Source organism: Anneissia japonica, unplaced genomic scaffold (assembly GCF_011630105.1).
Source record: "Anneissia japonica isolate Jap-2015-1 unplaced genomic scaffold, ASM1163010v1 scaffold287852_len814684_cov197, whole genome shotgun sequence".
Lineage (NCBI taxonomy): Eukaryota > Metazoa > Echinodermata > Crinoidea > Comatulida > Comatulidae > Anneissia > Anneissia japonica.
In genome coordinates this window covers 66,371-126,985 of record NW_022704998.1, presented here as the reverse complement: position 1 = coordinate 126,985, position 60,615 = coordinate 66,371, and the positions used below count along the sequence as shown (strand labels likewise).

Genomic DNA, 60,615 nt, shown 5'->3' with positions numbered 1-60,615 from the left:
ACTGTAAGACTTATGGGCTTACCTAGATACAAACACACAATTAAGGGATCAGATTGACGTTTAATCGGTTGAATTATTTTAATATATTTCCTTAAAGACCTGGAATATGTACAAAAGATTCATAGAAAGAATAGCCACATTTTGCCAAGTGAATAACAGTTATTCCATTGATAATCACATTCCAGGAAGGAACCAAGGTCTAGACAAACAGCAATACTTCCTTTCTATATACTAATTTCAATACAATTATTTCAGTCTGAATTTGTAATAGGAAGAAGAGAAAAAGAAACTTTTCTGAAATTGTAACACACTTCCCTAAATATCATTATCACTATGGTAAGGATTATTAGTGAACACTACAGTAGGCCTATATAAAGAATTGCTATAATGAAAGGAAGGTAAGTAACGAAAGATTGTACTTTACAGGGACATGATACAGAATCTATTTGAACACTATGAAGAAGAATTTTAATTATAAATTTCATCTCCTGTTTAGTTTTTCCATTTCATAATACTGTAGTAAAATATTTTGACTGAAAAAGATCTAATTGCAGATGTTTACAAGGCAACACTTAAAACATTTAAAAGTTATTTTGATGATTCAGGTTGCAAGAATCAGTTCACTTTAGGTATTTATCAAAAACAATGGCTACTATATAAAAAACAACTATATAATATATCATAACATCATGTATAAAATGTTACCACAACAGTTAGGAACAGGCAAGGAAGGAATTCCTTTGAACAACTAAAACGACACTCATCGATAACTTATCTTTTGACAGTTTTCCTCCTATAACTTTTATACCAAAAATGTGATATTAAGTAAATTTAGACAGGAAACAATACATGAGGCCTTTTGTTGAATGTTTCCTGAATACCACCTTCGGCAATGCAAACATGGTTTAATTTAACAGTTCAAGGAATAAAATTTGCAATTGCTCCTGTCAATTCTATATCCTTAATAAATACACATTTTATTGCTCAGGTTGAAATACTGACTGAGCCAGTGTTTTTTAAGATACTAAATGGTTTATTTTCTAAATAGTCAAATAAAAAATAAAAAAATTCCCAAATAAATATTAAACAGGAAAAAAAATCATGTAGTACTTAAATTTTAATGACTATGACAAGATATAGTATATGACAGAACCGGAAATACACATTTCAGTAGAAAATTACAAAAAGTTAAAAAATAATGAATATAATTACAGTTACGATACTTACAGACATCTAAATGAACTATCCGTCACTTCACACGTTCCTCCATTTTGACAAGGGTTGTTTGATATACATAAGGAATCTAAAATATAAATATATTTTGTAATTAAAACTTAATAAAAACTTAACAAGTTTATACTGTATATGTGGAATGAAATAAACAAACTCGCTATGATATATTAGTTGTGATCAATGTATATTTATGTACAAAACAACAACACAAATAGGCACAGAAACTCCTCCTTCATAGTAATCCATTTGGCAAATGTGAAATTTATTAGGTTATTATATATCTGTTTATTTTTTTTTCTTTTCAATCATCTCATTCATTGTGTATTTTGTATACTGTAGTGTAAATACATTTATATTGTGTTTTGTGATTTTTACTAACTTAAGTAGCATTTATGCATGACAATAAATTAAAAATAATCTGAATCTACGGTATATATAAAATAATGTGTTACAAAAGTTTAAGGAATAAAATGGAATAATATATTTTCGTATCTCTGGTGAATGCTGAAGACTGTGAATGATTCATTAGTAAGGTCATTTAAAAAGTGTTATTTTTATGTTTATTTACCTTGTTTATTATAACTACATTTGTAGGGTATACAGTGTCCAGCTGTACTACACTTTTTCCCACAGTGGGAAAATTACAAATGTTACAAAATTTTATAAGAACTATTCATTTAATTAAATTCCCATTCACATACTAGGAAAGTTACAGTAGTTTATAGAAGTTTAAAGCCAATCAAATGGTTAAATATATCCTAAGACATTTAAAATCATTTGTAAAATAAAAATTAAAAAAAAAATTAACATGGAAAATAGTTAGTACAGACTTTTTTTGATGACAAATAAGGGGGAAAAAAACCAGTTAAAAAGAATATAATTCCAGCAAGAAATATAATGTTCATGATTTTAAGAATATTTGAATTTGATTTGTATACAGTACTTATTGTATATTTCACCTATATAATACAACCAAATAATTGTAAAGTGATATTTCATCATATCATGAGAACTACATAACCTTATGATCTTAGCTATTGTGTATTGGATTAATTTTAGTCCTGAGGTGGGAGAGAATATAAAAGGTAAATAACCAATGAAATTGGGTTCCAAACAATTGCTTTCAAAACTATCATAACAGTTATGTCCTATACAATAACCAATACAAATCATAAAAAATAATAGTTATTTCAATTGACAAACTTTTTCCCATGCTTTTTAAAAAGCAATACAAGGGTTTAGCAATACGCATACAATTCATTTGCTTATTTCATTCTTTCAATAAATGGATGACTTCGCTTTGGGGAGGATTTTCGACACAAAGATTTTGTCGCACAACACATGTAAATTACCATCAGTGCTTTACATGGAGTAATGATCTTAGCTTTAAAATATTTATAATCCTCTAGCACTTTTGAAGAAATTGACGGATTAATAAATTATCCTTGCAAGATTGAATTTGTAAAAGATCAACACCATTTAGGAACTAAATTGCCTAACAGAACCCAGACTTAACAATAAAGTCTTTCGATTATGTGGTTATAGAAAATCACCACTGTTGCATACTCAAGTTGTTATTTGTTTCTAGAATGCTTGAAACAGAATACCACTTTGCCTCAACAGACCGGTCTTTTAGCTGGTTTTAATTTCGGGCCAATTAGGTTTAGGTATGCAAGTTTCCATGACCCCCTCTGTTGTTAGGTCTGTGCTTTAGTGTTCTACAAGTGGACCGTATGTCAGTAGTCCAGGTTTCACTTATGGCTTACTTTACAACAGACCAGTTCAAATATCATGATGAAAATAAAACTGTCACCAGAACAGGCAATCTAAAACTCTAATACTTCAGATATTAACTAATCAGGAACTGGCTTATATTTTCTGCCTAGGCTAGTTGTAATAACAGCTTATCATTCTTAATTCTCAGACCCCAAAGTTATTTGAAACATTTTATCAAAGCTGTAGAAATTGCTCATTTTACTAATACATTTAATTAATCAACTAACAACATAACTTTACTTTTTCTCTTCCTGAATTACAGTAGGTTGTAAAGTCATACAAATATTACCATTAAATAATGTTAAAATTAAAATGCAAGTTAAAAAAGGAATAAACTATCCATTAATATTTTAGAAATCACATACAGTACTGTAGACAAACATATTGAAAGATGTCATCTCTTCCAATATAGTACAGTATGTTTTGTAAATCTGATTTACCAGTAACCATTTGTTATCTCACCACTGGCCACATCACTAAATTATTTCTCACTAACTTGTCACATTACTTTATAAATCATAACCTATGGAAAAACAAATACTAAAACAGATTTTCTCTAGTATGATTAAAAAGGTATTAAAGGTAACATTATGAATCAACCATGACTTGAGAAACCTAGAATGAAATGGTTCCCCTGTATAACATAAATTAAATAAAGTCAGCGGTCTTTTCAATTATAAATAAGTACTGTACAAACAAGTGTGTAAATTTAACATGTGAGTCAACAGCATAAAACAAACAACAAATTTTAACATTTAAGATGAAAGATTGAGTGTCAAGAACCAGTAAAATTTTGCCCTGGCTCAGTTTTCACATGTTTTTGTTGATTTCAGGCTCAAAATGTTCTTATTTTGTTCTTATTTTTATACTTTTCAAACATACAAAATTATTATTGTACAGCAGTATATTAATGTACTGTATATAGAAGGCATTACATAGTTTCTTGAAATTTTTGCATCAGTCTTTATTTGTTCCTATTTTGTTCTAAATTTTTAAGCGATCAAGTGTTCTAACGCGAGGCGCCAGGTAAATCCAGAATAATTATTATTATTATAAAATTTGTTCTTATAAAATAGTGTGTATATAGAATAAAAATAATTATTGAATATCATGCAAATTTATAAGGGCCAATCATAAAATTTATCTTATAATATATTCCAGTAAAAAAATAAATTGAACATTAAAATAGTACTTTATCCTGGCCAGCCAGGTAAATTTCTGAACTACAGTAATGAGATGTAGCAACATAAGAATGATTTCCACAAGCAAGTTGCAAAAATGAAACTTGTTAAAATTGACACGTTTTCCCTGAATAAACCTATGTACAATATCCAATTATTTATACTGATATACCCTATATGAGTCAGTCTTCAAAAATAGATCACATAGAAGTTAGGTAGGAACATGGAAGCTGTAGGTATGGTCACCTTGGCCCTACCGTGACAAGTTTACAATCTAAACATACCCTACTGGGGTACTGGTCTAACAACCTAAAGTCAAGTATAATTAAAACCATATCAACTCTGGAACAAACCACATTACATCTATTTATATCAGAAATATTAACTACACGTCATAAGCATCATGAACAGTTAAATTTAATTTTAAATGTTTATTTACACATTCAATTTTTTTAAATACATTATTAATGTACCATAGTTACAGGTTAAAACATATTAAATAATGTAATATTTATCCTTATAACATGTTAAAAACAATTTTGCAAAAGTAATTATAATTATAGCACAGATCCTATAATTTATTAGGAACTGCTTTACACTTTTCCATCAGTGGCACACTTCTCAATAGTATGTGCAATAAACAATATAGTAAAGTTTACAAAATACTTGAGCTGAGGTAAAAACAATTTAAATTTGAAATGGGACATCAAGGTAAAGTAAATAGAAAAAAAAAACAAATTTAGTTATGTAAATAACGTAAATGTGATCTTAAAATATATCTATATATTCTGTAAATACCAATATTGATATTTTTTTACCATTCTTTACTATTATACAAATTCACACATTCTAAATTAAATTACATCTTTAGCATTTTAAATTAGAATTCTGATTAAATAAAACAATGAAATATAAAAACTAATAATCACATCAATATAAAAATGTCCAATTTAATACAAGTTATGAATTTACATACAAAAAAAATAGTTTAGTACAGTAGATGACACTAAAATCAATGTTTTCATATCCCTACTTGAAGAAACTGACAAGATTAATTATTCTTGTTTTATATAAAATATAGAAAATCCAGTGGATGCCCATCAAATTGTACTGTATATTAGTACTGTCACTTGAAGACACTGGTATCAGTAAACAAGGAGAAATAACATGCTTTCTATGTAACTTGGTTGTAGTTTTAATACAGCTTCAAACTTTCATAGCATTTAGCAGTACTCACTGTGGTGTATGAAATCTACTAGAGGTTAACCATTCTTGTAACTTTATCCAAATTATAATATACAGTAACACTATTCAAAATATAACTGTGAAGTTACTGTGTGTAGAATAGAACCTACATCATCGGGTAAATACTGTCAGTACAGGTCTGACTACAGTATCTCCGGCCTACACACGAACTAATTAGAACGTGTCCTACAAAACAAAGTTTCTCAACCCCGACACAACATATACCCAAAGATGACATTTAAACACTATGACACATAATGAGACATGATATTTGACAAAATAATATCCAATATGAAAGCAAATGTTTCCACAAACTACCAACTACCTTGAGCAAGAGTGATCCGTAGGCCTCCATTGAGGCTAAGCACAATCGCAATCAATAGAACTGTTTTGAATGGCGGACTACCATTTAGCGTCCAGCGATCACGCAGGCCCATCCTGCAAAAATATGTTCCCACAGAAATATTTTCCACTCAAAGCATATCATTCACAACAAATGTAAAAAATATCCAGTAAATCAGTTTCCAAGTAAGACGTTTATAATCCAAATTAAGTATGAATATTCCACTTTATGCCATGAATGTTGATAAACTCGTCAACTAGTTTACATGATCCGAGTCCATTCCCACCTTACTAAGTAGTACCTTACTTTCGCTATCCAAAACTTTAGTCGTGTGTCGAACACAAAGCCCAGGCGAATTCCAGAGATATCCCTCCGCGCTGTCCCGTTCAATTTTGCTGTACAACGTCCGCGGCTATTCATATGCAAATTACTTTAAAGCCTGGCACGCTTTACGGACGAAATGAATATAAGCAGATTATGACGAAGAATGAAACGTATTTAAATGAAAAACAAGACTTATTGATACACAAATGATCTTGATTCTGCCAACATTTATAGATCGTAGGTCTTGATTGTATATGCGGAGTGACTACAGTAGTGTGAGCGAGGGCTTGTTCTCATCTTTCAACCCCATGGTGGTGTGGCGAATCAGAGCGCCAATTCGAGATTTTCCCAGAATATTGCCATTCTATACATTAAAAAATATTTAACAGAATCGAAGTGATTTAATGTCTTGATTTATAATTTAAATATGTTGACCTTTGGTGCTATAGATATCATATTGGCAAACTATTGGACCATTTAAAAAAAAATAATTAAATGACAGTTAACTGATGACAATAAAGTTTAAATGCTTCTTTTGTGTGTCACTTGTGGAATCACGTAATAAACGTGGAAAAAAAGCACAAATGTATTGTTATACATAATGTATGTCGTATAATATCTCCACAATTTCCAACATAAGTCATAAAATTTAAACAAACATTAATTTTATTAATAAGATAAGATAAACAATATAGGCCTAGGCCTACGATATAAGAAATATCACGCACAATATTTTATAGTAAACAAGCATGTTAATTTTGAAAGTCTGGCTAAGCTTAGTGTACGCTTTTACTAAGGGGCAATGTATTGAGTAATACGGATTCAGATTATTTGTTATATCTTTAACTGTTTCCTGTTCAGTAATCATTACTTTACTTTATCTCATATCCGGCAAGATAAATTGACATCGTATACAAACATACCTCATTGCAAATACAATAATGACAGATAAAATATATACATTTTAATTACATTTCACAGTCTCCTGATGAAGTCCACTGTGTGGACGAAAGCTAGAGAATAAATTATATATTGTTAGTCTCAAACTGAGTGCTGCTGTTATTTACTTATTGTCATCATCATCAACATTACTGGAGGAGGTCTCGAGACGCTGGTCTCCGAAAAGTTTCATTACAATAGTAAACATTATTTAAAGCGAGCTTGTGATTTTACACGATCATATATAAAGCCAAAACATAAGCACGTGGTGCATGGACAGCCTCAATGTGGGAAAAAGGAATACGTCGATATCTGAATGTATCTCTACACTGGGGTTGCGAAGCAGGTGACACAGTAGTCGGGAGTGTGCACCGCGACCCATCAATAATACTAACACGGTGTCTTGTTTTTGTCTCAATTCATTCACAATTTCACACACCAAACGCTAGTTCAATGCGTGTGAATATCTCGTTACGATCAAATACAAGTATTATATTCTGCCTCAAAATTGATTTTTACTGTTTAATTTGTAAAATTAAGCACAATTAGCGTTTGATCGTTCAACTCGAGTTGAATGTTTCTGTGTGACCGTATATCATAACCCATATTTGATATCTCTCTTTCTATATGTGTCCCAATAAAATTGTCTATATTTTTCTCACAGTGGGATTTAAATGTTTAATTACGGTATAATTATTTGGGGTTCTTAGGCGATAGAACGATCCAGACAAAACCCAGCACAAAAATAAAAATGTGCCTTAGGCCTTTTTCTCACTGCACCAAAAAACATCCTTAAATTATAATTAAAATTTAAAAGATACCGTACCGTCTGATGATTAAAAAGAATTGAAGATTACCTGAATAGGAAAAGACCATGACCATTATCACTAAAGGCAACGGTTTATAGTCATTCTTCTAATGAATGAACAGAAATATGTAGGCGAATTTTCAAGTACAGTGTGACGCGTTTGAAGTAAGTTTGAATAAAAGAGAAACCTCGAGAGAAGCCATATTCCCACGGGTGGTTTAAAAGACAGGTATTTATTCAGAAATACTCTTGTGTCATTTGACTCGCATTTTAAATTATTTGTTCATAAAATAATGCAGACAATTCAAATGGGTGTCCTCTATCTGTACACTCCATTCTGGTAAGAAAAACATATGTATGAAAATATGTGTATTCTAGCAGGCTTTTCGTGAGCCTTTAAAAATTAAATTTAAAAACTATCTTGGCCTAATTTAGATTATTTTTGGGTGTATGCGTTCATTCCAACCCAGTACCGGTACTGTACTGTTTATTACGTACCGGTTAGGCCTACTGTAACAGTGTTATTTGTTTTCATTAATAAAATACATGTGTACACAATCGGTAGTTTTCGCCGCACGACGTTAACCTTAAAGTTTACGGATGACGCCATAATTTATTCATCTTGCTTTGCGGAGTACGTTAATTTCAGGATTTTACGTGCTTGACGTACGTTAGTTACGGGTTTGCGTATTTCGATTTGTTTACAAAAGGGGCAGAGCTATCGCGTTATGTTGGGTACCGACGTTAAAGTTAACCTCGTGCGTCGAAAACTACCTAGTATTAATCACACCAAAAGTTACATTGCGGTGCGTCTATCATGATTTTCTAAGAATAGGCCTATCAAATAATGGTATCAGTGTGACATAGACCGTCGGACGACGAATCTATCCGCTCTCCGGGAGCGTGAACAAGCGCAGCGCATGCGATAATTGCACAATATTTTAATTTAATTATTGACTGTGTAGCCCTGGTTGTTAGGCCTATACTATTTTATGAAAGTGAAATATAATACAATAAATAGAATAATAGTCGAAAAATTGTGTTGCTTTAGGTCGACCAAGTTCCAGGGGTTGCGGGGTGTGAACCTTATCCTTCCTCCCGGTGAATCCGTGAGTTGGGCCAGCTACGGTACTCATCCCACGAATGTATTCGATTTAATCCAAGCCCTTGCTTTTTATGTGCTTTTAAGGTATATAAAAGACAGTTACAACTTGAGGAAAGTGCCTTAAAATAGGTCCAATGGTTTTATGTTCCCAAATCAAATTAAAACCCTTAAACCATCTTAAACATGGCTTTAGGCATATGCAAATCGGAAGTTTCATTTTAATTATTATGTTTTCTTAATCATTTTGTTTCATAAAGATGCAATGAGATCGTTCAGAAGAGGCGGATAAAAACCGATCATGTATTCCCACTCGAACGTTATATCTCACTACCACGCATGTTCACGGCTCAGCAATAAACAAAAATGTCATTAACAGAGGTTGAGATCCCCATAGGGCTATATACGGGCTCCAATTGTATAATTTTACATTGCAACATTATAATGATTGGCGAATGATTGTTCTTTGGAGTCCCGATAAAGATCTGTGGAAGTGCACCATACAGGAAGCTTGGATCATTGTTTTCTTAAGTTGCCGCCGACGATGCGACCTACTTTTCAAAAACTTATTTGTATTTATGGACATTAAATGCACTAGTCTGCAATTACAACCAAAGTGGCACAGTTTCGCTTGTCCTATGCCAGGAAACCTAAAATGTTGCGTCGGTATCCGACCAGTTTGTAGAAATCTAGTTTGCCAAAACCCAGATTGCCGAATTAAGGGCCGGGCCACTTTGCCGAAACCCAGTTTGCCAAATTCAGTTCAACGAAATCATGAAAACCCAGTTTGCCGAATCTTGCCGTCACTGTCGTACAAACGTACAGCATGTGCTTTTGAAAACATGTTTGGCAAATTTAATGGAAACAACATCATTCCCAACACATTCCATTAATATTCTACTCCAGTAGAATTATATTTTTTCATTACAGATTTTACCAACAAAATAATAAACGCCTCCCTCGAACTCCCCTCACAAACAGCACCGTAACGTACGTATCCATTTTACAAATATAAATAAATAAATAAATATATATATATATATACCGCTGTCTCTTATACACATCTAGATGTGTATAAGAGACAGTATATATATATATATATATATATATATATTTATTTATTTATTTATATTTGTAAAATGGATACGTACGTTATATTTATTTATTTATTTATTTATTTATTTATATTTGTAAAATGGATACGTACGTAAATGACTCCCTCGAATAAACACCTCCATCGAAAATACTCCCCCTCCACCCTCTCAAGACGAGAACGTCCGGGACCAAAAATAATAATTTGCCTATCCAAATAACGTTATTTTGATTGTTAATCCCCAATATTGTGGTCTAAAACCTAAAAGCATAATTTGGGCCATACTAAGAAGGGCCGCCAAGGGGGGAAACTGTAACAGGGGAAAGGGTTGGTTGTGGGCAAAATGGGATTCATGGTTTTTGAGTCGACAAACTGACATTGGGCAAACTGGATATCGGCAGAATGGACTCGGCAATCTGGGATTCGACAAACTGGATTTCGACAATTTTGCCTAGATTGGCGTCGCTCCATCCATACAAACTCTATGATCAGACACGTAAAAACATGAACTGACGTAAACGGCTCACCAGGCCTAAAAATAATATCTGCTAAATTGCTATCACAACGCGAAACGCTGTTGTCATGAATCACGCGTTCACGTACAACCCATCGTTGCGACGTTACAGGTTAAAACATGAACTGTAGAAACGGAGTGGACTTAACGCGCAACGTGAACTCAACTTTGTTTATTGGTCAACTCGTCAGTGAAGTTAAACGCGCGCCGGTACACTAGCAACGTCAAGACATTGCACTAAACAATTTTCTAAAATATAGAAAAAATATATAAGCATACTCTTATAATAAACGCTATGAAGAATAAATAAATATAAATTTGCAATACCCATCATAAGCAATATATCGTAAAGATCGTAATTTATCAATGCGCACTATGTGGTATCTGTACGCACACTTTTTTCTCCAAATTGTTTTGGTTGAATTTATATTTAAAAATAATTGATTCTCGTATTCAAGCACCGTTTTTCAAGTCAAAAAAGAAGTTGGGCTTAAATTATAATGTGTACACAAAAGGTAAAGTTAAAACTTTTCACGTATAAATACGCCTATAAATAGGCCGAATTTTTATTTTCTTTATACAATAAGAAAATGTAACCACATGCGTTCTTGGAGCGCTTTCTATTGAAAACTTTAAAAGATTGTCAAAGGTCAAAGGTGAATATAATAATTTTGTAAACAATGAGAGAGTTAAAGTTCCACGAGAAAAAACTTCTCAAAAAAGTCGATTTTATATCATGGGAAGTTGACAACAACCTCCATGAAGTAAAAATACTACGCAAGTACCATATACAAAAGCGAGAGGATTACACAAAGTGAGTAAATATGGATTATACACATGAAAGACTTCCTTACATAGGCACTCCACTCGCTTGGCGGGCACACATGGACGTGAGCTGGTGGTTGTCCGGTTTCGAATGGTTTACTACTCGCTTGGCGGGCACATGTCACACATGTCTTAAAGAACTATGGCATGTCGGAATAAATATCCATAGAATAGAGTTGTTTGAATGGGTAGACTAGAGTAGAAAGGTTGCCATTAAATCACATCCTGTTATTACAGTAATAATTTTATAAATATTGACTGGCCTAACTAGTGCAGTCAAATGAGTAAGACGTCTAATTTACCACAGCCAAGGTGTATTCATAAATTAAAAATTTCGTAAACTAGATTACTTGTGTTATAATGTTGTACATTGTTGATGTGTGTGTGTGCTACTTTACAAGGCAGGTGATTGATCGTAGATCCTCGATATGCCTGACTGTTACGTACCGTGTGTGATATTAGCAATTGTCAACCTAGTTTAAAAAAAAAAAATTGCCCGTATGTATATACAGTAGCTACAATAATTTACAAGTTAGGCACACATTTACCTAAAGAAAAAAAATAGAAATGCATGCTGAAAAATCACTCCTTGTGACAAAAAACATGCAATGTTTGATAATATTCATGTATATTTATGTGATGATATTGGTGTTAACTGGCCGTGTAAATGGCGTTAGTAACTCTGAATAATGGATCAGTAAACTGCGATGATCTATGACGTTAACTCCACATTCCCATGGAGTTATCTGAGATCAACGGCATGTTCTTGATGCGAAGCAGCTGTTGTTTGACCTGTGTCAGGGGCAGATCCAGGATTTGAAAGAGGGGGTTTCATTTTCCCATAAACCCAAAAATAATAGGGGGTCAGGGGTCCTCTCCCGGGAAAAATTTTGATTCCTAGATGGCCTGAAATGAGCTTTCCCGACTTCTGAGCTGTCTTTTAATGACCTTTAATTTCTTCAAAATTGAAGATTTTACCCCTCTCAAAAAAAAGTCAGGTGATTTTATCTCATTCTTAGACCTATACCATAGAAAATAAATCAAAGATATAGTCAATATATTATTAGGCCTATATCATACCTACCAAGTCTCGCATATCTGGCGTGAACCTCACGCTTTCACTTCAAGCTCTCAAGCCACTTCTCTAAAATCTCACGGTTTTCCAATAATCTCAAGCTTTGTTTGATTAAACCCAAACTTTTTATCGAAATACTAGAAACCTTCGGAATTCTATATTTTATCAGGTCTAGATCGTTGAAAATTCTATCGTTCCTGCCTGTTATAGCTACACATTTTTAAGGTATAATTTCAGAAATAGAGATTTATTCAGAGTGCACCAGAGAGCATCTAAGCTCAAAATTTTTCGAGGCCCTTCGACCGGCCATCGACTCGCGTCAATTGGGTTTATTTCCTGTTAAATCTCAAGCCTCTAGCTACCTCCAACTTGGTATGTATTCTATATTTCTACATTATTATGTAGTTGGATACTTCCATAGATCGATGGACTGATAGCCCTGAAAAACACTTCCGTACATAAATTATTATGACGTCGAGCCAAAACTGTTTTTAATTGTATTTAATTGAATGCTAGTTGCGCTAAGCCTATTTTGTCACCCAACCTATATCTGCCAACCTATGCCTAGGTAGGTTAGCATGCCTTTTGTAAGCCAGGACCCAGTAGTATTTTGTTACGTTTCACAGAGGGGGGGTTTGTTTGAACCCCCCTGGATCCGCCACTGTGTGAGTCATCACGAAAGTCGCTGTTGATAAACAGCGCAAAATCATCTTTTGCAGAAATGTTTCAAAATACAGGAGAAGTAGTTATAAGTAAACAGTTTGTTTTTATTAATTACATACATTTTAAAACGAAGGGTTTCAAAACAAGTAGCAATATGCACGGTTTTTTGAGGATAGTGATAATCATGCAACTTCTGTTACCAGGCCCGTAGCCAGGGGGGTTTTTTAGGGGTTCGGGCGAACCCCCCTTTTTCAGCGAATCCCCCTTTTGCCAGCAAAACTCTTTAGCCAGAAAACGATCCCCCGTTTCCAAAATAGTGCAATTTATTACAAAATGGGAGCATTTTTGGCACTGTTTATTTGTCGCTATCAATCGTAGTCTGATCGTAGAAATCAAAACAAAGCTGCAGCCAGCTGAATGACGTAACCAGCAAGACTTCAAAATGAATAGTAATGAGAGGTTTGTTGCCTAGGTTATTTGACCAATCGCGTGCTCCGGAGTTTATTTACTTTGGCACAACGTCATCACAAAAGTTTGGGCGCTCAACATTTTTCATTTCTCTGGGATCGAGGACATGCGACACGTCAAAAATAGCCTAGGATGAAGCGCCGAGAAAGGATAACCGGTTTTTTTGCTTCAAGGCCAACAACGAAGAAATCATAAAATTAAGGTATAAGTTAGAAAATTCACCCTTGTTTTCACCACATGCTCATGATACTGCCTGGCGGTGGGACGGGTGTACTTTTTCGGTTCAGTTGTATTATTGATATTATCATGTTAAAGAAAAAATACTTGATCAGTAAACATGCCCTCTTGATGAGTCTCGGACTGTTTTATAATAGCCTAAAGTACTGCTCTACTGGGATCTAGGCCTAGGCTAGTATCACGGTAGGATAGAAGCTTCCATTGATTAAATAAGCTATTTGTTTATTGTGCAAATTGCAGATGTTCCAAGCTCATGTGCAGAAGCTATTGAAGCTTGCGATGAAGATCTGTTTCCAAATGTTGCCAAAGTGCGAGCCAGCGTGTTATTTGATCACAAGTGCGAGACATCACAAGTGTGAGCCAGCGAGCCATGACGTCACGACAATAGATACGAGACGTTAACGAGTTGTGCAAGGTATCGGCTGAGATTTCTGGAGTACAATTCAAAAAACAACTACAGGTTTAATAATGAATTATTGTGATGTTAAATAGACAATATTAGCTATCAAGGAGCGATGTTGTTTTTCATTGGCACCTTCATCCCTTCAAGGCTAGGCCTATAATACCATCCTAGCTAGTCTAGGCCTAGAGTAGGATAAGGCTAGCGCGACATGCGGACATTGGTACGAGTTGGTTAGTCTGCAAACGCCGCCTAAAGTAATTGATTTTACCCGGCAGAACGAAAGAAGGAAACTCCGCTTTTCAGTCGTCTTAGGCCCTTGTTTTTTGACAAACAATGACCTTTCAGATGTCAAATTGCTGTCAAGAATATGAATTGGCTGCTTCGCAGCAATTATTGTTTTTGCATAAACTGGTGCTTTAACATGTACAATTTTTTACTGCAATGTTTTTTGCGTAAACTGGTGCTTTGTAACATAATAGTATATTTATTATATTTTCTCAATATTTCTCATTTAAACCAAGACAGCTCTTAAATCATTGTTTATTTTCACTTTGCAAAGTTTTTTTACATAAACTGGTGATTTAACATGTACATATTGATATTGTAGCATAATAGTATATTTATTATTTTTTCTCAATATTTCCCATTTAAAGCCCCATTCCCGGCAAAATTTCAATTTTTAAGAAAAATCTAATTTTTTTATAACGTTATAAAGATTTATAAATGTAATACGGAATTGCTAGTTTAACTGAATTTAGACATTCCTAAGAATGAAAAAAATGTAAAATAAGACTGAAATTTGATTTTTTGTGTTCCACACAAAAAATAAATGCGGATGAATTTTTCATGTTGATTTTGCGATAGGTCGTGAGAAGAAATATCGTAGGCGCCGAAAACATTAGCCTATCCCACGCCTGCTGGCTAGGCCTAGCCTTACCTCGATTTTAGGTTCTGTTATCACACATAAAAACGGCCGACATGATATTTTCCGTTGCTAGTATTGACACTTGTGAAATATAATATTTCATAGGAATTATTTCATATTTGTTAAAAAACTGATTCTGACTGAGATTTTGACACTTAAACAAACATACCTCAGCCTAACCGAACGACCGCATTGTGCGAGATTCGAAGTACAAAAAGTAATCTCATTAGAGAGGGCGCACTTTATTGACTGTATAAAGTATACATAAAAGCGAGAGTATTCCAGTGGATGCGATCTACAACCTCTGAATTTGCCTAGTAACGATGAATTCGTCGAGAAAATGGTAATATTTTATGAGAAATAGTCTGTATTTCTCATTTTTTTTATTCTTTTGCGTAAAACTAAAATTCATGCCAATATTTTTCCATGATTTATAATAATTGGAGTAATGCAAATGCATATTTTCTAAAAAAAGTCATTTTTAGTGAAATTTTGCCGGGACAGCTCTTAAATCATAAATAAACCAAGACAGCTCTTAAATCATTGTTTATTTTCACTGTGCAATTTTTTTTTGCATAAACTTTTGCTTTAACATGTACATATTGATATTGTAGCATAATAGTATATTTATTATTTTTTATCAATATATCTCATTTAAACTGAGACAGCTCTTAAATTATTGTTTATTTTCACTGTGCTAAGTTTTTTTTACATTTGTAGCATTATAATTATGTCTGTTTATTTTCAGTATTACTGTGCAAGTATATTTACATAAATGGTTCTGTAACTTGTAAATATAATAACATTTTTCCTTGCCCTAATTATATGTATTTCCATTGGAACTTTTTTTTAGTAAAAAAGTAAAATGTAGGGCTGTCAGTTCCTATTGTTTCTTCATTTCTGCAATAAATAAGATATTATTTGCAATATTTCTCTTTTAAGCAAAGACCTTTTACATACGGTACCTCCATATTTTAGTATTGGTATTTAGCGATCTCATAATGTGCAAGGTCTGTGTTTAGTACAGTCACCTAGTGGGTATTGCTAATTTTATCCCAGTTATATTTTTAGAGATAACATTACATAGTATCATTAAAGTGTTAAGCATTGCTTTTTGATAAAAAAAAGTTTGTTTCACAATAAATATTTACGTTCTAAACCCTGTATTGGAAAAAAGTATTCTTCTTATCTTATTTTTAAAATTGTGTAAGAAGTATTTAAATATACATGAACATGCATTTAAATGACATGTAGATGCTTTTAAAATCGTATAAATGCTCTGGCTTCGGGGCCCCCGACCCCCCACAGGGGCTTTTCCCCTTGACCCCACCGGGGCCCTTTGGCGGGCCCCTGGACCCCACGCCCAGAACCCCCCTTAAAGCAAGCTGGCTTGCAACCAATGCATTTATCTCAACTGGGTATCATCGGTGTTACTTAGGGGTGGGCATACAAATCGGTTGGTGGGCCAAAGTGAATTTTTGATTTAACACCGAGGGCTGCACCCAAACTTTGATGTTCACAGTGAGCTACCAAAAACCTCCAAGCACTGCTTTTACACCACTTTATTCTCTTTTTTTCTAATTTTGTTTAGGTACAATAAATTGAGTCGGCATGTTCGGGAACTTACAAAGAAAATCAGGCAACTTGATGTCAAGGATCTTTTTCGAACTGAATGTACCTCACAGCTTTTGGAGAAATTGTATGTACAACATTTAAATTCATATATAAATTAACCTAATTCAAGTGTGGAAATGTTTTATTTCAATTTGATTAAAAGCACAGGCAAATCCTGGTGCCACCCCTGGTCTTACCTGTGCCAAATGAAATGATTAAGGGTTCAATCTTGTTTTGATTGACAGACACAGTCACATTCTTTCTCTTGTCATCAGGCTTCAATCTGCTTAAATTTCTAGTTTTTTTGATTTTGAAATTTCTAATTTGTCTGAATCCCCTTTTTTATTTATAATTATATATTTTGCTGTTGTTTTGTGACAGGGCTACACAACATCCTAGCCTACAACTGTGGCCCTGAGTCCAGTGATAGCTTTAATCCTCAAATATAGTTTCTTATTACATTGTTGATTTTTTCTTTATAAAAAAATAAGTTTCCCACAGTATTAAAGATGGTAGGGGTTTCTGTTACTATGTTTTGACTAATATTATGGGAATGTAAAGATAACGCCATATACCTGATATAAATAATGAAAACTATCAATACAACTGATTAAAAACTAAAAAAAACAAGTGTAAATGGATATGTTGTTTACACCTAATATTAAAACAAACCTGGAATATCTGATTTTATTATAGATGAAGAATAATATGAGAAATCAGCTACTGTTTAAAAAAAGCATACCCTGCAATCATCAACAATAATTTGAAAACTGAGTATAGTTAAACATGGAGGTATTAAACAGATACAGCCATGATTTAAAGCTACAGACAGTTGCACAAGCAAAATTAACTTTCATATGAAATTAAATGGCAGTGGTTCAGTAGATTTTGTCTTTGTATAAAATAGGTAAATATATATTTTTGTTACTTGATTTGCAAGTTGAGGTGATTTATCATGATATCAATACTAGAGCTCATATAAACTTATAATGAAAAGTTGCCAAAATATTTTTGATTGAAAGAAACCAATGAATTTTAGGAAAATGTTTACTTGAGGAAATTTTGTACCCAATTCATGGTTGCAACTGTTACCGTCATTGCGAAGAAAGGCAATAATTTGTTTTTTGGCAATTGTTATTAGCTTGTGATGTGGAACCAATTATCCAATACATTCTTTACTTATTGCATCAAGTCAAAAACAGAAATTTGAAATTACGACACAAAATATTATTATTGTTGTCTACGAAAATAGTTGTCATAAATATCTGAGAATAAAGGTTGTCATGCGTAGATATTTGTGTGATTAACTACAAACTGTTGATTATATTTACCTTGTCATTTACACTGGAATGTTGCCCATGAACCGTAAATCCTCACTGTGTGTTACATTCATTTTTATTGTTTTTAAAAGATGAAGGATGTGTAGACGTAAAATAATTTTAACGTAATTTGATCTTTTGTATTTATCTAGATGTTTATTCTGGTTAAGGTTTCTTATAATTATTCTTTTCATGTACAGCCTTGGAGCCTGTGTACAAATAGCAAATTAATGAATGTGTTTCATTGCCGTTGATTTTATTTTTGTAGAACTAAATAACTGATTGCTATAATATTTAGTAAAGTGTACAAATTGTAAAATATAATCACTAAAAGTTGTATTTGCTTGTTTTTATTAAACAAAAATTTGATACAAATCTGCGTGTTACTCTCTATTCTAATGTATCAAAATTATGAAAATAAGTTTTGCTTGTGTTGTGTATTCATTGCTAATTTTAGATAGAAAAAAATAGTCTAGTAGTTGAGAAAAATTATGAATATTGTGTGTTTGGTTAGGTAGTCATCATCATCTGGGGTATTGTGTTTTCGCTTCATTTGATCAGGTATATAGAATATGAAATCAGTTGAATGAATATGATTGCTCATGCTATGGTAATTGTGTGGGCTTTACCCATTGGTGGACAGGTCCATCCAACTTCTATTGTCCTGAATTAATCAGGGATGTTGCGTCTTTCAAAAACATGCAAAACAAGAAAATAGTTCTGTTTAATCATTTTGTAGTTGTTGGTAGAGGGCAGTGGTTATTAATTAATATAATGAAAGATTATATAAACACAAGATAGTGTTCTCCGCTATTTACGCGTAACAAAATGGAAGCGTCACTTTGGCAGAAATGTAACCACTTTTGGGAGAGGGGGCCCTAGTTGTTGCCATGGAAGGTGTTTGCATCACGCCAAAGTTTATTAGCAAGTACGTTTTTGTTCCTTATTGTTTTAAAGATCGTGCATTGTAAATTAACGCTTCTAATTGATACGAATAAAGGCTTTGGTCAAAGCGGTGGTCAAAGTTGAAAAGTAATCACTTTTGCAAGAGGGCGCCTTACACTGCATTATTACTGAATTTGCATGCAGAAATTGCGGAGAATGCTATCTTGTGTTTATACGATCTTTGATATAATGTATTGTTTGGATCGCTTTTTTTGATGACGACAGAATTATTTTGATTTTATGAAAACATCCATTTTGTATACAATTTTATTGAAGTGGATAAACTTTTAAAAAGTCCATGGTAGTGTGAAATCATGTTTTACAGTACATTTAATTTTTTTTCTTGTTCTAATTTTTATGCAGTGGATTGGATTTATTCGGTGTAAACACCAAGGACAACCCACATAAGTCAGAAGAAGACTTATTTCCAGTAGGGTCCTTCTGGTGATTAATTGGGTAGTACACAGGGAGACAATCCCTTATTCTTTTCCGAAGAGTGTACTGCGTTTACATGGGCCATTTTGCACGCGGGACCAACAGATTGAACATATTATCCAATGCACTATTAAAACTGACATTTCAGCTGTCCAGCTAGAACACAAGGAGAGAAGAAAAAGGAAATTGAACTGGGTAGCAAGAGGTCTGGACACAGTTCAGCACACACACTGTGGCTACCACCAGTTTAGCTGACTGAACTCAGAAATAGAACAATTTTTAGTATATTTTAGTCTGAGCTTTAGAAATAAACATCAAAACAGTGTTCTCTTTTTTTCCCTTTTTTTTTAAAACTTAAAAACTAAAAACATGTTTGATTTTTCCTGAACATTTTGGTGGTACTTGTGAGTTGTAACTTCATCCATATCTGTATTTGTTTCCCATGAATTCAGCGTTTTATATGGTCCAAATAGGAAGTAGACTATGTTAATACCCACATATTAATATCAATATTCACATAGTCTATTTGTACCCCTGCGAACCCTACTGGTTGTCAAAACATAACCCCTTGAGGTATAGTAGCTTACGTAGAGTGGAAGCAACTTGGAGCAAGCAGTTTATGTGGATGTTGATTCCAGGGGGACCAGAGCATATGTTTGCATTGTCTAGAATAACTCACACTAAAAGACTTTAGTGGTTGATATTATTTTTCTTTTTTTTTTTATACCGTGACAACAAATAAGCATTTAAGCATGATTGTATTTTCAATTTTTTAAAATATAAATTTCATTTTCTAATGACTTTAAGGGAAATTTGAGTTTGGCTACAATTCTACTCAATAAAAAAAAACCAGAGTTTTAAATTGATGCAATGAGTTTGGAAATTGAAAGTCTGTAACTAAACGTTACATTGACAATGTTCTCCACTTTCTGTTTTTATCCAGCCCTTGCACACTGTGACATTCAAAGAGGCGAAGGGCCCCTAGCTAAAGCTCTCGGTCAGAATCATTTTTTTTAACAGATTTGAAATAATTCCTATGAAATATTATATTTCACCAGTGTCAATACTAGCAACGGAAAATATCATTTTTTATGTGTGATAACAGAACCTAAATCATGGTAAGGCTAGGCCTAGCAGTGTTGGGTAGGGTAATGTTTCCGGCCCTACTATATTTCTTCGGAGACCTATCGCAAAATCAAACATAAAAATTTCATCAGCATTTATCAAAATTTCAGTCTTATTTTACATTTTTTTTTATGTCTAGGAATGTCTGAATTCAGTTAAACTAGCAATTTCGTATTATATTTATAAATCTTTATAACATATATAAAAATCAGATTTTTCTTAACAACTGAAATTATGCTGGGAATGGGGCTTTGAGCCTGTGAGAGTACATAGTGTGTTAAATTACCCTACCTAACACTGCTAGGCCTAGCCTTACCATGATTTAGTTTCTGTTATCACACATAAAAATGATATAGTGACATTCAAAGAGGCGAAGGGCCCCTAGCTAAAGCTTTTTTCTGGCCTTATACCCTGGGATCAGCGATACAAATAATATATTAGAAATGTTGAAACATTTATTTATAAATCAATTTTTCAACAGAGATTATTATTTTGTAAACTCAAGATAATAATTTTGAATGGAAAAATAATATTATGAATGTGTATCCGTTTTGATAATTTGTTGGAGGAGCTATAGTAGCCAGTCAACTTTACAAGTGTCAGGTTTTTAACCTGATTGTTGTTTTACGAAATAAAAAACGGTACCTCGATATTCTGACTTTAGTAATGCTGTCTGGGTAAAATGGGGGGAAAACCACTATTAAATACAATTAAGTAATTGATTTGCTGAACTTGGATGCAGATTAAAATCTATTGTCTTGAAAATTAAGAAGTAATGAAATCTGATTTCCTTATTACATCATGGTGTATAAAAAAATCATTAAAAACAACAAAACATATAATCTATAAGTACTATACATTGCACTGTATATCATATAAACTCTCATAATCACAATATGAATATTAAATGATAAAATTGGAATTTTATTCCAATAATGTATGAAATGGATTTATAAACATTTATATGACACTCTAGTTCATACAATATTATATATTTATATTTATACCGCAGTCTAATCACTGACCTAAATCATGCGAGAAACATCAAAGTTCATTTACTGTGTCTCCAGGACATTTAACAACATTAGTCTAGGGATTAGATACTCATTGCAAAAGGTGGCAAAGATTTCCGATAAGGAACTTAAAATTGAAAATTAAACTGAAGATTATTAGAAACATATGTGGGTAACCCAACAGAATGATGATGACTTAAGGAACACTAAGATTTAAGTGCTTGATAACAAAATAAAAATGCGTACTAAGGAGCACCATCTTTTTTTGCGAGGGCCCCGGTTGAAAGTAAATAGTCTTCTAACTTAATATTTCCTTCAAAAGTTGTTTTATATGATTGTTTTATTAGTTAGGCCTATTGGATGTCAATTCAAATTAACTGCAGCTGTGACTCACTCAGCCCACAAATTTCACGTCTGCAATCGGCAATTGCCGACCATATTGCCGAGCCAGAATTGCTACAGGATGGCAATTTTTTGCCGACATAGGCCTAGATTTCTTTGCTTCAAAAACTGCGTGGAAAGTCAAAAACAGGCTATAGCAGACACTAAATTTCATGTACGTCGTCAAACCAAGGAAATTGGTAGTTCATAAAACAGATTTCTTTGTACAATAACTATTTTTAATAGGCATGTAGTACGTACGATTTGTGTACAATCGTCTTGTCTTTCTCGCCTAGTCATTTCATAGGAATGACGCTAGCCAGCCAAGGCCTACAACGTCATCGCACGATTGAAGCCACGAGGGCCGCGTAGATCGTAATGCTTATCTAAATCTATTATTTGTCTTCATTTTACAGTATTATTATCATATTTAAAATGTTGTTTATTATCTAAAAACAACAAAATTCAACATATTGTAGGCCTAATCCTACCGTCCGTTTAAACGCAATCAAGATCGCATCGTGACTTCACTACTGACAAGTAACTGTACATGTGTGGAAAATCCCTGATAGATCATTCTGGGCATGCGCATGGACATGCATGGACAGTTTTGAAGCAGACTGTGATGATACGATCATAGTTTTTACGAAAGTGATATTTCCCATGCCGAAGATAACGATAAAACGAACGCTAAAACGAAATTTATTCGGCGATTTTTTATGTAAAACATATGTATTATACTACACTATTAAATTAATACAAGTACGACCATTCTTTCACCAGCAATATATTGAGTTAATCGAGAAATTAACAAAATCACAATCTGTAGATGACGATGTAAGGTCAAGTGTTCAGAAAAATCGTAGTTTATACTATATAGGCCTAGGTAGTAAAAAATTGCAGAGGCTGCCGACCTCGGAGAATTTAAGGTCGGCAAATTTTTGCCGACCTAATTTTTTCCTAATTTCATGGGCTGCTCACTGAGGAGTTAAACTGTGTTTTGTGGATAACAAATTTAGGTGCCTACTTTTTAATTTTGGGTTTCTGGCTCAATTTTACCAAAGACAAAAACCAACTCCCCAAGCATCCTAAAAAAAACTTTTTTGATACATAAATGTTTCCAGATGGTATTGGCCTATTTTGTATAGATGGACCCCATGTAATGAAAAACTTATAGGAAAAAAAGTATTACAGCAATAAACATTCCACCCTAAAGCTGTGGACTGCACTGATATCATCACTGTAGTGCAGTATCCTTCATCAAAGAATATTCATTACCACTAAGTATTCCATACCAGTGTGCGGACTTGCGCGAGGCAAATCAAGAAGAACGATTGCTTATAATGATACCTACTATAGCAATGTTCACTGTCACATCTTCATACTGTATACAGTATATATTGTAAATTGACACACTGTGCAATATGCACTAAATAAAAGTAGATTATTATGTTATTAAACAGAAAATCCCAAGAGAAATTCCTAAAATATTAAAAATAAAATTGTAAACATCATCTTGAATGAAATTTAGTGAGCATTTTGCATTTTTGATATGTAAAGTACTACTTAGTATTAATTCTAATATGGCGAGACTTTTCATACCTTGTTTAGCGAACCCGCTGACTGCAAATAAAGATGATTTTGAATAAATTAACGCACCCGCCACCACGAAAAAGTGGAAAATTTCAGAAAAAAATAAAAGTTTTTATTTATTTCTATTACGTCCTCCGCTGCTTTGAAATTTCCGAAGATAAGATATGTATATTTCTTCCTAATTATATAAATTTTTGAAGCATTTAACCATCCTATTTTACATTCACCAATATATTTTTATTTTTATTTTCTCCTCTGTCTGGATGTTTTTGGCAGAACTATTTGCTAAATAAGAAAATTTTATTTTAATTTTTATTTCACCCTGCTCCGATGATCTTTAAGAAAATAAGTACGCGAAACAAGGAATAAAAAAATTCTTGCCCAAGATTTTTTGATTGGAAGGTGTGGATGAGGGGAGCTCTGTTGTGATAATATTCAATAGTATTTCAGGTGTTCTACAAAGGAAATTTTGTGACCATAGGTCAAATGTCAGGTCACGTTTTATGACATCCTTTTCCAGGTTAAGGTTGTACAATCAATCTTGCCACTAAAGTCTGTTTCCATACCTTGTTTATCTGTTACAGTACTTATTCCACACACAAAAGAATTATGAAAACTCTTCAGATGCACTTAACACATTTTTTAATGATTGAAAAAGTATTCTTTTATTTATTTTTTTTGCTATGCTACTTGTAATAATCCCCATCAAAAGTATAATCAATGGGAAGTAAATAGGAAGCTATAATATGCAAATTTATTGTTTCAAAATTCTACCTTTTTACAAAGATTTGTTTGGTGTCTAGTCAGTAATGTGACCCAAACCCCTGGTGCTATTCATCATTAAAAAGGCCGCTTGGAAAACACAATTGAAGGAATACTCGCTTCTTTCATGTCTCTAATGTTAATTTTTTATCAATGTGTTTGCAAAATGAACTAGGAACCAGAGCACTTCAGTTTATTAATAGCTCATTACTAAAAGTCAGAATTCATACAAAACATTTACTGATTGGTGAAAAACAATGTGTAGATGTTTCAATTTCGTAAACAGTATCTGGATCGAAACTGATGTCTGGTTTAATGTTAAGTCTATTTGTGTCAATCAAAAGTTGATTGATTGAAATGGTATCTTGTTAAACATTAAGAAAATAGAATATGACAGCATAGATTTCATTGCAAGTTCAAAACATTGCTATAGAAAATAAATGAGATTAAATTAGATTTAAATTATCATTAATAGATAAAATTTATGATACATAAATTCAAATGTAACAGGTAACTAGTCTCCAAACACAAGGAAATTAAACAAGGCATTATTATTGTTATTATTAAGGCATTATTATTGTTTCCTTGCAAAAAACAAGGCATTAAAACAAGGCATTATTATTGTTATTATTAAAGCATTATTATTATTATTATTATTATTATTATTATTATTATTATTATTATTAAGGCATTATTATTGTTTCCTTGCAAAAACCCAGGTTTCTTTCTTTATTTACCAAATTTAAACACCTAAGCTTATGTAAGTTTTTGATAATTAATTAAATAAATTGATATAAGTATAACACAGTTTGATAAATAATATGTATCAATAGCTTTGTCTGGCTACTTAAAGCTTAGAAATTACTAGATCCATGCGCTATATATTTGGGCTGCTTAACTTGTTTTGATGCGTTGTTTATAATACAAGTTGAATAAATAAAATGCTGATTAATCCAGTCATGATTTTGCTATTTTTCATCCACTTTATTCCCATATAATTATGTTTCAACTTTAATCTTCTCTTTGTCCTCAGACTTCTCCAAAATTCTTATGTTAATCCAACTGGAATAATAGTGAAGATAATGTGTATTTTAAAGGTTTTGTTTTCGTTGGTACATGGTACAAGCAATCTGAAAGTGTAACAGAAATGTAAACATAGCAATTGGTGGAGGTACCATAAACAATTGGGTACTTTTAACCCTGTGATTGTAGTAGCCATTCAGGAGACAAAATTCCCCTCCAGTGTTTGTAGTTAAAACATGGGTGGTCTATTACAGAGCACTCAACAAGAAATTCTTTTTCTTGTTGGAAATAGTCCACATTTTTGTAGCATGGAATGAAGCATTGCAGCAGTGGCAGGGATTATGTGGGGGCTAGGGGAAATCATCACTGTGAATACTGTATGTAAATTGTTTGTATCTGACGTATTGGGCTCATTTGCAGAATTTTAGGTTTGTCAGTAGTTTAAAAAAGATTTTATATTGTTGTGAAGAGAGTTTTATTGCGCAAATGTATCAGAATAAAAGTTAATGACATTCTGTCTCTTTAATTTTAATTAATTATTAGTCAGATTACGTCTTCAGAATCAATTAAAATAGTCATCCAAATTCAAAGGATGCCTTAACATCCAAAGGCTTCATCCTCAGATCTCCAATGTGGGTCTTCTGCTTGATGGCACTGGGGCTCTAGGTAACTAACCCTGAAGAGCACTAGCACTAGGTAACCTCTTTGGGCTCTAGGTAACCCCACTGCCCCCTAGTTAGTAATAGTGGATTAATAAAAGCTCTCGCCCTCCTTAAAATTCTCCGCCTTTTTTTACCACATAATGAAAACTTTTCCCCTATTTTCGACAAAGCGTATTCAGGTAAATTTGACCTACATCTTATGCATGAACGCACTAACCGCAGAAAACTTGAAATTTGTAGCTGCTATTGGCCTTAAGCGCGTGACGTCATTCATAGACAGGGTAAAAACAGTTCTGAATACAAAATTTTAAAGAAAAAATGATCAATGGTTATTTAAGCAACCAGCATAGGACTTACATGGCAAGAAAGCTTAATTTATGAGCTACAATTGACCGTTCACCCCGAAGTTTAGCGACCTGTCGTTGCAGAGTTATGATAAAAAGAAGCAGGAAGTATACCAAAAAACACTCTAATTTTAACCTTTTTCCTATGCTATGCAAAAGCATAAGAGGTAGTCAACTTTGAAAGAAAAATGATCACTCAATTTTGCATTAATTGTAAGAATATATAGATGATTATAAAGCTTAAAAATCTAGTCTTATAATCCTATCGCCCCAGATTGCCAAATGAAACCATTCAAATTATATAGTCGATTTTGTGAAAAAATTGGGTCCCGTTTTGACTCATTTACTGTGTTAAGGTGTGCAGTGAACCGTTCAGTGAGCAGATGTCTTCAAGTTTTCATTATGTTTCATTTTTTCATGTTCGCATTTTAAATCTTTACTAAGTTATGCTTAGTGTCATTCGGTATGTTCTCACACTCACATAATCTCGGTTATCAAGTATCTGCATAATAAGCTCTTCACCCAAAATGTTTTTTTTTTTTTGGTCTGGCACTATTAGAGTACCGTAAAAAACTGCAAATAGAAGCCGTGGGCTTCTTTTTTTGCGAACTTCGGGTGGGCTTCTTTTCAAGATGGGTGGGCTTCTTTTCGAGGCTGCTTTTGAAAAGTAAAGAGAAGGGGGCTTCTTTTCAAAATGAATATTGTAAATTTTGGAAATTACTACAATAAACTTTGGATAAATGGTTTGTATCCTCAGGACTCTTTTTTATACCTCCATGGTATGAAGCAACTTACTTCTTTGTGGATTAATAATAGGCCCTACTGATGTTGCAACAAGTCCGATTGGCCTATGTACAACAACACGTACCATTTTAACAGTCTAATAATTTGTAATACGCAGCTCTTATAAGGAATATGAACTGCACTAATGCCTCCAAAAATCATGAGCGCCACTTTGTTATTTACGGTACTTGATTGTGATTGGATACAGATTAGACAAAAGTTTAGTGAGTGAGACAGATAGCAGTTGGTAAATAATGGTAATAAATTTAATTACACCCTTTCACCAGAAATTAGCACGGATACTAAATGACAATAGTTGTAACCTTAATCAATTCAAATTTCTTTTCTAATAGACTGATATTTATCATTTATCACTTCAATAGGTAATTATAAAATCCATCACCATCAATGCTTAAATTAAGTAGGTACTATAGTACTTCTTGATTAACATAAGTACTTTTACCTCCAGAAATTATCACTTATCAATGAAATGATTCAGGCGATTTGAAATTAAGGGCAGACATGGCGCTATAATGAATCCAAAGTGAATGATGATGGTAGACAGTTCAGGGTGACCTAAATCATATTTCTTTGGACTACATTATACCAATGATTGTCAGGTTGTTTCTAATGTGTTTTTATTACTGTACCATCACATGTAATTTTTCAATGACAGTTTCCAATGATTTGTATCTTACAAAATTACATGGTTATTCTTTGTAGTCCCTATATATCATCATTGTCACAATAGTGATGTACTGTCTATAATGTACAAACTGACTTGTCTGACTTGTGTGAGTTACACAGTAATCATTTTATGTGCATCTTTATCTGAGCACATCCCTGAGGTATAAGATCAGTTTTATCTTCCAATCTGTAAAGGAATGTCACTTTTATGTTTTGTAACTAAAGTAAAGAAAACTGTTATATGTTGCCACAAAGTCAGTAGCACCTGGAGACCATATCTGTAATATGCCAAAACTTACAGCATTTATTAAAGAAAAAAAACCCCTCGCTACTTTTGCAATATTAGCCTCGAAAAGAAGCCCATCCAATGTTCGCAAAAAAAGAAGTCCAGGGCTTCAATTCAAGGTATTACGGTAATGGTTTAAAGCTCCATTCCAGTTTAAAGCCCCAAAATTTCAGTTGTTAAAAAGAAATCTGATTTTTATATGTTATAAATATCTATAAATATAATACGAAATTGCTAGTTTAACTGAATTTAGACACTCCTAAACATGAAAAAAATGTAAAATAAGACTGAAAATTGATTTTTTTTGTGTTCCACATAAAAAATGAACGTGGATGAATTTTTTATGTTTGATTTTCCGATAGGTCTGCGAAGAAATATAATAGGCGCTGGAAACATTTGCCAATCCAACACTGCTAGGATAGACCTAGCCTTACCTCGATTTAGGTTTCGTTATCAGACATAAAAACGGCCAACATGATATTTTCTGTTGCTAGTATTGACAATTTTTTTTCCAATTTGTTATAAAAATGATTCTGACCGAGATTTTGACCGTTAAACAAACATCTCAGGCCTACTCGATCGACCTCAGTGTGCGAGATGCGAAGTACAAAAACTAATCCCATTAGAGAGGGAGCAATTTATTGACTGCATAAAGTATACACACAAAAGGGAGAGCATTCCAGTGGATGCGATCTACAACCTCTGAATTTGCCTAGTAAATTGTATTCTCCTATGAGAAATACTGTAGTCTCTATTTCTCAATTTTTTTATCCTTTTGCGTAAAACTAAAATTTATGCCAATATTTTTCCATGGTTTATAATTATTAGAGTAATGTATATGCATTTTTTCTTAAAAAATTCTTTTTTAGGGAAATTTTGCCAGGAGTGGGGCTTTAATCGTGATTGAGCCCATTTTGCTAAATGTCTCAACAACTGTGACCAACCTATTGTGACTAGGGTATACCCGCAACAGGTTAAGTTGATTAATGGAACATGATGTGATTGACAGTCAAGATAATGCATTTGTACAAGTGTCATGATATCTCATAATAGATGTGTTATATTTCTTTCATCTCAGTAGATTAACTTGGTTTCCTACTACCATAGAAGTTTAAAATGAAAATAACAAAATATGACATTAAATCAAAACCTGTTGACTAGTATCACTGAGTGAGTGCTAAATGTGATTTTTCATGAACTACATTTAAAAAATATTTATTTAAAGAGGGTAACCCTGAATCAGTAACATCACTACTTTTCCTAGCAGCCATCTAATTTTGTATATACATTTTCATGATATTTAGATATATGAAAAGTCATAAAAACATTCAAAATCATAGCACAGCACAAGTATCATATGTGGCAAAGACAAGCCAACCCAGTCACTTGTATAAATAAAATTTTTATTAATATAGGATTAACCAGTAAGATGAAAGTTATAAAATGGTAAAAAAATAATTTGAATCTGACATTTTGTTATGAAGTTACAGGAGTTTAAACATACAGCTGTTTAAAGAACAATTTCTGAGAAATCAGCCTTCAAAGTTTACAATTTCATACATTTCTCAGACAGAGACCATCCGGAAAATTATGAACAATGTTGTTTTAACATCATGAGGAAAATAGCAACATGGCATGTATGTAACTTTTAGTTTAATGCAATAAAATAGATTTCAAAAATGTTGACATTCATTCCAACATTATCATTATCTCTGAAACATGATTTTTGAAGGGAGACTGGTTTGGTGTACACACTACATATCTGATGAGAAAGCTGAAGATGATTGTATTTTTAATAAGATATAAGAGGATTATGTGTGCACAAATTAATCATGTGAGACAGAGGAAGAAGTCTATTTAATACCTCTTTGGATAGAGCCACTTTGAGGTAACCATGTGAACTGATTTGAAGTGATGGATTATAAAAACTAGCACCAATTAACAGGGGATCTTGATGGGCACTTTGCACTTAGTACTCTCACAAATCCACCCAGGTTGCCATGGAATGATTCACACCACTGCAAAATTAGCCTGGGATTAAGACAATGACTTGAAGTCTAATTGAGTACTTAGCCTTGTTCAATACAAATTATCCTATTTGTCAGGAGAGTCCAGTGATATGAGAGGCTTGCTATGTTGATTTGTAAAGTTGATTTGTTAATTGTAAGACTTAACTGAAATTGAACAAGATCGTAATGGAGGTACCAATTTTTTTTTATGAAGAAACAATTATTAAAGTTCTAGATACAAATCTAAATAAAAATGTTTGCAATTCAAAACTATTTTTAAGGTTTCTGAATATATATTCATTGATCTTGACTGATATTTTATGCAATAAACGATGTTACTTGATAGTTATTGTTTTTGTAGGCCTAATAAATGTTTATTATTAATACTGTATTATAGTATTTTATTTATTTACTTGTTTATTTATTCTTTCTTTTGTATTTGATGTAAGTTTTATAGTGTCTGTCTCCCCACTTTCAGCAAGGCTTGTTAATCAAGACATTTGTCACTTCAAAATATATTAATGAGATATTATTTACTTTTAAAATTTAATTATATATATTTTTTTCTACCTTAGGCCCTACAATAAGACAATTATAATAGTTTATTAGTCTGTCTAGGCTAGAAAAGTGATGGTGGAGGGAGGGTTTTTATTTGCTAAAGCCAAATTATATATTTTCTATTTGTTATTTATTTACTTTATTCATTTATTTATATTTATTTAACTTATAATAAATAAAATAAAAAATATTCTGATTAATATAGGCTCTTTAATATAAGATATAATATAATTTAATTTCTTTTAGATTCTTGGTCCTACCTTTTTTTCGGCGCCTTGAGACGATTTTATTGTGGAAGGCGCACTACAAATATCCCACCATTACCATTACCATTACCATTACCATTACCAAATATGGGTTGTTTGCTGGAGCATTGCTTTTCAAAGTAAAATACATGATTGAGATAATACAAACAGTATCTTCTAACTGTTTAATGAAATTGTGAAAAAAAAACAATTTTTTTTAAAGAAAAACAAATTTTCGTGAATATTTTTTTTCAATACCATAGAAGACATGCAGACGAGGGTGATAAATAAACCCCCCTTTTTTTATTGGACCTTATTTCCTACACCATTGTTATCAGAATTTTGCTTTTTAATATTAAAAGTAAAATGTAAATCAATGTGTGTGAAAATACTGAAAACCTCGAATTGAAGCCCTGGGCCTCTTTTTATTGTGAACTTTGGATGGGCTTCTTTTCGAGATGGGCTTCATTTTGAGATGAGCTTCTTTTCAAGGCTACTTTTGCAAAGTAAATGTGGGGGGGGATGCTTCTTTTCAAAATGAATGCTGTAAATTTTGTGAATTTGTAATATAAAACAATAAATAAGGCCAATGTAACATCAATCTGTATCATGAAGTGTATTTAAATGGCATTAAATCACCTAAACTACTGTATAAACCAAGCTGTTTTTAATTTATTTTGTTTTCTGAGATTCACGTACAGTGTTTGTATTGTACTATTTCGAATAGAAGCCTATGCTATCTTGAAATGAAGCTCATGGGCTTATTTTTGAGATGGCTTCTTTTCGAGGCTAATTTTGCAAAGAGGGGCTTCAATTCGAGTTGGGCTTCATCTCGAGATTAAGCCCACTGGGCTTCAATTTGAGGTTTTACGGTATAGCCTATATTCTTAGCCTCTCATGCTGCAATATTTTATTTGGCAGCGTAACAACTCATTATTTCATACAAAATCATTTTATAGTTTCTTTTATCTTGTGAAACAATTTTAGTTTACATTCCACCAGATTTTGTGTGAATATTATAGCTCTGAACTATTGACTGCTCTTCCCACACAATTAACCCCCTCTTTGCTGTTCTATTTAATGTTCATATCCCTTATACACCCACTCACTTATATTATAACAATTTCTTATGCTCATGGTACAGTAATTTCAGTACTGTACTGTAACAGGTATGTTGATTTATAAAAAAAGGATCATCTAGTATTGTGGAACTGTGTCATGGTAGAGTAACCAGAATGGCATTTAATATCATATGTTGGAAAATTCAATTGTGAACAATGAAATAGTCTGTGAGAAAAAACTGTCTGCAAAGGTTCTTTTCCTACTGAGTCACATACTTTACACTCTGAGCCTTATACAATGCCTACTTGTTGTACTGTGTACATAATAAACATGCTTATGTTTATGTGCCAAACGATTTGCAAAAGATAAAGCACAGAATTCAAATACTTTATGAACTACCTAATTGTGAATACTTCGTACCTTAAACCACCTTTTCAGTTGAGAAGATTCCCAGAGTTGACTAATGGTAGACAAATTCAAATCTTAAGTTGCACTATATTAGTCATTGTTAACTATAATTCTATAATATTTGTGAACTAACAGTGTTTTTTATTGCTGTACACTAACACATTTGATTTACACTAAATTATAGTGGTGACCAGTGAAGAGGAAATATTTGACAAAAACAATTATGATGGCATTAAAAAGCAATTACCGTGTCTATTCGAATATACGCCCGCCTTTGAATAAATTCCCCCCTTAAATAGATTCCCTCTCTAAAACCTCATTGGGAATAACGCCTCCCTCGAATAAACGTCCTGGGCATTAATTTTTTTTCTCAAATAAACACCCTCTGCTCCCCCTGAAGTGACTGTAAACAAATCTAATGGAAGCAACAACATTCTCAACACAGTCTATTAATGCTTTACTCCAGTAGAAAAATGGGTAGGTCGGTAGGAAAACTTTTCTTTTTTTTTTAACAACCAAAAATGTTTTTTACGCCTAAAAAGTAGAAAATACACAAATACAACAACAATTTTTGGATTTGCATCGCATACCATCCAGCAAAATAGGCTAGGCCTTGGCCCCCTAGCCTGACCAAAGCTATTTCAGCCTTATTTGCTCTTTTGTTTACTGTAGTCAAGGAAAAAAGAAAAAGCTAAAATGCCGACCCTGAATTTGGTAAAATTTGTGTCAGTTGGGCGTGGCAACACACAATTTTTTTTTTTAGGCCTTATGATCTCACAATAACACATTTTGTAGGTTATTATGCGTTGTAGTTCCACATTTACAGTAAAATTAAAGGGCATTTATTTGAGTATACGTTTCCATTTTACACCAAAAAACATCTCAAATAAATACCCCTTAAAACCCTCCTCAAGTAACTACGGTATATTATTGAAGTAGACTTCTATCCCTCTACCATATTCTTACATTGTATATGGTAGTAATGGATAGTACAGTTACAAAAAAAATGCAGTATAATAAATAAAAACATATGGAAGGGTACTGTAGTTAGTTTGGCAAGTTTCTCGAACTTACATGGATCAATAGATAATGCTCTGGAAGAAAACAAAAACCATTTATGGTAAGAGGGAGGTGGAGCTTTAGGAGATGTGGACCTGATAACACTGTCTTAATCCGACTGTCATTTACAAGTTGTTAACATCTCTGTTCTGTTTCCTCTGGGACTGGTCTATCTTATTCGAGACCAAGTTGATGAGGAATTCAAGCAGTCTTTCATCTTTGGAAAGTGCCTAATCTGATGCGTATTTGAATTTCTGTGATAGACAGTTTTGTAGGAGATTGCATCTTCTTATAAAGTAGTCAGGAATTTGGTACTCAACTAAGTTTTTTCACTTGTTTTTAACATGTACTTATAGTACTGTATGTATGTTGATTGAAGTTAAATATAAGGCTTTATTCATAATAAGATTTGATTATTCCACTTATTTTTGAAGTAATTTTGTTTTTCTTCAAATAGTGTACTGCATGGGCAAAGGGGTGGGGGGTGGTCTGGCCACACCTTCCATAGTAAGAAACTAGTTATCCCTCGCCAAAGCCCGAAACCAGACTACACACTTGTACTTTAAGTTCCCTGATTAATTTAATACATTGATTATTTGGGATTAGATAAAGAATACAAAGTTATATTTCTTTTGTAATTTTGCCAGATATATGTTATGCTATGCTTGCGATTTCCGAAATAATATAATATATAGTAAATATATATAATATATAGTAAATAAATAGTCATTGAAGTAGGAAAATATCATCAATGTCAATTTTATTTCCATTCCTCTTTTATACTGGTTTTAATGATGTTGTCTAAAGACATAACCACAGTATCATTGTTATCCTTGGGGTACATCTTGACACTAGCTATGATGATGGGATGGTTTATATGTTGAAGGTCTTTCATGCTAATTTTTCTCACTCCAGGGAGACAACGTGATAGCTTGCTTATTAAATCTCATTGACCTTATAACCAGTCCTAATGCATTGCACATAAAATGACTTGTTCCCACCACTATCAGTACTCTGTACATATTCTCATTATTAAAGAGAATAAAAGTACCTTTGACAGCATTTCAGGACTATAATTAAAAAGTATTCTAGCAGTCATTTTCTATGTCATTAAGTACTTCTGATTGAATGTTCAATTGTAGTTACCCCTCTCTCAAATCAAACCCATACCAGGTGAGAGCTGCACCCCTTATATCCCATTTAGCACAAATACTCTTATAATATATTTTACTCCACACACCCTTTCAAAATCCTGTGTTTATTACTGTATATTAATAGTTTAGAAAATGAGTATGAAATGAAATTATATTTTGTAACGTTCATGATAATTACAAGAAAATGATTGTAAAAAAATAAATACTTTGCTAAATTTTCTAAGATAATATCAACATGGTCATAATGCTTGCATTATGGCTAGTAAAGTAGATAACATGTCATTTATTGTTTATTTACTGCATATGTGTGAATTTGAAATTTGTAAAGCTTGATTTTAAATGTTTATAATAGATAATCTATTTTAGTCCCCCAACTTTATACAGGTTACATAATTTTTTTTGCATGTGGATAGGTAAAGAATTGTCGGAGTGCCCCTGAACATGAAACTTATTAAAGTGTTTGATAATGAAAACTCGCAATGAATCTGTAATTAGCATCTTCATACTTTAAATTCATCATAATTAGATATTTAAGATGTGTTGCATAGGTTGCCAGCAGGCAATATAAGAATGTCAATAATAAAAAGTTAAGGGGTTTTCCATACATAGGCCTATATTTTTTTTTTTTAAGTTTATAGGCTTTTATATGGGGGATAATAAGGTAGCATAATGTTGTATATACTATATTAGTATGCCCTAAGTATGCCTTAATTGAGAGTGTGGCAGATTTTAGATTATGCACTCAGATGGTTTATGGATTAAGCTGTACAGTATTATCATATGGTAGCACTTCCTGTTTGTGGTAATTTTTTTTTATATACCTGGTCTCCAGAACACCTTTAATAACACCTATTTTGTTATTATTTTATGGTTGGTAATTTAATTTATTTAATAATATACTTTATTTTAATATCACTTGCCAATGTTCCAAGTCTCCCGGAAGTCGCGGGAGTCGCCTCGATATTGCGATGGACTCCCGCAAGTAAGCAAGAATCTCTCAGAAAATAACTCATCACCCATGAATTCTTAATATAGTATTTGCATGTGTTTACTACTTCATTATCAATTGTCCCACAGAAGTCAGTGCCAGTGGGTATATATGACTACTACTACAAGTAATATGACTAGAATCTCCTGCCCGATATTATTGATTGCAATATAAACCCCGACCCCTTCAAATCTGCACTTTCACAGCAAAGCAACGAAAAATAATTTTAGACCGACCACTTTATCCACGCCTCCTGTTTAAATCCCTCACTGGGATATTAGGAGGATAACCAACCAAGTACCAAGTACCAAGTATTGAATAGGCCGATAAAAAATGACATATTCTAAATTATACAATACTGTATAAACTTATAAATTGTAAATATAGCACTTTGCTACTTGGGAAAGAACACATTTTGATCTTTAAGTTATATTCAACATGTTTATTTCTTTAATACAATATCCAAAACAAACTCAATAGATTAAGAAATAATTAATAATAACAAAAACTAATAGAATAGGACTGCTTGACCATGTGTGAAGGCAACTTGTCCATGGAAGAAGGTTATCATCACAAATTAAAAGTCAATAATAACATATCCACTATGTTATTTTTAATTGTTAATTATCCTAATGGTTTAATAACAAATCAAAATGTATTACATTAATGATGAAAGACATTAATTACAGTTAGATGTAATTAACATATGCATATAATAAAAGTATAGTATGTTATTTAACTTATGGTATTTATTTGTTTAAATAATAGAATAAGCCCATTTGGCCAAACTTACTTTGAAAGAAATTGTTATTTCTATATGCAGAGAAATTAATAAAACTTTGATCAAAACATTGTACAAACCTATAGTATTATATAACTTTCATAATTTTAGATTACAGTAGTTCAAATTCAGAGGTTAGCCATAAAGTTAAAAATGTTTTTGATAAGGTAAATAAAAAAAAAATCCTATTATTGCAATGATATTGTATTTGTTTTGTTAAAACATAATTTCCTCCCATTCGCTCCTGTTTTTATGATAAACAGTATATCAGTACACAGTAGTGTTATCAATTTACGATAACCAACGACAGACTAATTTGCCATTGTTGGAGGTATTTCATGCTTTATTGTCCAGTTTACTACCTCTCTTTCATCTGTGTCATAACATTTCCTAAAATCAGACCTTGTTTTAATTGATTGATGTATTTTTAATTAAGAGTCACAGTGAAAAAACTCACAAATTAATAGTTTTATTTCCAGATTTAATTATAACATAACTGATTGATGATCAAACTGGCTACAAATCGAGGCGCTGACAGAAAAATCCATCAGGTTGATTTAAAGTGGTCTCTGTTTCATCCCATCACAGAATAGATTGGATTAAAGTTTTATGTGATCCCAGGTAACTTCTGTATCCTTGTGGTGGAGTTATCTGGGGGAAGTCTATTTGACAATTCTTCACTGCCCTTCAGAAATGGCCTTCTTTTTGAGCAAAATGTACAAGAGTATTGACTATGTACTTTTTGTCAGGTCACTTGTACAAGTTTGTACATTGTTTGTATTTCATCCAAGGTTAGGTTTTAATGTGAAATATATTGCTCTAGATATTGACTACGTGATGGAGTTTCCTTTAGTGACTCAACAATGATTTGGTAATCATTATGAATCAAAAGATATTTGCTGTCCAAATAAAAAATTAAGTTTTAACAATTTGATTAATGTTTTAGGTACCTTTACATCAGATATCAAATGATTATATTTAAAAAAAAAATGTCAATCAAACTTAAATCTTACTAATGTAATAATTATTTATTTATTTATTGAATATATTAATATATAGGCTAATGTATCAGGAGGGTGTAACAGCCTGTTTTCCACATGGTCCTCTCTTGTGATACAAAATTACAGTACAGGTATATCAAAAATAAAAAAAAGTTGCATATTAAAATTGAAAAGAAGCTTAATATACTATAGTAATAAAGATACTGTAAAGATACTGTTGTACAGTATCATACATAAATTTGTGGTATTATGAATACTAAGTAAGCTATTAACTACTAGTAGGCCTATACATTCTACAATACAATAAAATGATAATATTTTGTTGCTATTTTTAGCTTCATTATCCATGTGGCCAGTGACAAGATGCCGCATTTACAAGTATAAGTTGGAATTAGTTCAGTCAAAACTTAATTTCTTGATTTGTGTTTTAAATGATTTACTCAAGCTAAACACAAGTCCCAGTAAAATAATAAAACATGTCAGTAAAAAATGTGATAGATGAGGAACGATGTGTGTTAAACATAGGGAGGGATGGCATTTGTGTCAATAAATGTGTTAAGATAGACAATGACTACACACATGCCACTTGCTGTACCCATCTATCATCTGAGTACTGCCTGTTTCAGAGGGGTTGATGGAGAAAGGTGCAAGAGCTAAGATTTATGGCAAAGGAATCAGAACTTGTAAGTTGTAACATTTCCCTCAGAGGTTCACACGGATTCGTTGTGGGAGTAAGGAAATGAAATCAGTTCAATTATGAAATCATTTAGTAATACTAAAGTTGAATATTTAGCAATGCAATATTTGGGTCTAATAGGAGGGCTTACATTCTAATGTTCTGTGTTGATAACATGAGATTTGGTAGTAGCAGATAGTACTAGTAGGCCTAATTACTACCGTATTGATTAAAATTAATTTAAATTGCGTAATTACGTAATCGCTACTCAGCTTAACTGATGATTACCATGGCATATGTTACAGTACAGGGGGATGATAACAAAACAAGCTCTCACGCTTAATACATTGTTGTTGTATTTTACTACAATCTTTTTAAAATTTTATTTTAATTTTTGACCTGATTGTTGTACTTATTTTATACTATGATTCTACTTATAATTATTTTTTAATTTAATTCATCTTAGTTATATTTTTTAAATTCTTGGAAGTAATAAAATCTGTTCAGATTAGTGATTGTTGAGTAATCGGATATAGGTCGTTAAAAAAGCTTAAATTTAAGACATATATAGAAGTTGTATGGTGTTGTGATACTGAGACAGATGGAAGCAAAGGGACTAAAGACCAGGAGCCAAGAGTGATTCATGAACAATTGCTAAATTACTAAATATGAAATTGATTCTCGTTTCCTGTGGTTTCCTGTCTTCACACCTCTGTTTTAAGGCCATGGTTAAATACTTATTATATAGGTATTAGTTTGTCCCATGCCCAAGAACTGCTGGGTTAAATAAAAAGAAAAAAAACCCAGTCTTCTAATTCAACATATTTAGAAAAAATGAAGATTAACATTTTTTCTTACATGGCTTTAATCTGAATTTTATTATAGGGTCATACAATAACTGTGATCTGATTGGATAACCTGTTACTAAGTTACCAAATCTTTATTCTGTGATTGATGATCTGTCTCTTATACACATCTAGATGTGTATAAGAGACAGTATGTGACCTATTGTGTAGATGTCTATTATATATGTGACCTATTGTATTCATAGCCTCTTGAGGATGCTACCTGAACAATCTATTATACATTCCAGGTGTTTCTCACACCTGTAGATATATTTGAGTTGTTATCTGGTATTTAGTCACCAGGTACCAAATGTTATCAGGCACAGATTTTTACTTCTATTTTACTTTTTGTCCGTACATTATAACCGTAGGCACTTATTTGAAATAATAAAGTCAATTAACATAATATTGTGTCTCTGATATTTCAGTGATTTTACTGTATTTTAAGATTGAATCCTTTATTCGCAGTAACTTAAATCTGTATTATACTTAACAAATTTTAATTGAATGTTTTAATACTTTTTACATTGTAAATGGTTTTATGTTTGTCTGTTTTGAGATGCAAATAAATCAAATCAAAATCAAATCAAGTATCCATTGATGTTTTTGTTTGCTTATTCCCTGTATTAATGTCACTGCTATGTTCCTCTCTCTGTTTTCTCTCATTGTTTTCACTCTAGTTACCTTCCTGCTGTTTCTGTATCTGATATTGCCCACTCTGCTATTTTCCCGCTTTTTTATATTTTCCCGCTTTGCTTTTTTAGCGCTTTACATTTTTCCCTCTCTATATTTTCTCCTCAAAATTGTGCTCTCCCACCCTATTGTTTTCAATCCAATCAAACCACTTCATTCGTTTTCAAATGTCTATATTGAAATAATGGCCTTTGTAATTGTCTACGGTGGTCCTAGATCCATTTTATTTGTAAAGACACTGAAAGGTCGTCATAATGTAAATGACCAGCCTTCATGCCTGTTGGCAACTTCTTAGCATGTTCTTAGAGTAGGATGGAGGTATTGTAAAGTGTGTAATACCTTTATGTTCATCTCACCAGTTTGTAGTGTAAGGCCAAAGCTTTGTTTTTGAATGGGGATCAAGATATTGGTCTCTTTATTTGCTCAAACCACTCTTTTACCTTTATTCAAAGGCTTAACTGTTGAATTGCATAATCTGTACTAGAATGTAGTTGCTGTATACAGGATTGTGATTCTTCGTTTGCTTTGCTTGAAAGATCTTTCTGTAGCGGTAAAGATTAACACCATGTTTGGCCCTAGGTACACTTAATACTCACAAGTTTTTCCAGAACTTCTGTAGGTGTCTGCGTGGAAGTGAAACACGTTGAAAGTTATAGAATAAATTAGAACATATAATAATAATAATAATAATAATAACATTCTTAATAAAATAATACTTGTTGAATATTTTAATTATATTTTATATTTATATATTCATAATACTGTATGTATGATATTTCAATGTTTAAATATTAATAGTGATACACATTTATTTTTGTTTCCATGGTAATCATCCTAGCTTAACAACCACAAGCATGGTTTTATGAATTTCTGACCTGTAGTAAATGACTCCTTAGGTGTGACCTTATGGTTATTCATTTAATTATTACATTTCCATGTTACTTCACACTGTATACCAACTAAAATGAAAATTAATGGAGCAGTCTACCAAGTTAAAAAATATTAATGGTTTACCTAGTGAGATGGCAACTAATGGAAATTTCACATGGTGTGTATTTTTTTATGGTCTGGCATTATCATGGTTACCCTCAGTGGAGGCCTAGCCTACTGGTGCCTCAACTAGAAACTGTTATGCCAGGTGGAACATCTGTTGGAACTGTACCCTTCACTTTCGGCCAATCATATCTAGGCTATTAGCTTGTTAGGTGGATGACGAGGGATCTAGGACATGGGAATGTTTGTTTTGAGAAGGGCAAAGCTAGGTTGGGCTAATAGATTATTGGCATGTGCAAGTTCAAGCTATAATGTTGTAATAAAAGAGGTTTATTTTTTAACAGAAAGTAATGGCACATAGAAACCTGTAGTAGAAGGTAATACAATATAGCGAAAGTATTTTCAATTATGTTGAAATTTTATACGTTTCTTGAAAACTAATTTACTTCATGAATTTATAGAAGTATCGTATGGTTATTTCAAGTCAACAGTTTTAAAAATGAAAGTTCTAGCATGATTTATTATATTAAAAAAAATAAGCTAATTTTCTATAGGTGTTTAATAATTTCACATTTAGTAGTAGTAACAGATGATAAAATTTGGACTAAAATCTGAATAATTAAATAAGTACACTATTCTGTCATGTAATCTAATAGTTGTGTAACCTTTAACTAATAAATTGAATAATTTTTACTTTTCTAATTTTTGGGACCAAACCTCATTATTGACGACTCTTGCGTAGTGCACCTCAAATATGCATTACAAACAGGTGAATTAAGTATTTTTTAACATTTTATTTTAAGGTTTTAACCATTTGTTCTTTCAAATAACAGCTGAAATATTTCTAAAAGGTAAGAGCATTGTTCAATAAATTATTAATGAGAACATGCACTATTTTTTTCAACAGGTTATTAGTGTACAAACTGCAAATAGAATTCCTCATCAGTTAACAATTTTTGAAATAATACCCTTTAATTTCTACCAGCAAATTTTAGGAATTTTTTTTAGTAATCTGTAAATGATTAAAAACTTTTTAAATCTGTGACTTACTGACAGTTGATAACTCACCTAAATTAAATGAGGAATCCAAACTTATATTTTTAATTATTGAGATTTTTTCTTGATGTTATTTCTACCGAAATGTTATTGGGGCCTGTTAAATGAACAATTATGTCTTCAACTATATAAAGATTTGAAACCAGGTAGCAATCTTTTTCTGAGTGTTTTTTTTTATACCAATAAATGAAATGAAAATGAAAAAAAAGTGTCGGGGTTTTTTCAAGGTAAACATAATTTGTTGTCAAAAATGTGCCTTTAAACGATGTTTAATGTGAAGGAAGAAATAATAGAATTATAACAAAACTGTTTTATGTTCATGTATACTGTATGATTTATAATTTATGTAACATATACTGATTTCATAACAATTATTCATTTTTCATGTTTAATAAACTTCATATGAATGTCATAAAAGTTTGGCCTTGGAGGTCAACCAGTCTGGGAAGTATTAAGAAGGTCAGGTCAGGTTTTCAGGTCAGGTGTTAAAGTTGTCTTTATTTCTTGATTTATGCTTGTTTGGAAATGATTTAAACATAAAAAAAAACATTAAATATTTGGGGGATATGGGGATTAATATTGAAATTCTATCCCTTGCATATGGATTATAATAGTCATGTCATTGGTGTTGATTGATGATAATGGTAATAATGGTGGACATAAATAAATTATGATAATAACGATGATAATATTAATGAATGAATTTCTAGACAAAAGTCTATCTTAACGATTTAATATTTAGGAAAACAGTTACCTCCTAAGGTGTAAGAATTGAATCCTATCAAGATTTCAACAACTATTATTCTCAAGCTCGTCAACTCCTTTGTCATAAATATGGAATGTGGATGTTAATATTAAGATGACGCTTGGCTGTGAAAGAAATAGTACTCCCCCAGCAGGCAGTGTTTTCATAGACCCATCGAATGCAACGTGTTCACGTTTCTTCTCACAGTACTCCTTCAAGCAACAAGTCTACTTGGAAGCTGAATCCTACCATTTAAATCATGTCATTTATCTTGCTTGTTAATGTTCATTTCCTCAAAATTATCTTTAAATATTTGAACATTGCTTTAATGTACTAACTAATGTCTTTTAGCTTAAAAATTTCACTCCAACATAAATTAAAATTCCAATTTTAAGATTTAAACAATACATACTGCACCAAAATTGAATATTAAATTGCAAAACACAAATATTTTAATATAAAACACCAAAAACTGAACGAAAATTTTTAAAAATCCCAATTCGATGACTAGATAATATTTTTATGAAGGCCTATAGTGCAATATTTTCGGGTTTCTCTATTATCTTATTAATAGCTGATGGTTTTACATTGATTAAAACAATAATTTTAATCCAACATCAAGATCAAAATATATTATATGAGGCTTATAGAATAGAACCAACAGATGCACTGATTATGTTTAAATAACATACAGAATAGAGTTGCTTATGATGAGGACGATAGATAAATCCGCAAATTGATAATGAACCATAGGTTTCTAGGGTTGGAAGGCAAGTGCCGTAACCACCAGCTACAACTCCAGCAAGCTCAGTACGATAGTTCTTTGTAAACTTCTTAGCTTCAATTAGGCTAAAGCCTAGCTGGATGTCACCCAGTGGCACCTGGTTCAACGTCTGACGTATAATTTGATATGAGGAGCTAGCGTCATTAGCAAAGTGTGCGACTGACTGTATGTAATGGGAAACGCCATACAATCTCCAGGTTTCCATTTTTATCCGTAATATCACATGGTTGAATTGAGGAAACAGAATTTATTCATGCGTGTGAGATGAGACCAGAAACATGGAACTACTTTTCTTCAAGGAAAAGCACTTCAGTCGAGTGGCAGTTGAAATAGTCGAAAGGATTAATGCCTGCAGGCAAAGATTCTGATTTCTTTTACTGCTATTTCCATTCATGATTTATCCCTCCAACTATAAACTTATAATAATTATTAACCTAGAGTTATCACGATTATTGTACCTACTGACAATCTATTTTGCAGAACAAACTAACATTATCCTTACTATTATACGTTTACTCATATTTATTGGCACTGCAGAAGTTATGCTTTTGAATCAGTAGCTTCCACCATAAAGTTGTATTCAGAGTTAATAATAACTGATACAGTAGCTCTTTAAAATAATTATAGTATGTCAACAACACTTATAAAGTAGCTAAGAATAATAAATATAAATTAAGGGAGGTGCTTAAAGTGTATTGCAAAATACATACCAGGCAATATTTGCTACGGTATGTAAAGGTTTCTTTAAATTGTGAATGAAGTTTGAAGTGACGTATCAGAAATAATACTCATTACAAAGTTGGCTCAGAAATTAACACAGAAATTAACTGGTAATTGACAGAAAAATTATGGCCAAAAGTTATGAAGATGGATTATAAGAACTTAGATTTTAAAGATTTTATTTATTTTTGTATTAGTTCTCATTTAAAAACTTAATTTTGTGTGTGGTTTGTTCTTGTGTGTTTACCAAACAATGGTGGGGGGCATATGTCATTGATAACTTGTTGATAGTTTGTACAAGTGATTATTATTAGTTGTACTGTAGGTGATGGTTCTATTGTAGTACACTACAGGCCAAGTTCTGATGCACTATTGCGTTGACCTGCTAAACAATGGTAAGCCACCGTAGGGGAGGCGACCACAGAATGACCTGAGCTAACGGACCCTCACTGTGTGTCTTATGCCTGGGGAGTTTTTGATTAGTATTTGGATGATGGGCCGTGCTGGCACTTGACTCTCTGGGTAGTGAGTTGAATTTGATGTGAAATTTCAGGTTGTTTGCGATTATCTTAGATCAATGAGGCTATCTTATATTACAAACCCTACTTAGCTTATGATTGTAGCAGGCAGGTGTTTAGGTAGGAATGGTCTTCCTTGTACACCTGTCTATTCCCTATGCAAATAAAAACTAATGAAATATTAATGTAAAAAAATTCTAATCATACATAAATATGTATTTATATTGAATCATTTCTCTTTCCCATGAGTTATTTATTCAGCTAACACACACTTACTTGAGCAACTGAGTTGTACTGCAAATAGTAAAGCTTATTGTTCACAATGTCATGTACAAATATTTGTGAACAATATACTATAGTACAGTGCACCCTCTAATTCCGAGACCCCTCTAATCCGAGACCGATTTTTGAAGAACCAATTAACAATCTTCAATCTTTTAACTCAAAGCAAACCCTCTAATTGGAGACCAAACCCAGAGACCATCCCAAATTTTCAGGTCCCAAAGGTGGTCCCAAATTGGAGGGCGGTATATCTGCATTGAGCGAAAAAAAAAACAAAAAAACCTTTGAAATTTAAATTTATTAGCTAAGTTTCTTTGATTTGTGTTTTTTTTACGTTAATTTGATTTGAGCACATGAAAACTTTACCTCAACTGGTGATCTATATTTAGTGAGTTTGAATCAAAATAGCGAGAGGCTTAGCTCACAATCTTTGAGGCAATCTTAATTAATTTTATTCTTTTAATGAGCAATTCAAATTTTTTTTTTAATTGATTTTTGGGGTTTTTTTAAAAACCAATTTTACCACTTATAGTATTGTTATATAACATAACCCTGATAGTAGGAAATAGGTAATTTTTTATAACAAAAATGATAATTAGGATAAATTTTTTTTATTAAAAACATAAAACATACATTGGAAGAAAATTTATGAAATTCAGTATATTGCTTTACATTTTGAAAATATACCAATCAACAACATTCGAGAATGTAAATGCAAAATACACAAAACTCCCAAATCTAAACCTAATTTACATTACAAGTAAAGTGTTAAGCCAAGTGAATATAAAACCATTACATTGGTGGTATGTTTGCCTACAAGCAATTCACATTCATAATGAACTTGTTTAAAAAGTGCAAGTTTCTTTACTTGCCTGAGGGGGGAAAATGTTTTTCTTACTCAACTTTCTAGAATTTTATCCTCGGTTGGTTCTGTAAACCTAGTGATTTGTTCAGCTCATTAGTCTTAATAAACGGACTATTTCGTTCACGTCCTCGAAATTCACAAATATGCACATGATCCCACTTACAGACTTCCCATCAGGGAACGTCTTATATTTTTGTTATTGTAGTTATTTTAAAGTAAATTTGATATAATTTGTTGATAATGTTAGTTTGTTCTGATGTTGTTCATTTGATTGAAAGAATTTCAGAAACAATTAAATTTTAGGACTATTTGATCAGAGGTTTTGATAAGAAAGAGTAGCCTAGTTTGTTTTTTTTAAAACTATTTTTTTAAGTTGCCGGTTTGTTTTAATTGTAATAACCTCTTAAACTAAATTCCAAAGTTAATTTAAGGTCTGAAAAGTTATTAGTTTTTTGTTTTTGTGTATTCAGTCCTAGTCAATACAAATTAGTGAATTATTGTAGTCAATTATTAAATGTTGCCCATATTTGTCAATATCATTTTTGTTGCAATTTATCAATTGAAAGCTGCTAGAATGTTAAAGTATGGAGCTGTAATTAAAGGAAAAGTTTCCTTAGTTATAAATAAATTTTCTGAACCAGATGCCAAAAATGTACTTATCATCAGGACCAATAAGAGGACTTCTTGGGCATTTGGAGCATTCTATGACAATTCTATTGCACACTATCAAATATTCTAACAAATATCTGTGATTTTCTGATATGGGAATATCATGCCTATTCGGGCAAAGAGCAGATTGTTGTTATATTAATCTTGTTAGTGTAGACAGATTATGCTTACAGTTCATTTTTGTGGTGATTCAAAACATATTTCATTTATGCCTGCTTGAGAAATCCCACGAAATAGAAGGCATGTTTGGAAGTACTCCTTGTTATCTGCAACCCCTTCCTTTTAGGCCTGCTCATAAAAATGATCATACATTTATAAAAATTATACAGGATTCTTTTGTCTTTATGGATTGCAGGTGGACACAAGATTCAAGATGTGTGTTATAAGTATATATAACATTTCCTTCCTTACTATTAACACTTTCTTCCGTCTGGTATTGAATATTAAGTAGTGGACCTTCTTCAATGATTACGATGCTCGCCATCCAATCCCAGGGACCTGGCTTCAAATTCTGTCACCAGGATTTTGTCTTATGACTAAAATAGCTCCACTACCTAATATATTTAATTTTTATAGCTTAATTCGTCTCAGTTTAAAATATTAAATAAATAAAAATAAACATTTAATTATTAAAAGACCATGGCTTCGGGGGATTTTCTCCCAAGGCCCATATGAGCCTGACACTTAACTTCATCGGGCCACCTACTGTACATGGATGTAGGTGGTTCCAAGATCCTCACCATTGGGGTCCCCACAATGTGCTACCCCAGGGACAATGGTTGCTCTGGGCGGTCCTGCAGATAATCAAGATGTAGTGCCAAAAATATGCAAGTAAAATTGGTCAGAGAAAAATGTATGTTTAGTTTTACCTGTAAAAATAATAGAAACTAATTTTAGTCAGTCATTAATGGAATTGTTAAGTACAAAGTAACAGCAAAGGAAGCATGGACTGATGGTCTTAAAAACATATGGAATAATTTAACTATTTAACAGCAAATCACATGATTCTCCAACATCTACACAATACACTAGTGTCTAATTTGGGTTTTTGTCATTTAAAAAAAAAGATATTTGTGATAATCCCAAGTTCATTTGAAGTGTTTGTGGTCAACGGATGATCTGTGGCGCTTCTTTGTTGCTGAGATAAGGATGTTGTTAAAATAAGAATAATTCTAAGGTTTGAAGAGCACAATTAAGAGGTTATGAACGTTCTCAAATTAATATAAAATTTATAGATTTTCTACTTGAATTTGAAGTAATCTTTGGTAAGATTTCACCCTTTATCCTGTTCATGGCTCAGCATATTTTTAATTTTTTTCTTGTGTTCAATAGTTGATACTATAAGTATAAATGTATTATAATCATGTCGTGCAGATCAAATCTGATTTTATCTCAGCTTATATCTCACTCACTAATTTGTGTAGAGAATTTTACAAATGTAGAAAGATTTTATGTTAAGTGGTGCAAGGGCAGTTTAACAATAACAGTGTATAAAATAACAAAACCATTCATAACAAATAATTTGAATTGAAATACCATGTCTTGGATTAGACAAGTTCATACATGTTTTCACAAGGCCCATAACTTGCAGCAGCTAATCAAGGAGATGGGGTGGATTGGGGGAATATTTTTATCACCCTGTGTTAGTGGTCAATGCCCATTCTAATGGCCTGCTATTGATGTCATAGATTACCGCATCAGAACATCTCCCCCCCCCCCACCTCCCTTTGTAAAAATCTTGATAAAAACCCCTGAACATAACCCTAGAATTATTCATTAAAAAACAATTCAATCATTAATCTACTTTTAAGAAACATGGATCAAGAACAATTCAGTTTGGGTGACTTTTCAAAAGTTTTGATGCAAAATCCATTAGCTGTACAGTCTATACTATAATTCTGATGGGAAAGAAACAATAACATCTTTGCAAAAAACCCACAATTGAAATTAATCTGTCATTAAACCTCACCCATCATATACTGTATTTTCAAAATCATGGATAAATACTGTATTTTACTGATTCATACCTGTATTGTAACTAGAGTAAACATCTTTTATTACTACCCTGGGTTGCTGAGGTCATACAAAATTGAAGGAATAACGTAGATACTATAATTCTGGTGGGAAAGGGACGTTAAATGGCAAAAAAAATTATGAAGGAAATAATTGTGTAACATGTCATTATAGACTCCACCCATCATGCCCTTCACTTTCCAAATCATGGATGTGTCACTGCTATACCTGTATTTCTAACATATTGAGTTAAGCATCTTTTATTACTCAGGGTTCCTGAGATCATAATTTGATCAAATCAAAAGTAAAGTCCGGTGTAGACAAATTGTTAACTTCAATGAAAGTTTCCTGAAGCTTGGTGATTATAATTGTCATGATTTCCTTGCCAAAACTGTTTTATAATCTGTAATAATAAAAAATCTGAAGGAATGAAAACCCAGGAAGGCGTATAGACATTCATTATTGATAACAAGAACATTGAGGGATCAGAACTTTATAAATCTAGAGTTGAAAATGGATAGTGTATATCCAGTTTATTATTATTATTGGGCAGATCCATGATTCTTCCAAAACTGGCAGGTCGTAGTTGGGGAGGGGGAAGGGGCCTATTATCAATTGCAGTACAATAAGAAAAATTGCAATTTTGACAATAATAATAATAATAATAATAATAATAATGTAAATTTTGTATAGTGCATAATAAAAGAAAGTTGCATTTATGTACTTTACATGAGCCAAACGGCATAAAAAGGAGAAGGATGGTTTTTCACTGCTCTGTTCTCCACCACACTCTGGAGCCCCAAGAGTTAGGGGCTTTGCTGGAACAGTACTCGCAGAAGCTTTATAGAAAATAGTATCTAGCTAGCTTATCCTACAATTTAATAAATAAATCATGTGAGAGCAAGATTGCTAAATATCTAAACAAGAGGCAAAAATTATGTTGCAAAAATGTTAAGGGACTTCTTAAAAATGAGACAGAACAGGATATGATGATAAATATGAGGCGGAATTGATAATTCTATAATTTGATCACGAGGATTAGCCTAAAAATATTTTTTTCATTTTGATAGTTATTGATATTATACCCACGCCTATTAATTGTCAGTTGTTTTAGTGAGAATATTATTGTGGGAAAGTTTCCCCTGTGTTCATTTAAGAACCTTGGAAATAATTTCATTACATTATGAATGTATAGGGCATTGGTATAACTATTGCTGGATGCTATAGTATAACACTGGCAGTGCTGTGTCAATAATAGCAAAGGTAGCTCCGCCAGTGTGATTGATTTAGCCAACACACCTGCTATGTCAATTTTACTACTGTATCAAAACAGGAAAAATTATGATCTTTTTTATTATTAAATATGTGTGTAACCTACCGGTATTTGTCCTTGTTCATATTTTAATGAGTGAATTTATAAAGCAGTTGTCGATTTTAATCATGGGTTTTTACTTGTTTACAATATGTGCAGTATATTTTTGCTTGGTATTTATATTGTTTGATGAATATTTAGGCCGTACATGATAAAACAAAAAGTTAATTCCAAGAACGTTGGTCATAAAGTGAGAACCCATTTTGTTAAGAAAAGTAAAAATAAATTACCTAACAATAACATACGTTGATGTATGGTTTTATAATAGAATATCTGTACTGTATTTAATATCACGTGAAGGTAGAATAACCCATATCTTGCAGCGTCGTTGTAATGAATTGCGTATGGGCGTGGTCTGTGACTACCTAGCAGTCGTAAAGAGGCGCTTCATAGTAGCTACATATTCACATCATTCCATGATGGGCTGAAATGAACCATAACATCGGGGTAACCCCCTACTCTTATGGGTTCTTTAAAGTGCACATGAGCCAGATGCATACACTGGACCTCAATTTTAACTTATCCGAGACGACTTGGTTCTATCAACTGAACCATGGGTGAGGAGCGGCTGCAACCAACACTGATGAAGCTAAGCAACGCCTCTGCCTTACCGCTCGGCCACTGGACTCACCAAACATTTTTTTGCTAAGCCCTACTCATTGCATTATTGCTAAAGTGGATTACCTAACATACTTTGATGTATGGTATCATTAGGATATCTGTACTATATTTCATATCCAAATTCTCACGTATATAATACTAACGTTGAGAAGTCAGATAGGCCTATGTCCCATTTGATTTTTAGTTAGCGTACAGTAGCTCTCATATGAGCACCACTACCAAACAATGACTACACAAAGCCACCAAAAATGTGATAAGAGCAAAGGTGCTTTTTGAATCATTTAAGATGACCTTATAGTTTGTTACAGCAGATTTTAAAAATTCTACGTCACTAAACAGTACATTGAGACTTCGTTTTATATGCGCTACAGCAAATTTATAATACATTACATTCCATTTCAAACATTTACAATTCGTAAATTTTTCATGATTTCTATGATTAATGTAAGATCCTTGAAAGTAAATGGTTGAGGAATTCATGTTTGATAACTTCCTCTTTGGGGACAGTAATCAAACCACTAAAACATCAAAATGTTTTGCTGCAAAGCATAGTAAGGTTTTTTATTTTCGACAAAATAGGAAGCAAACTAAATTACCATAGGCATATAATACTGGAGTTTATATAATATATACTCATGATTAAATAATTTTTTTCTTTTCAGGTTTAGAATGGGTATAATACCAAGTAAACAGAACTTGGGTTTATGCGATAATGTATCTGCATCATCATTCTGTAGAAGACGTCTCCCTGTTATCATGAAGAAACTTAAGATGGCGCAGGAAGTCAGTATGGCAGTACAGTTTGTAGAGCAGGGTCGTATCCTTATAATTAACATTATTATGACCTATTTTTTACTTGAGTTTATAAGATGAAAACAGTCGGTTTGCTTTTCTACATCCTCTAACAAGAATTTGTTTATTATGATTTTTTTTAAATTCAATATTGGACACAGCGGTTCCTCAAAAAGCATAGTCCATCAACAGTCCTGAAAAATATAAATGTAGTAAGTCTACATATTTTATGACTTACTATGGAAAAAATATGGCCAATATTATAAGAGAAAACAAAATAAATAAATTTAGTCTGAATGGCAATAATGCAGATACTGGATTTTTTTGTCGTCTAGGTTCAATTACAAATTAATTAAAATCACAACAGTAAAAATTACTTTAAATATGTAAAATGATTATTGTAAACCAAAAATTTTGCAAAAAAACAAATTTCGCAAAAAAAACAATTGAATAAATCAGATGATTAAATGTAAAAGCAAGTTTTTTTATTTAAGTTCTGAAAATATGTAATTATGACATATATTGACATACATTACTGTGTGTTGTTTCCGTTGCTTAATACATTATTTTGTTGGTTTTATTTTTTTACTTAGTATAGCTTATTTCCTGGCTTAATCATTTTTTTTTTCCTTTTTAAAAAGCACCCTTGAGATGATATTCATTGCGGAAGGTGCTGGAGATATGAGACTTTTACTACTGTAATTCATTGTGGAACTACTGTACAAGATTTTATTTGTTTGACTTTAAGTGTTTTTTTCATTTGGGAATATTTATCAACTATAACAAAGCCTCATTCAGGATAGGGAGTAAAGTTGGTTTTGGTTGTGAGAAAAGTTTCAGCAAATTTTCTTTCACCAAAAGTTGAGCCCTTTGGTATTTTTTTCTAGTCAAAGGTCCACTCCACCAATAATGGAGACAAGTAAAATTTATGTGCGTGAGCTTGTCATCATCAGGGATGACTTTTCCTGTGCATGTATAATACAAATGCTCAAGACATCTGAACAAGCCAACTCTCACCAAGGAGGGCCTTTTGCTAACAGCTGATGGAGTGCATGATCAAATTTTTATTTTTAATTATTGCGTATTAAAAATATACCGTCGGAACTGAAACAACTCCTTAAAATCTAATTAATATAGAACATTTAAAAATGAAAGTTATCAAATATGCATGATACAAACAGGTAAATTAATAAAAATCCTTCAATTGATAACTAGCTACTCGCATATAAGGTAAACCACATAGGAAGACCCTCAAGTTTGAGAAGATTTTTGGACGATTTTTGTATGTTTGGCGTATTAGACAACCGCCTTTTCACCGTTGGAATTCATACTTTTTGCTGCTCATTATAGTCTTGATACTGCATCTAGCTGGCTAAAAATGAAGTCAAATTTAGGGCTAATCTTACATAAATAGCAGAGATTTTAAATGTTCATCAAAATCTTATTTCTCCGTATTTGAAATTCATTCATTAAAATGCATTCATTCATACTAACATTTTAGTAGCTTCATTGCAGTTGTAAATTTGTGTTACAGACAATACGCACAAAAGACAAACATGATTTTAACTAAAATTTGTATGTCGCCTGTATAAGACGACCCCCTGTTATTTCGATCGTATTTGCTATTTTTAGCCTTGTCTTGTATGCGAGTATATATGGTATGCACAAAATATGGGAACATTATTATTTATGTATTTATTCAATCGACAATTTGAATCAAAATCTTGAAGCTTATTCGTACAAAATAATAATAATAATAGAAATATACAGTATATCTATAAGTTTATCACCATATTCTTCACTATTTGATTGTATGATAACCATAAATCTCTGTCCACACTCAGTTTTTCTTTTAACAAAAACTGTTGTGTGCCCATATATGGTCATGATGTGATGTTATCCAGACCATATTTAGGCATGTCACATGATTGTCTGGACAAGGCTTAAACATTAGGAAGTTTGTCAAGTTTGTATTTTGTTTGTCAGATTAGTATTTGTATTTTGTTTGTCAGATTAGTATTTGTATTTTGTATTAGTATTTGTATTTGTATTTTGTTTGTCAGATTAGTGTAGCCTATCATCAGTATTAATATTATCTTACAATCATTTTATATCTTTTATAGGAACTTCAGTATTTACATTTTGTGTAGCATAAATTTTGATCTGTTACTATGTAATTTAGTGAAATTCATATTGTTTTTGTTTTATTAAGAACTGAGACAATATACTGAGTTATATCATGTTGTTCTTATATAGTAACATGACTAGTAATTCATTATCATTTACATTCATTATTTATTATTTTCGTTCATTATTTTTCTTAATATTTCGAAAGATATTCGTGTTGGTCCTGATATTGTTTTAGATCCAGCTTTTCTAGTCACAAGGCAAGTGACTCCTGAGTCAATAATTTGTTCAACATTTGATACAATTGTGCATGCCAGTGGTTAACAAAACACAGCAGGCCTACATTCATGTTTGGTTCATTGAAAAGTTCAAACTCCTCCCTCAACCCCAAAAGGCCTCTCTTCACATAGGCCTCCTCTCTTTCCAAAATCCTTCATGTTGGTATGTGAATGGCTCCATGTGATCAGATTCAAATTTACATACAAAAATAAGTACATTCAATATCAGGTAGGCCTAAGTCTGTTAAATTTCAGTCAACACAAACGACTATACATAATGTACATTAAAATTTACTGAAATTTAACGTAAACATTTATTTAAAAATACAGATTCTTAGTCCTTACATCTGGCAGAAAGATTCAACCAAGTAAATAATATTTTTAAAATTTTAAATTGCAAACAATGAAAGTGCATGTCGAAGTATAATTATATTATTGTACAACAAGCATATCTACACTACAGTTTTAAGTGAATTATTGAACATTTTATGTTTACTTCTATTTTAGGAATATGGAGGATTTTGTAACATGGACAGACACATCGAAAATTAAGAAACATGTGATGACGTACAATGAAGAAGTAAGTTCATTTGTGTTATTCTCATTTTTCATCTTCTTTTAAGCCAGATACTACAAGGAAATAATTTGAAGATTAAGGATCAATCAGCACTGTTCACATATGAACAAAACTGTAGTGTATAATATGTTCCCACAGGAATTGTAGCGCAGGAGACTGACTGCCAAGCCCTCAGGCTAGTCCCTGATGAGGTCAGGCTTACTGCACCACTGTGCACGGACTATGCATATAAAGTCAAAACACTTTAGTGCTTAGAAACCAAGCATGCCTGTGAATTTATGGAGGTGATATTATTAATGTTAACCGCCTTCACTGATGGAATTTAATACTAAGACAGATCATTCCTTATTTTTAAATTCCTTAACAGCAAAATGGAATACAATACCATTTCGGGAGATGACTAAATATAACACATCATCTATCCCATCTAACTCCAGCTTAAACAACACTAACCCAAAGTGCTAGTGAAACTGAATGAGAAGTGCTAAAATGGATATGTATTTTAACTTCCTATAGTGGTGGAATCTGATAATTGAGACAAAGCTTCAACATAGTGCTATATTTAAAGTTGGGCATTGGAGCCATGGCTACTGTGATCTTTCAGAGCTTGCATAATTTAGTACTCCTCTTTGAAATATATGTGAAATGCTAGAGTTCTCCAACCAGGGTCTACCCCTGGACCCCACCATGAAGCTTGTAAATTGCAAGCCTTCAGCAGGGTTGGTTTAATCCAAAATGGCTGGATCTGCCCCCCCCCCCCCTGTTATTTATTATTTTATATTCCAAACCAAATGCAATACAGTAGCACTGTGGAAAGTAACTAAACAATTAATAATATTGTCGCCACAACTAACACAACTAACAACAAACATGCGATAAGTTCATGAAATTGTTGTAATTATTCTTACCACCTACAGTACGCTGGAGGGACTTTATGCTAGACAATTCATTACCGGAATTACTATTAAATGTTACACAATAGTGTCATCTCAAAACAACGGAAATCAAAACAGAAACTAGTCCTACTTGTCATTCAATTTAATGTTTTCTGGTTTCTACTTAATCACCTACTTTATTTAAAGATTCATTTTATATATTTACATTATCTTTTTTTAATGTTACATGTAATTTTCATTTACAGATGGATGACTTTGATATGATGTCATGAGATGCAATGACCTGTCATTAAATTGTATACCGTCTTCTCTACTATCAACATTTTCTATTCACACCGGAACTTAAAAGGAAATCAGTCCATTGTATTATTAACAAAATTCATTGCAAATGAAATAAAGGAAAATCAAGGGTCTTATCTAAACATGGCAGTATAGAGTACATTCCATGGTCTAAAATAGTGTACTGCCCTCTGCCAGCCTGATGGTAGAGGGCAGCATAACCAAAAACTAAGGTGAACTCAATGGATGATAAGATTTCAGACATTAAGTTTGTGAAGACAGCTTTTCTCTTGTAGACTTTAACAGTTTTACTTTTTGTTTGGGTAATTAAAGGATGGCTTACAGGCTCTTGCAGTCACGATACTTTTCATATACCTCTGATGTTGTGTCCTTTTTGATTTGTTGATTTGCTGAGAAATGTCTGTCAACCAAGTACTGAAAAAAATGAGTGCAAACAAAAGTAAATTAGATACTATGATGTTATGAGGATATGTGATGCCTACATTATGTAATTAAGACCAAACAAAGTACATTACGAAGAGAAGAAACTGGAGGAAAGAAAACCTAGGCAACTGACCGAATCAAGGTATCCGGAATAATGTTCTGAATCTGTCAACTGTCCTATATCACCATATTAAGGGTCCCTAATGATCAGCTTTGGCTGGATGGACCACCCTCATTAAAGATTGTTGAAATAAAATAAATAAAAATAAATAAATAGTTGGCAATGGTTGCCTAGTGTAACACTTTCTTTGCTCAAATTTGCAGAGTCAAAATCAAACTAATTAAACAAAAATGTTGGTATCATTTGTTGTGGAATTTTGAGTAAAATTAAGTTCAACACCATTTGAGGATAGCTAAACACACTAAAGTACTTTTTTAAAATTCTCAATTGAAAAAGTGATATTGCTTGTTGGGCTAATCTAGCATGTTATGTTCATTTGTATATTGTACAACTACCAAATAAAATTAATGTAATTTTCAAACAAAATATGTCACTGCCATAACTGATTTTATTTTTTACAGTGTTTAAAAAATGAGATGGTCTTACTTAAATTGATGTAAATCTCTAATAACACTGGTAATTAGTCTGCTGCCCTCATTTTTCTTTTTCTGCAACAATTGATCAAAGTTTTCATCTGTTTGTTTACTTGTGTTGGTTGTTGTATTGTCACTAAAGAAAAATAAACTTTGTGATAGTTGCTTCCAAATATAATAGTTCATTAACAGCATTTGCTTATTAATTGAAAACTAATATATCTGAATCAATACAAGCTCTGCTCTCCATAGCGGTTTGCTCTCCATAGCGGTCCCTCAATACAATAAGAAAGAAACAATAGCAAGACTTATGTTGGTTCAGATTATGGAAAATAAATTTGTTGTAAACTTGGTAACAGAAATTATGTTTTTCTTGAATAATTTGTGTCTGTCAGTATTGCACATTAGTCTACAATGTGTGCTTCTATTTAATGATGATGCTGCTACACTTGTAAAGCAAAGCAATTAGCCACCATCTGAGAAACAGTGCTTTGCACAGAACTCCCCTAAGGTGTACTGTACTATTTATAATACAACATGCCTGGAATTACGCCTAAGGTAAATCATCAGATATGAACAGAATCAGTTTACATAGATGTATGTAAATGTAAATGAGAGAGATGACATACCGTAGAAACACACCTTTCAAACTTCGACAATATCTTAATGTGAGAGTGAAAACAGTATTGAGGATGACTGAAAAAGTATTCTCTTTTAGGAGATACTGGACATTATGTAACAATAATAAGTTGACAGCAATGTGGATACAAATAGATAAACCAAACTGGCCACAGGAATTTTATTCATGAATGGTATACAAGTATTGAGACTACACTTAGTTGTACTGTAAAACCAATTCTTTCATACAGTGTAACTGCAGACCTTGGACACATGGAGATAACACAATTTTAAAAACATACACAAGGCAACAGAGAGAAATAATAGAACAATAATTATCCTAAAAAGAACAGAAATCCATTTTAAAGATTTGACAAATTCTCTAAACAGTTTTTTGAGCTGCTATAGATAATTTTATACTCCAGAACAACATTACCAATCGCTCTTAAAAATGACATCACAAACTATAAAAGACAGCACATTTGTACACAAGTCAAAAAGAAAGAATTGAATACAGACACATGACAACATCAAGCAATTGCCAAAGGCAGACCAGGTGGAGAAATCAAATGATTGCATGCTCAACAAGTCAAACACTGTGTACCTACAGTAAATGATTCATTCATTTTAACAACAAAAGGGAGATGCCTATGTTTGTAAATACTTCAAGAGTCCTGAAATGTACAGTACAGTACTATATACAGTAGAATATTGTATGATGTAAAGTACAGTGCATGACATTGCCATCTGACTTTAATTTATTGACTGATTTGTTGGTTAAATACATTATTGATTAACCAAGTTGTGATGCATTAAGATATTACAGACTCTACTAAATATTCTGAATGGAAACCAGCATAATGCCTGTGAGCTCTCAGAAGGCACAGACCTGAACCACCCCCTCAAAAATGGCCCTCCTGCTACTACCATCTATCACTTAACTACCGAGCCTTCAAGATGTGTATAAGAGACAGGCTTCAACATAGTGCTATATTTAAAGTTGGGCATTGGAGCCATGGCTACTGTGATCTTTCAGAGCTTGCATAATTTAGTACTCCTCTCTGAAATATATGTGAAATGCTAGAGTTCTCCAACCAGGGTCTACCCCTGGACCCCACCATGAAGCTTGTAAATTGCAAGCCTTCAGCAGGGTTGGTTTAATCCAAAATGGCTGGATCTGCCCCCCCCCCCCTGTTATTTATTATTTTATATTCCAAACCAAATGCAATACAGTAGCACTGTGGAAAGTAACTAAACAATTAATAATATTGTCGCCACAACTAACACAACTAACAACAAACATGCGATAAGTTCATGAAATTGTTGTAATTATTCTTACCACCTACAGTACGCTGGAGGGACTTTATGCTAGACAATTCATTACCGGAATTACTATTAAATGTTACACAATAGTGTCATCTCAAAACAACGGAAATCAAAACAGAAACTAGTCCTACTTGTCATTCAATTTAATGTTTTCTGGTTTCTACTTAATCACCTACTTTATTTAAAGATTCATTTTATATATTTACATTATCTTTTTTTAATGTTACATGTAATTTTCATTTACAGATGGATGACTTTGATATGATGTCATGAGATGCAATGACCTGTCATTAAATTGTATACCGTCTTCTCTACTATCAACATTTTCTATTCACACCGGAACTTAAAAGGAAATCAGTCCATTGTATTATTAACAAAATTCATTGCAAATGAAATAAAGGAAAATCAAGGGTCTTATCTAAACATGGCAGTATAGAGTACATTCCATGGTCTAAAATAGTGTACTGCCCTCTGCCAGCCTGATGGTAGAGGGCAGCATAACCAAAAACTAAGGTGAACTCAATGGATGATAAGATTTCAGACATTAAGTTTGTGAAGACAGCTTTTCTCTTGTAGACTTTAACAGTTTTACTTTTTGTTTGGGTAATTAAAGGATGGCTTACAGGCTCTTGCAGTCACGATACTTTTCATATACCTCTGATGTTGTGTCCTTTTTGATTTGTTGATTTGCTGAGAAATGTCTGTCAACCAAGTACTGAAAAAAATGAGTGCAAACAAAAGTAAATTAGATACTATGATGTTATGAGGATATGTGATGCCTACATTATGTAATTAAGACCAAACAAAGTACATTACGAAGAGAAGAAACTGGAGGAAAGAAAACCTAGGCAACTGACCGAATCAAGGTATCCGGAATAATGTTCTGAATCTGTCAACTGTCCTATATCACCATATTAAGGGTCCCTAATGATCAGCTTTGGCTGGATGGACCACCCTCATTAAAGATTGTTGAAATAAAATAAATAAAAATAAATAAATAGTTGGCAATGGTTGCCTAGTGTAACACTTTCTTTGCTCAAATTTGCAGAGTCAAAATCAAACTAATTAAACAAAAATGTTGGTATCATTTGTTGTGGAATTTTGAGTAAAATTAAGTTCAACACCATTTGAGGATAGCTAAACACACTAAAGTACTTTTTTAAAATTCTCAATTGAAAAAGTGATATTGCTTGTTGGGCTAATCTAGCATGTTATGTTCATTTGTATATTGTCTGTCTCTTATACACATCTAGATGTGTATAAGAGACAGTATTCGTGTTGGTCCTGATATTGTTTTAGATCCAGCTTTTCTAGTCACAAGGCAAGTGACTCCTGAGTCAATAATTTGTTCAACATTTGATACAATTGTGCATGCCAGTGGTTAACAAAACACAGTAGGCCTACATTCATGTTTGGTTCATTGAAAAGTTCAAACTCCTCCCTCAACCCCAAAAGGCCTCTCTTCACATAGGCCTCCTCAGATGTGTATAAGAGACAGGAACTACTGTACAAGATTTTATTTGTTTGACTTTAAGTGTTTTTTTCATTTGGGAAAATTTATCAACTATAACAAAGCCTCATTCAGGATAGGGAGTAAAGTTGGTTTTGGTTGTGAGAAAAGTTTCGGCAAATTTTCTTTCACCAAAAGTTGAGCCCTTTGGTATTTTTTTTTCTAGTCAAAGGTCCACTCCACCAATAATTGAGACAAGTAAAATTTATGTGCGTGAGCTTGTCATCATCAGGGATGACTTTTCCTGTGCATGTATAATACAAATGCTCAAGACATCTGAACAAGCCAACTCTCACCAAGGAGGGCCTTTTGCTAACAGCTGATGGAGTGCATGATCAAATTTTTATTTTTAATTATTGCGTATTAAAAATATACCGTCGGAACTGAAACAACTCCTTAAAATCTAATTAATATAGAACATTTAAAAATGAAAGTTATCAAATATGCATGATACAAACAGGTAAATTAATAAAAATCCTTCAATTGATAACTAGCTACTCGCATATAAGGTAAACCACATAGGAAGACCCTCAAGTTTGAGAAGATTTTTGGACGATTTTTGTATGTTTGGCGTATTTGACAACCGCCTTTTCACCGTTGGAATTCATACTTTTTGCTGCTCATTATAGTCTTGATACTGCATCTAGATGGCTAAAAATGAAGTCAAATTTAGGGCTAATCTTACATAAATAGCAGAGATTTTAAATGTTCATCAAAATCTTATTTCTCCGTATTTGAAATTCATTCATTAAAATGCATTCATTCATACTAACATTTTAGTAGCTTCATTGCAGTTGTAAATTTGTGTTACAGACAATACGCACAAAAGACATGATTTTAACTAAAATTTGTATGTCACCCTGTATAAGACCTGTCTCTTATACACATCTAGATGTGTATAAGAGTCAGGGTTTAACTATGTCTGGATGCT

At 32.5% G+C, this 60,615-nt stretch overlaps 2 protein-coding genes across 2 annotated transcripts in view; one reads left to right on the top strand and one right to left on the bottom strand.

Moving 5' to 3' along the window:
* Window positions 1-6,112, bottom strand: part of LOC117105155 (neurogenic locus notch homolog protein 1-like) — a 42,015-nt gene extending 35,903 nt beyond the window's left edge. Inside the window, exons 1-2 of the mRNA XM_033246220.1 lie at window positions 5,761-6,112; window positions 1,228-1,303 (exon numbers count right to left, since the gene is read on the bottom strand). Coding sequence (XP_033102111.1) covers window positions 1,228-1,303; window positions 5,761-5,872 — 188 coding nt within the window. The 5' untranslated portion in view covers window positions 5,873-6,112. The remainder of the gene's footprint in view (window positions 1-1,227; window positions 1,304-5,760) is intronic.
* Window positions 6,113-11,206: 5,094 nt separating this feature from the next.
* LOC117105149 (U3 small nucleolar ribonucleoprotein protein IMP3-like) lies at window positions 11,207-56,592 on the top strand. Its single transcript, XM_033246213.1, has 6 exons — window positions 11,207-11,372; window positions 16,746-16,853; window positions 50,906-51,060; window positions 53,371-53,422; window positions 53,948-54,020; window positions 55,159-56,592. Exons 1-6 carry the CDS (start codon window positions 11,239-11,241, stop codon window positions 55,183-55,185), a joined length of 549 nt encoding a protein of 182 aa, XP_033102104.1. The 5' UTR covers window positions 11,207-11,238; the 3' UTR covers window positions 55,186-56,592.
* The last annotated feature ends 4,023 nt before the right edge of the window (window positions 56,593-60,615 follow it).

What these genes read in the sequence shown, in the direction of transcription:
- LOC117105149 (XM_033246213.1), top strand. Translation starts at nt 11,239, where the DNA reads ATGAGAGAGTTAAAGTTCCACGAGAAAAAACTTCTCAAAAAAGTCGAT. An exon ending in TCACAGCTTTTGGAGAAATT is followed by an intron (nt 16,854 to 50,905) that starts GTATGTACAACA and finishes TTTTCTTTTCAG; the next exon opens with GTTTAGAATGGGTATAATAC. An exon ending in TGATGACGTACAATGAAGAA is followed by an intron (nt 54,021 to 55,158) that starts GTAAGTTCATTT and finishes TTTCATTTACAG; the next exon opens with ATGGATGACTTTGATATGAT.